Source organism: Nematolebias whitei, chromosome 10 (genome assembly GCF_014905685.2).
Source record: "Nematolebias whitei isolate Nwh7 chromosome 10, NemWhi1, whole genome shotgun sequence".
Taxonomy (NCBI): domain Eukaryota; kingdom Metazoa; phylum Chordata; class Actinopteri; order Cyprinodontiformes; family Rivulidae; genus Nematolebias; species Nematolebias whitei.
The window spans coordinates 28,417,178-28,482,737 of record NC_056507.1 but is presented as its reverse complement, the minus strand read 5'-3'; the positions used below and the strand labels follow the sequence as shown (position 1 = coordinate 28,482,737).

At 42.1% G+C, this 65,560-nt stretch overlaps 3 protein-coding genes across 3 annotated transcripts; 2 read left to right on the top strand and 1 right to left on the bottom strand.

Annotated features, from left to right (window-relative positions):
• Nucleotides 1-6,798: 6,798 nt before the first annotated feature.
• ints14 (integrator complex subunit 14) lies at nt 6,799-11,519 on the top strand. The gene is made up of 11 exons (XM_037682936.1): nt 6,799-7,224; nt 7,394-7,501; nt 8,896-9,051; nt 9,410-9,528; nt 9,624-9,766; nt 9,840-9,932; nt 10,106-10,250; nt 10,371-10,504; nt 10,728-10,846; nt 11,023-11,088; nt 11,164-11,519. Exons 1-11 carry the CDS (start codon nt 7,003-7,005, stop codon nt 11,395-11,397), a joined length of 1,539 nt encoding a protein of 512 aa, XP_037538864.1. The 5' UTR covers nt 6,799-7,002; the 3' UTR covers nt 11,398-11,519.
• A 145-nt stretch (nt 11,520-11,664) lies between these two features.
• Nucleotides 11,665-14,714, bottom strand: hacd3 (3-hydroxyacyl-CoA dehydratase 3). Its single transcript, XM_037682935.1, has 11 exons — nt 14,540-14,714; nt 14,037-14,079; nt 13,886-13,959; nt 13,639-13,803; nt 13,339-13,384; nt 13,074-13,184; nt 12,846-12,973; nt 12,638-12,750; nt 12,224-12,330; nt 12,005-12,136; nt 11,665-11,919 (listed from the first exon to the last, which is right to left on the bottom strand). The coding sequence occupies exons 1-11, from the start codon at nt 14,615-14,617 to the stop codon at nt 11,843-11,845; spliced, it is 1,074 nt and encodes a 357-aa protein (XP_037538863.1). The 5' UTR covers nt 14,618-14,714; the 3' UTR covers nt 11,665-11,842.
• Nucleotides 14,715-14,874: 160 nt separating this feature from the next.
• ppcdc (phosphopantothenoylcysteine decarboxylase) lies at nt 14,875-22,105 on the top strand. Its single transcript, XM_037682934.1, has 5 exons — nt 14,875-15,018; nt 17,081-17,176; nt 17,561-17,689; nt 17,806-17,974; nt 21,954-22,105. Exons 1-5 carry the CDS (start codon nt 14,875-14,877, stop codon nt 22,028-22,030), a joined length of 615 nt encoding a protein of 204 aa, XP_037538862.1. The 3' UTR covers nt 22,031-22,105.
• Nucleotides 22,106-65,560: the final 43,455 nt, after the last annotated feature.

The following is a 65,560-nucleotide window of genomic DNA, read 5'->3' as shown; positions in this document are numbered from 1 at the left end:
TATGGTATGGTATGGTATGGTATGGTATGGTATGGTATGGTATGGTAAGTGGATGACACTGTATAGACTACTTTTGTGTCACAAATGGCTCCCCCTGCTGTCCAAAGCTCTAAATATTCTGTTACTTTACCAGAAACAAATACCGCCTCTCAAAACACTCAGCTTCCATCAAATCAAAAGCAACCTACTGGAGACCTCTACAGTGTGTTGAAACAACAGAATGACATAACAGCTCTTCTAGTTCAAGTGCAGACAAGCCAGTCACTACCACATCGAGAAGTTCCCATCTACAATGGAAATCCTCTACAGTTCAACTCCTTTATGAAAGTCTTTGAACATTGTGTGGAGGCAAAGACCAATTGTAAAGGAGACTGCTTGTACTACCTTGATCAATACAGCAGGGGGCAACCAAGAGACCTCATACGCAGTTGCCTTCACATGACTGCACAAAGAGGATTTGCTGTGGCCAAGCGACTCCTCAAAGAGCACTTTGGCAATGAATTTAATATTACTGCAGCCTACATGGAAAAAGTCAATGGTTGGCCCAACATTAAAGGTGAAGATGCTAAAGCATTAAAAACATTTGGACTGTTCCTTCGTGAATGTTGCAATGCAATGGAGGAACTGCAGTATTTTGAGGAGTTAAGCATGCCAGCCAACATGAGAATCTTGGTTCAAAAGTTTCCTTTTAAACTGAGAGAAAAGTGGAGAACAAAGGCAAATGAGATTTTTGAGAGAACTGGTCAAAGAGCATGTTTCCCAGATATTGTTGATTTTATTGAACATCAGATTCAGATTATATCAGATCCAGTTTTTGGAGATATACAGGACATACAGCCTGCTAGGGGAATCACAAGACCTAGCAAACCTCAAAGGTCCCAGTTTAAAAGAAACAGCTTTGTCACCCATGTTTCTGTTAATGATGAATGTATGCTGCCTTCTCTCAGAAATGAAATGTGCGTTAACAAATTAAACTCCTTCTCCAGTCTGTATTGTGTAGTGTGAAATATCCACAGTCCGTCATGATTTGGGGCGCAATGTCCGGTGCAGGTGTTGGTAAACTCTGCTTTCTTAAATCCAAGGTCATCACAACAGTCTACCAGAATGTTTTAGAGGACTTCATGATTCCTTCTGCTGAGGATCTGTATGGAGATGCAGATTTCATCTTCCAGCAGGACCTGACCCCTGCCCATGCCGCCAGAAGCACCTAAACCTGGTTTGATACCCATGCCACAGTGCTTGACTGGCCAGCCAACTCGCTGGACCTAAACCCACTGAGAATCTATGAGGTATTCTCAAGAGGAAAATGAGACCCAACAACAAAAAGCTGACAGCAAGCATCAAGGAAATCTGGGCTTCCATAACTCCCAGTCAATGCCACAGGCTGGTTGTCTCAATGCCACGTCGCATCGAGGCAGTGATTAAGGCAAAGGATTCCCAACCAAGTACTGAAGAATGTCATATTGTTTTGAAAGTACCATATTTTGATTTGTTGTGATCCTAATTTCGTTTTTTTTTTTTCCTGCAAAAACTGAGAAGTGTGGGCTGATGTCTTCAAAGTATTCTAGTTTTTTTTAAATCCTGTTTTCATAGGTTTTATGAGCTGGAAGCCCAAATTATAAACAAATAAATACTTGAAATTGTTTAAATTGTTGGCCATGAATCTATCATCTATTAAATATTAACTTTTTGAATGGAATTATGGAAGTTAAACAACTTTTCCATGATATTCTATTTTTTTTAAAGGGTCTGTATAGTGCAAGAGAAGAAGACACCTACCCAACGAAGGCCATAACAGCACGCACAACATGATCAGCTGCTCAGCCATAACCAAACCTCACAGGTCACAAGCCACGTAGGAGCAGGAGGAAAACAGGTGCCAGAATGAGTATTACCACTTCCTTTTATGTTCTAGAATTGCGCCGCTCAAGGTGGCTGCATGTTGGAGCAGCTCTGTTACTTTCATTCTGAAATTTTGCTTTTGGAAACTTTAATTCCTGTTTTTCTGGATGTAAATCACTTTTTTTTTTATGATTGTTTCCTCTGGTATCAGATGATGTACAGCTGGAAGGATTTTTACTGAAACTTTTTTAATTTTGGACATTTGTTATGATGCCTAACCACAGCAACAAGGCAGTTTTCTGCAACCAGCAGCTGATTAACATCTCAAAAGCTCAAATAATACCTCAACTACAGCCCCAAATCTCAAATGAGTTGAAAGGATGTTCTGTGGATGCATTCTCATCTACCTGCCAGCTGTGCTCGAGTGCCTGACCACTGAGATCCTGGAACTAGCAGGAAACACGGCTCATGGACAGGAAGGACAGGATCGTCCCTCAGCACCTACAGCTGGCTGTCCGCAGCGACGAGGAGCTCGGCAGACTGCTGGGAGGAATGGCCATCGCTCTGGGAGGAGTTTTTCCCAGCATTCGGGAAGTCCTACAGCCCGGGGGAACCGAGAGGCCAGCCGAGTCTGGGTGGACAGATTGAACGGCATCTGCAGCCAGTTTCTTAGGATCCACTGTGGGATGGACTTTAACAAGAGATTCTTCCTGTCTACAGCCATCAGTATCTATAACATCTCTTAATGAAGTGAGGATAACGAGTTACAACAACAAATAATTTCCCTCTGGGATTAATAAAATATTTTTGAATTTGAATTGAATTGACTTATACTCCGCCTACCTCGTTTACCAGGAAGTGACATTTCTCTAGCCAGGTATGTGCTACACACGCAACAGCGATTCACGTAATTCAAAACACATCAAAGAATAAAGCACAAAACAAGAACCAGCAAAGAAGCAAGCACTAGAACAAAGTCAAAAAACAGAAACACCGCTTAAAACAAGGGTGACTCGCCTGATTTTTTAGCTTTGTGTTAGCAGTTAGCACAGCAACGTCGGGTCACATGGCTCAAAGAACACCTAAAATAAAGCGTAAAACCAACAAACGACCAGCATACGACACTAGCAAACAGTTTAAACAACAGAAGAAAACAGTTCGTACTAAGTGCGAATCATAGTGTTAAAATTTTAATTTCTCTGAAGCAACCTCGCATACCATACCATTTTATTTATAGAGCACTTTAAACAGCGACAATGCCAACCAAAGTGCTGTACAAACAGAAACAAACAGGTAATGCACACAGCGACACATAACATCAAAATATAGAAACAAAATAATAGCGGATAATAACATAATGATCAGCACAGTGTTCAGCAACAGCTCATACATTGTTGAAAGCCAGGGAATAGTAGTAGGTTTTTAAGTGGGATTTAAAAACTGTGAGGGAGGGGGTCTGTCTGACAGGTAGACGTAACTCATTCCATAGTCTAGGGCCTGCGATAGAGAAGGCCCTGTCACCTGTGCGCTTACGACGGGGTCCTGGAACTGAGAGAAGCAACTGGTCCGCAGGCCTCAGAGAACGCAGTGGGACATATGGCTGCAGCAGATCAGTGAGATAGGAGGGTGCAGAGCTGTTCCGTGATTTAAAAACATACAGAAGGATTTTAAACTGGATTCGAAGTGAACCGGTAGCCAGTGCAGGGAGGCCAAAACTGGTGTAATGTGCTCTCTTTTGCCTGTACTGGATAAAAATCGGGCTGCAGCATTCTGGACCAGTTGAAGTCTGGCAATGGAGGTCTGACTGATACCAAACAGGAGCGAGTTGCAGTAATCGAGTCTGGACGTAATGAATGCATGTATTACTGTCTCCAGGTTATTTATATTTTTGCCAAGCAACCAGAATTTCCACTTTCATCTGTACACACAAGCACATATTAACAGTTTGAAAAGTTTACTTACAGTGCAAGAATCTACGATCCACCGTAGATACGTCTCTGTAGCTGCATCCAACTCCGAATGACGCTGTAACTGTAGACTGGTTTAAAAAGTGCGCGTAGATGAGCATATCCGCTTAGAGGGCGTGGCCAGATGAGGCTGGTGGAGCGCAGGGGTGCCTACGTCGATGTCGATTGCAAAGGCATTATGGGTAGATCACATAGCATTAAAAAAATATACACGTCAGCCCATCATCGATTCCTCACTATGAAATTTGTTACTTGATTGACATAAAGGCAAGGCCGGATTAACCATATGGGCAACTGGGCAACTGCCCAGGGGCCCATGATCTCTAAGGGGCCCAGGGCAGTGAGGGCACAAGCAAAATATCTGGTTACCTCCTGCTTTACTTGGAGCCTTGTGCTGCACAGAGAGACTGCTGCGCTTCCGCTGCATTTGTGCAGACCAGCCTCCTCCCAGCCCGGCTGCTGCAGCTCTCGGTTTTTTTTGGTGCAACCTGTCAATCACCTCAGAAGGTGTGTCAGTAACTGACCAATCGACAACCTCAATTTGTCCCAAAGGTAAATGCCCCTTACCTGCTGACAAGCTCATCAGTTCTATTTCGTATAGGCTTCGCCCTTTAAGAGCTGTCGCTAGTGGGTTTAATCACGTCATTCAAAGCATCGCACTGAAAAAATTTAGTCCATGCCCACCTGTTGTGTGGGCCCCACCCGGTCCGTATAAATTACGTTAAGAGCGGGTAATCGGCTCCCATTTTTCTTCAGCAAGCTAATAGCACTGTCAGAAGAACGAAGAAGGGAAGTTGTCCAGCTTGACCAGCACAACCTTTGTTAAGGCTGCCTTTGATCCCGCCACGCCAGCCTCCTGCCGTCCCGGTGAGTTCTCCTCCCCGAGGAGAAGCAGACGAGCAGTCTTTTTTCAAGGTAAGCGCCAAGGAATATTTCTCAGTGGCGGGTTGCTACACACTGGACGACGCCATCTTTTATTTTTCCTTTTATCGCCGACTCTCGGAGCGAATCGAATGGTTCCTCCGGGACAGGCGACGTCAGCAGCAGCCCCCACTACTCACTCCCTCCTGGAGAGCGTAGTGTCGGAACGAGGGGGGCTGAGTGAATGCGCACCCCCCCGGACATTTTTCGCATCGGCGACCACACCGCTCCCAGTCGTTGGTGCCCTCCTCTGGAGCTGCCCAGCATAATCCAGGAGGCGGCTGACACGAAGGGACTTTTTTCCGTCCCTCTCCTTCCCCCACGCAGATCGGATGATCTAGCGGGAAGGTTTTTTGGCTCCACCCCGGCTCGCCGTCCTGATCCCATCTGGCCTCGTTTTCCCAGCAGTGACGTCCTACTGGAACGAGGCTGCAGCCGGACCTGGTAGACTGAGAGTGTCGTTTTTCCACATCCGCACCCATCACCAGAGTGGAGGGGTTTTACCGAGCGGAAATTCCCTCGGTGCCTCCAACATCCCCTAAATCATCGGTCTTCCAGCTCTCCATCCATTTATCTTCTCTGTCCAAAATATGAACAGTTTGGTCCTCAAATGAGTCTCTTGTCCTCTTGTCTTTTTTTTTATACCCACTATCCTCATGGTCTTTCCCCTTTTCTCATCTAAAGAATAAAGGGTCGCGCTCCTAGGAGCTGCAGCCACGTACACTCTGCCCATCTTTCGGATGACTGTACAGAATATAATCTTGCTGTACTTCACTGTGCAATGATAATAAAGCTTATTCTGATTCTGATTCTTTAGGTGTGGACATGAGCGAAACCATCATCGCTCTTCATAAAAACAGTTTCGAGACCTGATAGGCCAGCCACAGTATAAGGTGGAAGAAGACACTAATCCAGATAATAGAAACCAAATAGGTCATTACAAACAATTTCTGTACAAAAAGCAGAAACACCAAATCACAAAACAGTTGTTGTGTCACGCTCTGTCTAAAACATCATTCTGAGTCTCACTTTGTTGTGAACACCAGGAACTATGAGACCCAGACGCCAGATGAAGGCCAAGAGGAAATATAAATAATTTGTTTGCCCAATGATTCAAACCACGAAGGACAGTGCTTTCAGTTCGTTTCCTCCATTTTGTTCTATGCCCTCATTTTCTCTGGGATCAGCACAGTTACTACCATCTTCCTCACCGTCTACAGGTTCTCCTGCAGGCATATGTTCCTGAGAAGCATTTTGTTGACCATATCATATAATATACATCTACATATGTGTGTGTGTCTTATCTCACTCAGCCTTATAACCTGAATCTCTCACTCACTGCTCATTGAATTGAGAAAGCTCCTCGGATGAGGAGCGAAACGTCTTCTGTTACAAATAAAGTCCAGTTGTTTTTGTATTGAACGTTTTTTGAATTTGTTGAACATAATTAACAAGGTCTAAAACTTTAATTGAAAACCTGCATGAAAGATGATGGCTGATGGCTACGCATTTCTTTTAAAATGGTAGGCGTTTCAATTAGAACTTAAATTAATAGAATACTTTAGATTACCTGTAACTGTTTTGCTTTAGTTTGTTGTTTATTTAAATTTTAATTTTTGACGAGTGGCTGCTGTAAAAGTTTTTCTTCTTCTTTTTTTTTTATGAATGTGACAGTTGCTGAGTTTCTTGAGGCCATCGGTAAACCTTGTGTTTCTCCTCTCCAACTCATCCTGTTCTATAAACCGTTTCATTAATCAAAAAGGTGAAGTTACTTCATCTAGTTTTTTTTTTTTTTTTTTATCCTTTCCACCAAACACTGTACTTGTGTAACTTTTTCTTTAAACACATAGGAACTGTATGTTGCACATCAAGTTGATACTCGGACGGAAATTTTGGTGCACCTCTAGCGTACCGCCGCCAGATATGACACAAAAAAATAATTGTGCATCTTTGTTGACTTTTGTTTCGTCTTAGTTTTGTGATTTACGCAATAACTTCTTCATTTAATTTGTATATGGTCATATTTGATAAGTACAAGCGGAACGTTTCTTCAGTGAGTTTTTTTATTCGTTACATTGCAGAATGCTAACTAACTAGCCAACATTAGTTTCCGGTAACATGAAAACCTTTAACGTCGTTTTTTGGTGTTTGCCAGATGAAGATCAGTAACTAGGCCTTTTTAAACAAAGTAGTGTCCGTAACAAACTGGGAGCTCTTTGGGGACCAGTAAATCTATTTTCTTATTGTAAGTGGACACCAGCGGTGAACCATCATGCCTACAGTGGTGCTAATGGACGTGTCCCTGTCTATGACACGGCCGGTGTCTCAGGATGGCAGCGAGGAGTTTCAGAGGAAGAACCTGGCCGTACACGGACTGAACATGTTGTTTGAACACATGGCTTCCAACTATCGCTTGGAGTTCACAGCACTGATGGCCTTTTCCTCCCTCTGGGAGCTACTGGTCCCTTTCAACAGGGATTACAACGCATTACAAGTAAACAAAGCACAGAAAAAGCTCTGGATTTTTAAATCTGGATATTCCACTCAGAAATTTTGATATTACACATGTTAGAACCCTGTAGTAAATCTCATGTCATGTTTAAAGAGAGGAAATTTATTATTAAAAGTGAGGGTTTGTCTAATGTTTTTTTGTTGTTTTTCAGGAGGCGCTTGGCAACCTGGAAGATTATGATAAGACGTGTATTGAATCAGCTCTTCATGGAGTTAGTAATGTAGTTCAGCAGGAATGGGGCAGCGCCTGTCCCTGTCAGGTAACTTAGCAAAGCTCTTTTTGAACTTTTAAATGTCTTAATAAATTTTTGTTTGGACAAAACAATTTCAGCTGTCTAACAACGTTAAATCAGGTCATCTGGACCTGATTTAACCTTAATCTACCAGGATTATCGAGCACGAGTCAGGATGATTTTCAGCTATATGCACATTTTTAGTACAACACAATGCTGAGGTTAATGAAAAACAGTTATTTTATTTCTCATGCTCAATTTGAGATCCTCACAGTATTTTCACGTTACTTTTTCTTCCACTTTTCTAAATTTCAGTCAACTATTACAAATGAGATCTTAAGCCACTATTCAACTATAATTCAAGTAAATTGTATATTTTACACGCAATACACAGAGCTGCTGCCTCTCAGCGAGCAGGTCCCTGGTTCAAACCCTGGTCCAGGGGTCTTTCTGGGTGGAGTTTGCATGTTCTCTCCGTGCATGCGTGGGTTTTCTCCGGGTACTCCGGTTTCCTCCCACAGTCCAAAAACATGCATGTTAGGCTGATTGGTAACTCTAAATTGTCCCTAGGTGTGAGTGAGAGAGTGAATGATTGTTTGTCTCGTTTGTCTCTATGTGTCCCTGTGATGGACTTGCGACCCGTCCAGGGTGTACCCCGCCCCTCGCACAGTGATTGCTGGACATGGGCACCAGCGACCCCCGTGACCCAAAAATGGAATAAGCGGGTAAAGAAAATGGATGGATGGACATGCAATACACTGTTAAAATAGTTTTCAGCATCTTTTTAGCCTTTCTCATCTTATAAAACAGTGTGTAATCAGGGTCCCATTTCATATTTCAGCCACTTACTAAAAGCTTCACTAACACTTTTTTTCCCCCCCCATTTAAACCTACCACATTTTCATAATATAAGACATTACTGACTTAAAATGTTTATTTTGTTTACTCACTAAATCTGTTGGCATGGACACTTATATCAGTTGTGATCCAGGGAATTGTTAGACAGTATAATTTTGACAACATACACATAAATTTGATTAAAGTTCATGCTCAATAATCCAGAACAGAAATGAGTTAATGTGTTTGTTTGTTTTTAAAATAAAACACATTTATGTACAAGACATACCCCAAACATGTGAAATCCATTTGGTTTCTCTGTTCATAAGATTGCATTTGAAGTAGTTTAAACTATTTATCTTCCTTCATCTCCAACATGCCACTTACACACTGATGCTGGTGATCTAAATATCTCTAAACATGATATTTAGATGACAAATTAAACTAACAATTTTTTGTAACTCGAGCCATTTTCTGCTGCATTTGGTGCTGTTTTGCTTAAATAGACATTTTCATGCAGCCAAAGCTTTGGGTTCTTTCTCTCCAGCTTCTCATGTTTATGTACCACCTTGTTTGTCCTGTAGGTGGTGCTAGTTACTGACGGATCTCTCGGAATTGGAAAGGGTTCCCTACGTCACTCTCTCCATAACCTAAAGCATCGTGGAGATGACAAGAAGTTCCCACTCCCTTTTCCCTTCCCCACCAAAATGTTCATCATGTGTATAGCTAATGCAGAGGAGGTACTGAACCATATGTTTTTGTTAGTTAATCTATTTACATGCACCATAAAGTGAATAGTTCATGTAAATTGACCAGTTATGGTCAAACCCTATGTGAACACGAGCATCACATTGTAATCCTTTTCAACAGTTCCAGCCTCTGTAAGACTTCCATATTTTACAGTATTTGGGAGTGTAAATATTTAAATTGATAATTTGGGATTGATTTTCTTACACATTTTCATCAACACTTTCTATTTCACAAACATTGTAACTTGTGAGCCAGAGAAGTTTAGCTTACACGCAACGCATTTCAGTCATTTACAGCTTCCAGTAGAATTTACTGCTTTAAAAATGTCCATGTCTTGTGCAATCACAGTTACAAATGACTGATGCCATGGAAAACTTAGAGGAGCTGCTCCATCTCAGTGGAGGGGATGGACAGATCTTCACTGTGGATGGTCCACTTTGCATGAAAACTGTACAAGCCATGTTTGGGTAAGACTGGGTACACTGGAACAAAATCACCAGTATATTTTACATATCCATTGTGTCTCTATTTGGTTGTATTGCTTGTTTTGTGTATCTTCCAGGTCGTTGATCGATCGTGCATACTCCCCCTTCCATGCAGTGCTGCATTGTGGGAATTTGTCATCAGACGTTCAGGTTTTCCCTCGTCCTGAGCCTGTCGTGATGGATGAAGAGGTGGACCCAATTCCCCGAGCAGTCAATCCAGGTACAGGTCAGCACCATATCCTTAGAGAATCATTTAAACAAACAAAACTTCTTTTTTTTTTCTGTCATTTCAGATCTTAAAATTGTGGGTTTCATCGAAATTGCTGACATTTCCAGTCCTCCTGTAATATCCAGACACTTGGTCCTTCCTATTGCTGTGAACAAAGGTTTGTTTTAAAGATTTTACTGCTGAAATACTAATAAATGATTCAACAAGATAGAAATAAACATCAGGAAAGAGACAAAATATCAGATACACACAGTTTTACCAATGTAAAATAACATTATTGAGCTTGTTGTATCGTCAGAGATGGATGATGGTATTTGGACTTGATTTCAGATGTGGATGAAGTTGGAACAGGAGCCACAGATGAGCTTGAGGAGGAACCCTCTGCCAGCCAAATGGCAGGCAAAAGTCCTAATTTTTGTGTTCTTTTACATGGAAGTCTGAAGGTTGAGGGAATGGTGGCACTGGTCCAGCTGGGGTGAGATAAAACTAAGAGTTCCATATTGTTGATAACTTACACGTCCAGGTACATTTAATTGCCAACCTATTTATTATAAATAGCAGGTGACTAAATTCAGTTTGTCTTGCTTTGTGCAAGGCCAGAGTGGTTTGGGATGTTGTACTCCCAAGCAGACAGCAAGAAGAAGTCCAACCTGATGATGTCTCTGTTTGAGCCTGGCTCAGAGCCTCTGCCCTGGCTGGGCAAGATCTCTCATTTAGGCCCCATTTCAGGTAAAGTTTCACCCCATTACCACCAGTAAGAACTGGCACCAACTTTTTTAACCCTGAGGGTGATTTTTTTTAAATGTGCAACTGTTCATTCATAATATGACTAACTCTTAAATGGTTGTGTGTGTACTTAAGCAAACAAACAGTGAATGATTACCCACCCATATGCTTTGTTTACAATGAGTTGCATAATGTTGCTGTTATTGGTTCCTCTCTGGTATTTTAGAGGCTGCTGAAAATCCCTATGGAGAGGATGACAGTAAAAGTCCTTTTCCTGTGCAGCCATCGGTCAAAAGAAGCTACGCCCTGAATGCCACTGTGTGGATTAAGGCCAGTGGACTGCAGGTACAGAAATATCTATGCATGCATGCGCCGTTAATTGTAAAAAGCAATGTGAAAAGCAAAGCTTAGTTTACACGTGCGCTCAGTTTAAAGTTGTTGTTTTTTTAAAGTCCTAATCCCTGTGTTTAAGTGAGTACTGGTCAAAAACATGTTTTGAGTCATTTCCTGTCATTGTACAGACTGATGTCCAGAAGATCCTGAGGAACGCGAGAAAAATACCAGATAAAACTCAGACTTTTTACAAAGTAAGTTTAGCTGAAACAATTCTACTCAACAAAAACCCCAACATTTTATAATTTCTGCTTTATATTTCTTCTTAGGAGCTGAACCGTCTGCGGAAAGCTGCTTTGGCTTTTGGTTTCTGGGAGCTCTTGAAAGGAGTGGCTGAGCTCCTGGAGAGGGAGTGCACCCTGCTGCCAGACTCCGCCCACCCCGATGCAGCTTTCCAGCTCTCCCATGCCGCACATCAACTCAAACTAGCCAGCTCCGGTGACTCCCAGTACGCTGCTTTTGAGCACAACATTCAACCCATGCATACTGACTTTTCAAGCTGAGACAACGCTTTGGAATGAATTCTAAAGTTGGACAGTTCGGGAGCATCCAGAAGGCTGTGTGGAGAACCAATTTCTGGAAAACGAAGGCATCGTTTTGTGTACATAACTTTTTATTTTCATTCAGAGAAAAACCTTCATTGTAATAAATCATTAAAATAAGAAGATAATAGTTCAGAACAGATTTTTGATGAGCCTTACACAATGATTACAGCCCAGCTGTTTTTGTAATAGGTAAAAAAAAAAAAAATAATTGTTAGATCTGTAATGCATATCAAGATTAGCACGACTCCATTATTTTAGATCAAACAGGATGTGGAAAAAGAGGAATTCACTTGAAAAGCAGTAATTTGAAAGAAGCAAGGTTTTGGAACACGGTGATCCTCATAAAAGCGTCCAGAAGCAAGCAGGCAGCAGAGGTGTTCAAGAAAACCATTTGCGCTCCTTTTTAATTTGCTTTCCTCTTCTTGGTGCGGAAACGCCTCTTCCTCTGCTTGTAAAGGTGACGAAAGTTAATAAAAAGCCCTGGAGGAGAAAAAAAAAAACGATTGATATCAGAACTAAAAATAAATGAGAACGATTGCCTAGATAAGCTGCTCTGCTGACTTACCCAAAAACATGAGCACTAGATAGACGTGCAGGATGCAAGAGAAGCTGACTGAGGTACCGATGACTTTCGGCAGAGGAATGCTGAAGAGTTTGGTTTCATCAAATATGGGAATGGACTGAATCACCGCAACAGCTACATGAAATAGGGGAAAAATAAAAGATGTCTATTTTATAACGTGATAGTGAATAGAGTAAATTAGATGGATGTAAACTAGCTCACCTTCAGCTAAAACACCTAACGGATACAGAGGGATCCACACTGTGTACCGCAGCCACGTCAGGGTTTTCCACTCTGTGTTGAAACATGCCAGCATGTAAAAGGGATACCTGGAAATGGAGCATCATGTTGGTTTAAAGCAGAGAAAAGTTGTGATGTTCATCAGCTGACAACATTTGCATCCGCAACAATGCATCTTTGTAACAGAAGACCTGCTGGTGCCGATGATCAACGATCAAATCTTTACTAAAACCTTAAACTTTGTAAACTTCACCCAGACAGGGTTTTATTAGAGTGAAAGTATCTTAAATCATTCTCTTTATTTATTTACTCCTTTTATGTTTATATACATACTTTTTCCCCACCAAGAATATCTGCTGGATATAAAAGATTACGACACTACTGATGTGCACTTGCCTGAAAATTTCGACGGCGCTCCACAGATAGAAAACAAAGAACACGACTGGACGATTGTGCATTTCTTCCAAACTACCAAAGATGATGAAGAGGATAAAATTCCTTCCAACCACCTACAAACAAATGGAAGCAATAAAAGGCATGAAGACAAAACGGTTAGTTGGTCTGCCAGTAAGACTTTTGATGCAGAATTTCAAATATCCTATACCTGTATTAGAGTGGGAATAACTGCTGTTCTGACGAAGCCAAAGGCAGCATTCAGGACTTCAACACATGCCAGGATCTGGCAGAAGAACATCGTGTCCGAAATCGTGTGAAATGTGTCGTAGAGCGAATCTGAAATGAAATTAGTAAGAAGTGAATATTTAATGTGGTACTTCTGCTAGGTTATTAAAAATGTAAACATATCAAGCTGCACTAGTGCATTATCTCTTACCTTGGCCAAATATGAAGAGGCGCACAGTCATGTTGACAAAGATCCACGAAAACCCAAGAAACTGCACCAGGTTATAAACAAACAAAAAGCCTGTTTTGAGGCTGACAAACCCTGGAAGATTTTTAAAAATGTGAAAATATTAGCTGATTGGCATCAACAACAGAGTTAAAACGGCACGTTCTGGATTGAATGTTCTTTAAAAGTGACTTGGAGCCATTTCGAAAACACCTAATCGCACAAAGTAACAATCAGGATTTACACCCACCTTCTTCTGTTTGTCTTGCAACCCTCATCCTGCTCTTTTTTTCCTCCTTAAAGTAAAAAAAAAAAAAAAAAAAAACATTAAAAGCTTGCCTTTACCTCAGTGCAATTATCTAATTTCACACAGTTGCATTTTGAAATGTTAAGTCTTGGTGTTACGCAATACGGCAGCTAAAAGATCTGCAAAGAAACAGAGATTAAAGAGAAAAAATATATTTAGTCTCACCTAAAAAAGTTAAATCTGGTCCTCCGGACATTTGTTTTTTTTTTGAATGTCCAGAGGACCAGATTTAACTTGTCTCACCTTTTCCCGGATCTCCATCTCGGCGTCTGACTCGTCAAGCCAGCGGTCAAAGTCCGGTGCCAGGAAGACGGGTCTACGCTCCTGCAGGGTCAGCCTGCTCCACCAGCCTCGCTGCTGCTTCCTCACTGTGATGTTTACCTGTCGCTGTGTGGACTTGTGGCTCACCTGGGCACATGCCATAATCGTAGTTAGGAAAAAGTGAAACAGATGCTAGTAATAAATAAGTGGTTGAAGTGGAAATGTGTACCTCAGGCTTTACTGGTAAAAGGAACTGTAAACTGAACCCATATTCATTTTGTCCTTTTGCACCATGCCCCTGGGCTACACAAAGCAAACATACAAAAAGTCTGTGAAAATACGAACAATTTAAATATGCGTAAAATTGATAAACATCTCACCTCTAAAATGAAGGACATCTTCATGCACTTGGACATCAATATGCTGCAGAAAGAAAAAAGCAGATTGTGAGCAGTTCCTCTTTCTGAATCAATTTTTACCATCACCCCACCTTTAGTCCAGCTGACCACAACACATTTACAGAACTAATAAGTTACAACCCAAAAGAATAAGTTAAACCTACCTTAAGGTTTTATAAGCTAAAGAGCAATTGTGGCATTAGTTATTTCTGTCCTTTCTTAACGAAACTCTTCAGGAAATGAGTGTTTTCACACAGTGTCCGCCCCGGATCTACTATATCTCAAACTGAGGGACATTTATAGCCCGCCCCCGCGTTCGATGGGTGCCAGCGGGTAATAATGGCATTCATAATAATAATATGTTTTATTTTATCCCCCAACATGCAAACCAGCAGCCGTATTTACAAAAATACACCCAGTCCTTATTTGCATTTATCCTTGGAGGCTTGAAATAAAGCGGAATAAAATCCTCAAAAAACTCTCACCTGGGCGTCTGTCAGCTCCACACGCAGGTAAATCTCTTCATGACGTTGAGCCCAGTAAACAAGAGGCGTAAGAGTCATCGCTGACTTTAAAAATAACTCGTTTCAAATAAAATTTAACTAGATAATCAATGAATGGAGCCTGCGCGCAACATGCTAACTAGCCAGGAAGCGTTCCCAGAACATTCTGCCAACGTGCGCGTTCACAATATGTTGACGTACCGACGCGCTCGCTCGTGCTCTTTTCTGATTGGCTCCTAGTGGATATTTACGGAAGTAGCATAGACCCGCGCTATCACGTCAACTTGTTTAGCATCGTTTTTAGCGATACGACTAATATGCAGACCGAGAATCTGGTTTCATCTCTGCAAACTGATTTGTTGAAGTCTTCGGGAACATTTTGTATTCTTGTTGGTGTAACAGGAAGTGTTGCAGCTTTGAAACTGCCCGTTTTGATCTCCCAGCTTCTTCAGCTCCCGAGCGTAAGCTGCTTCACGCTTATAAAATTTGTTCTTACTCAAATTTACGCTGCCAGATATTGTTATCGTCATGTAAACCCACGGAACCACGCACCAATATTAGTTAACTGACTGCATAGTTTTATCTTTACCGCACGATGGAGACATTTGGCAGCAATACCAAAAGCTTTAACACTAGAATGAACATATATGACATTCAAAAAACGTTCAATACAAAAACAACTGGACTTTATTTGTAACAGAAGACGTTTTGCTCCTGATCCGAGGAGCTTTCTCAATTCAAAGAGCAGTGAGTGAGAGATTCAGGTTATAAGGCTGAGTGAGATAAGACAAACACACACATATATGTAGATTGGCAGTTCACACCTAAACACCTTAACAGTAGGTCTTTGTTTCTCTAATTCACAGATGAGGCCCCTATGTTCCCATCAGGTGTGAAAACCGGCTGGGAATCTGTTTTAAAGTTGCATTATATGTTTTTGAAAGTGGAAATCTGAGGCCTCCTCCTCTGTTAAGAGACAGCTTTTCTCTTTTTACATAAATTGCTTCCTTCACCCCCCTCTCAAACCATCTGTGTTCTCGGTCCAAAATGTGCACATTTTGGTCTTCAAAAGAGTGTCCCTTATCTGTGAGGTGGAGGTGAACAGCTGAATCTTGTCCAGAGGAGGTGGCTCTCCTGTGTTGAGCCATGCGTCTGTGAAGAGGCTGTTTAGTTTCTCCAATGTAGAGGTTTGGACAGTCCTCGCTGCACTGGACCGCATACACTACACCACTCTGTTTGTGTTTGGGTGTTTTGTCCTTAGGGTGGACCAGTCTCTGTCTGAGAGTCCTGCTGGGTTTGAAATGTACTGGGATGTTGTGTTTGTTGAAGATCCTTCTGAATTTCTCTGATACTCCAGCAACATAAGGGATGACAATGTTTTTACGTCTGTTGTTCTCCTTTTCTGTTTATTAGTGTGTTTTGTAGATTTCCTCGCTGACTTGACAAAAGCCCAGTTAGGATATCCACATGTTTGGAGAGCTTCTTGAATGTGTTTCTGTTCCTTTTCCTTCCCTTCTGTCTTCGTGGGGACGCGATCGGCCCGATGTTGTAAAGTTCTGATGACAGAGAGTTTGTGTTCCAGTGGATGGTGGGAGTCAAACAGAAGATACTGGTCTGTGTGGGTTGGTTTTCTGTAAACTTCAATGTTGAGGCTGTTCTCTCTTTCCATCTGAACCAAACAGTCCAAAAAAGGCAGTTTGTTGTCGTTTGCATCTTCTCTGGTGATCTTGATGTTTCAAACCCAGCAGGACTCTCAGACAGAGGCTGGTCTACCCTAAGGACAAAACACCCAAACACAAACAGAGTGGTGTAGTGTATGCGGTCCAGTGCAGCGAGGATTGTCCAGATCTCTACATTGGAGAAACTAAACAGCCTCTTCACAGACGCATGACTCAACACAGGAGAGCCACCTCCTCTGGACCAAATTCCGCAGTTCACCTCCACCTCACAGAGAAGGGACACTCTTTTGAGGACCAAAATGTGCACATTTTGGACCGAGAACACAGATGGTTTGAGAGGGGGGTGAAGGAGGCAATTTATGTAAAAAGAGAAAAGCTGTCTCTTAACAGAGGAGGAGGCCTCAGATTTTCACTTTCAAAAACATATAATGCAACTTTAAAACAGATTCCCAGCCGGTTTTCACACCTGATGGAAACAGAGGGGCCTCGTCTGTGAATTAGAGGAACAAAGACCTACTGTTAAGGTGTTTAGGTGTGAACTGCCTATCTACATATGTGTGTGTCTTATCTCATTCAGCCTTATAACCTGAACCTCTCAGTCTCTGCTCTTTGAATTGAGAAATCTCCTCGGATGAGGAGCGAAACGTCTTCTGTTACAAATAAAGTCCAGTTGTTTTTGTATTGAATGCTTTTTGAATTCATCATGTCCTGGATGACTGAGAATCTTCACCAACATATATGACACAATTTTGTGAATAATTTACTACAGTTTTTTTCTGTTTATACAGAAGATCATAGTGCCTTCTAAAAATTATCAATGCCATTGTCTTGTTTTATGTCTTAGGTGGATGCACGGGTGGTCACTACAGAGCATGCCAAACACTTTTACGATCCTGCAGAGGTGTCAGTAAAAATTTACAGTGAAAAGGATGAGTGGGAGGTATAAAATGAATTTATTTCAAATCTTCATATTAACTGATGCCATTGGAAGTACTTTCTATCTTGTTGTCGTTCATATTATATTTGTTTGTTTTCACCTATTACACAGATATCCCATTTTAAAGGTTTATTAAATCAACATGCACTATAATGTATATATTGATGTAGTCCATATGATGCTTCAAGCTCATTAAGTGTTGTTAAAATCACTACGTATTAAGTTGTGTTATGAGTTGGTACTCCACAGCCAGTTCTGAGAAATTTGAGACACAGAAACCTGGTCAAGGGCCAAAAAGATTGTGAAATATTGGCATCATGCATTCCTGTGAGATGGTTAGGAAATATTTTTCTCACTGGCTTTTTTCTAAACATCCTGTCTCTTTAGCTTTGGACACAGAGATCTGACCCTGTGCTGCACATCGAGCTAAGGCGATGGGCAGACCTACTAATCATTGCCCCCCTTGATGCCAACACCCTGGGAAAGATTGCTTCTGGCATTTGTGACAATATCCTGGTGAGAACATGGTGAAAAAACTAGTTTTTACTGTTTTAAAATATACTGACAAACAAAAATCTATCACACATTTTCCCTGCATTTATTGAAGTTTTAATTAAGATTTGAATTTTCAGACCTGTGTGGTAAGAGCTTGGGATATCAGTCGACCTCTTGTCTTCTGCCCTGCTATGAATACAGCTATGTGGCAGCATCCCATTACAGCCCAGCAGGTATCCAGGCTCAAAGAGTTTGGATATGTGGAGATTCCCTGTATTACTAAAAAGCTAGTCTGTGGAGATGAAGGTGGGTTTAAATAAAATATCCTTTATTTTCTTTCTTAATTATATTTTGAGTGAAGTTATCATTCCGTCACATAAAATTCCAGAAAAAAAACAATTACTTTTACCGATATTTACTTCCTCCATACAGTTGTATAACTCAGGTGCAATATTGTTTATTTAAAATATTTTCAGATACACATTCAAATATATCATTTTTACATAATCTGAATATTTTTGAGAAAAAAAAATTATGAACTTTAATAACATCAATTCAATTCAAACTTACATTAGCGCCTCTATACCCCCAAATTGTTTTGTGTTGTTTTTCTGAACTGACAGGATAAAAACCGTAAAGACAGGAAAAACGTATTCAAAGAAACATTACCGTTTCCGTAAAAAAAAAAAAATGTCCAAAAGATTTCAAACAAATAAGGCAATAATTCTTCCTACAATAAAACACACTAGCCAACTAAAATGATTGTAGAACCTTGTCACAAACTTTTGGAGAGAGTTTCTTCTTGTAACTGTTTTTAAAAAAACTCCACCATACCTAAAACTACTTGACCCGCGGGTCAGAGGTTGACCGGCAGAAACCAACAATAAATCCATCATATGAACGTCTTCAGACCTTTGAAGTTGGTTGTTTGAAATTACCTGCTGGCTCTTTTTAACAGTGCACTTTCTTTGAATCTCTGCAGTTTTTCAAAAGAAATCATCAACTAAACTCTGCTGTAGTCTTCATTTTCAGCAACTATGTTAAACGTTTCTCTGTTCAATCTGAGGTTGTTGTGTCAACATGTGTGATTTAATGAATCTTTGTATTTATATCTGCAGCTCTGGCTATAGGAACTTTAAACTGTTCGGAAATAGTTACTTCCTGTTAACAACCACTGTTATGATACCTGTAAACAACAATGTGTGTTAAATATCCTAACATTTCGCATCATAGTGACCGCTTTTAAGGAGTGTCTTATCATTTTTCACCAGCTTAATTGATTGGTCAAGAGTTGGTGTGGTTTTACAGCTTCGCCTGCCTTACAAACCAAATATGTTCAGGTGTGCAAAAGAAAAAATCCATGGAAATGTATGATGCTCTGTGTTTTCTTCGATGTAGCTGTGACTTACGCAAGAATGCAGCTCAAGTATGCAGGAAATGACCGAGGACAACTCTGATCTCACCAACATACATTTTAAAGAATCTGATAGTGATTTAGGAGGATGTAAAGATTCCTGTGAACTTACTGAGTTTGTCTGTTGACTCAACGTGTTCAGATAGAATTATGGCCTGAAAGAACAACATGTGGTTGTGGAAAAGCTGCTATAAATCAGGGTTTTTCCATCTTCTAGTGGGACGGTAACGTTTCTTGGTGGAATCAGGGTTTGAAAATATCTGTATTTTTCCTCTGGATGACTTGTTTGCATCGTTGGTGATGATAGAAACCAGGAGCCGTGTCTTTTTCTAAAGAAACAACCAAATTAACACCACAACTGCAGGTGTGAGCAGGGGGTGGAGGCGTGTATAATTACCACCACTTCACATGCTTGAAATAACTGAATGGTTCCTATCAAAAGATAAAACCTTCAGCCAAAACAAAGTGGTGAGGTAAAATGAATAATTTATGCTTTGCCCTCCATGTTGAAATAACAAAAAGAGCCCCTCCCTGACTTGTCTCCCCCAGTTTGAGAGCAAGAGCAAAGCCGTGTGTAAATCAAGAGGAAACGGTAAAGGCCGAGTGGGGGAGGTCATAATGATTTGCTTGGTGCTCTCAGTAGGTTTAGGTTCTGAAATGTTGCTGCAAACTCAAGAAACTTTAAATGTTTTTAGGCTGTGTTTATTTAGACTGTGACCTAAAGTGACCCAGTGTGCTCCAAACTGCTCGTCATTTATTTGTTGAACAGTGTCTGAAAAACACTGACTTTAAAACAGACGAGTGAATCTTTACCCATTCCCCCCCCCCCAAACAACTTATCGTGCTCATATTGTGCAGCATTTGTTTTTGTTTGAACGTCTCTCACATGCTCTTGATTTTCATTTTGCTCTAGTTATGTATAAATTATAATTTTCCGTGTACAAACAAAAGCCGAGCAATGAGTGGCGAGTCTGTACAGATGAAACCATTTTTATCTCTGCTCGTTTTCTAAACTGACCTTGACGTGTTCAGAGCAGCAGTTCTTTTGTGAAGCGTGCCTGGTTGACCCAGGAAAAATGCAGGTCAGTTAACATCTTCCTCTCTTTAGATACTGATGAAGACAGAGATGTTTCCGTGTTCGAAGCCACTTTTAAACGTTTTCATTTCCGCAGCATGTTGTAGAGTTTTCTGCTCCAACAGCTTGGTCTGTATGGACTCCACATTACAGGATGCTACACTCAATTATTTTTATTCCGTCAATCAAACCCCCCTGTTGCGTTTAACAAACCTAAACTAAATATATTTATGGCCTTTGTTATTAATTAAACTATTATCACTCTCAGTGGATTATTTTGAAAGCATTCTAATTAAATATTTTCTTTCTGTTTGGTCAAATTAACGAGCTTTAGTGTCCAACTAACCCAAGAAGATAATTTGAATGGTTGGGGAGTGGTGGCGCAGAGGTTAGAGAAGATGGAACTGTGGTCGGAAAGTCACATGATCAACTCCCGGTACTGTCAACATCAAAATGTGGGTGGAAAAGGTGAAACACCCACACCTGCCTCCATCCTCATTTACCCCACTATGGGACCCCAAACATCTGCTCCCAAAAACAGGTCTCTCTTGAAAATGAGTTCTCATGACTCAATAAGATTACCTGTATAAATAAAGGTTAAATGATGATAATAATAATCCCTGTCTGGGGGCCTTTCTGGGTGGAGTTTGCATGTTCTCTCCGTGCATGCATGGATTTTCTCCGGGTACTCCGTTTTCCTCCCACAGACCAAAAACATACTCTCAATCAGGGCTATTCAGCTGGCGGCCCGCGGGCCGGTGACCTCAATCCAGCACACTTCATAAACTTTCTTTTTTTTTTTTGTTTGTTTCTGGGTTTGGGTTCTGTTTATTGCATTTAGAGTCAGAGTCAGAGTTTCTTTATTGTCATTCGCACCTCATGTGGTACATGTGGTGGAGTGAAATTATGTACACAAGGTCCCAGTTACATCCAACAATAAAATGTATAAGAAAAACAGTAATAACATCTAAGATATGAACTAAGAAAAACATCAACTAAATATACACTAAGCACTCATAACATAAAACATTGAACATCAGCACAAACATGAACATAAGTCTGTGAGCGGATTTATGATTCAATGCAAAAAAAAAAAAAAAATTAAAAGGTAACAGATCATTATAAATTTTGGTTTATTTACGTAATGATTTTAATTGCTGGATGCCCCCCCCCCCCCCCCCCCCCGCACCAGTGACCCAGATAATCAAACTCTATGTTTAGCCAGCATCAGCGTTGTTGATTGACTCGATCCTGTACCTATCTTATGGCTCTATCCACACATTTTTTTAGAAATAAAAAATATTAGTTCTGTACAGATAACCTTCACAGTTATGAGTCACACAAAGCAGAGTTACATTTGCACAGAGCTTAAAATATAAAATCTGAGACACAAGAAACCCTACGGGCGCCTTAACGTTGTGAGAGAGAAAACACACTAGATCACAGCCAACATCAATAATGAGGCATGGCTGCGCTGACCACAAACAAACCATAACTGTTCCACCAGTTAAAACTCACAAATACAGCCTGTATAATGTTCATAAACCAAGTCATTTGAATGTGCAATGGCAGTGAGAAAGAGAAGATGAAAATACAGATTAACAGCAAACTAATTAACAACACGTCCGTCAGGTTAGTGTCGGTTTGTAGCAAATCATTTTTACTGCCTGGCTCAGATTTAGATGCGCAAATGTACAAAAAGTGTTCTCAAGAACTTTGATTGCAGCTCTATGTGTGAATTGTTGCTCTGATTTCTTTGTAATGTATTTCTGTAACCAGTTTGTTCTTTCTCGTAGGTAAAGGCGCCATGGCTGAGGTATCAACCATCATCAGCGTTGTCAAACAATATCTGCAGAAACCAGAACAAACATGAAGACTGGGTCGCTTTGTACAGACTTGCTGACACCAAAGAGCAGAACAAATTAAACATTAACCTTCACACTTCGCACTCAAAGTACCAGATATTATTTTTATTTACACATTGATGTGAGTAGTTTGTGTTTAATATCCACTCACATTTCCAGTTGTAGCTGTTCTTCTCATTAAAGCAGCGCTCCTTTACCCATCGAATGATTCACAGCTGACTGTGATTTGTATCAGCCTGATAGTTAAAACCAAGATATCTGTTAGCCGTCAATTGTGCATAAATTCAAGTCGCTTGTAAATGAGTCCTCGTGGCTAGATGGGACTAACTTGTTTAAATAAAGGTTGCATGAAAATATATTTATATATACTGGTGTGTATGTGCGTGTTTATATACAGTGAGGAAAATAAGTATTTGAACACCCTGCAACTTTGCAAGTTCTCCCACTTAGAAATCATGGAGGGGCCTGACATTTTCATCTTAGGTGCATGTCCACTGTGAGAGACATAATCTAAAAAAAAAATTTACAAAAATCTAAATCAACAATGTATGATTTTTTTATAATTTATTTGTGTGTTACTGCTGCAAATAAGTATTTGAACACCTGTGAAAATCAATGTTCATATTTGGTACAGTAGTGTTTGTTTGCAGGTACAGAGGTCAAAGGTTTCCTGTAGTGTTTCACCAGGTGTGCACACACTGCAGCAGAGATTTTGTTCCATTCCTCCACACAGATCTTCTCTAGATCAGCCAGGTTTCTGGGCTGTCGCTGAGAAACACGGAGTTTGAGCTCCCTCCAAAGATTTTCTATAGGGTTTAGTTCTGGAGACTGGCTAGGCCACTCCAGAACCTTGATATGCTTCTTACAGAGCCACTCCTTGGTTCTCCTGGCTGTGTGCTTCGGGTCATTGTCTTGTTGGAAGACCCAGCCACGACCCATCTCCAATGTTCAAACTGAGCCTCGAGGACTCATTTACAAGAGAGACCTATTAAACAAAAACACAGATGACAATAGTAAACAATCATAACGCATATAAAATGAAAAATAAATGGAAGAAAATTATATTTAAAAAAACCAACACATTCAGTTCAGTTTTTGAACGTGTAAAAGCTTTTGTGGAGCTCATTTATTGACACGAAGAAACAGAAACTCATATTCTAATTGGTGGTACCAAAATTTCAAGTTTGGTTTGTGCAACACAATTTTTTTAACACCAATTCTGATGTTGTGACATGGAGCTTTGTGTTTTTGTTTAAATTTTTTTATTTGAAAGGTGTGATTATCTCACCAAATACAGATCGTAGGACCAGCCATTAGGCTCAATATTCATGTGTTTAATACAAAAGCACAAAAAACCCCCAACATATTTCCTGCGTGAATTTCATTTCTTCATTCGGCACTACACTGTAAAAAATAACTTTTAGGTTATATTGTTATATTGTTTTTGTGGGTAAACCTCGTGAGAATCATAATTATCCTTCTAGACAGAGTTAATATACATTGGAATGTCTTTTTCACCATAAGGTAATTGGAAGTTATTTGGGACCTATATTTAATAGTTAATCTCAAAATATAACGAGCCAGGTGGTGAAAGGGTTACATTTTTGACCAACTGAGGCTCAGTGGGATTAACCTGTGTATATATAAAGGTTGAATGAATTACGAGCTCATCAATTCTGACAAAGTAAAACCTCCAAATGAAAGTTGATCAGTCATCTTGAACAGATCATATGCTTATTGCTCACAACCGTTACACTGATCCCCACTTTAAAAGTTTTATTACTTTAATCCATGTCCTAAAATGCTTTCTATAGTTTCAGTTTTCAGAAGTGCATCATTAAATGTTACTGCTGTCCTAAGTTCCAAAGGTCAAAGGTGAAAAAAATGCAGAGATCACACTAAAATTGTATGTTTACTGCTGTGAAAACCTTTCATCTCCCTACAAACTGACATGGTTTGGTCCGGTGTAAAAAAAAAGTCAAAATAGCGGTAAATGATGACAGACCTTCATTTGTTTACATCGGCAAATTAAAGCAGACAGGACGAGTAACTGTTGTTCTGCTAATGAGCTACGAAGAAAATTGGAGCTCATCTTTCGAAACATGGCTTCAGACAAGGAGACTGCAGAGGACTCCACCATAACCCTCAGCACTGGCTCTCCTCAGGGATGTGTGTTGAGCCCCCTCCTGTTTACTCTGCTCACGTATGATTGTGCAGCTACCCATCCAGGCTGTCACATTGTAAAGTTTGCAGATGATACAGCGGTGGTGGGATGCATCACAAACAATGATGAGTCCAGCTGTAGTGAACTAGGCCTGATGTCAAAACCTTGACCTTAGGCACCTTATGGGACAGAAACTGTCATTTCATTGATTTGAATCCAGAAATACAGGTTGACCCATCCTGAGACTTTCTTTCAAAGTGAAATCAAGTGGAAGAACACTACTTTCAATTATCATTACTATTTTACAAATGTTTGATAATCAAATTGTGTTAGTTCAAACAATGTTTAAATGTTGAAGTGAACTACTCATTTTTAAATCAACTGTGAAACAGTAATAACGATTTTTAATCCTCATTCAAAGAAGAAATCAGGTTAATGATGCATTGTCTGATTTTCTGTCTTCAATGAGCAAGTGTGTAAGTTGGTCAAAGTTCAAGTTTCGGTCAACTGCAAGTTTACTGAAAAAGAAATGTCATGTTTAACTTTTACAGCAAGATACTAGAGAATTGACTCCACGAAGTCTGAAGTTCTTCATAATATCTTTTGTCTGTTCTTAAACAATCTTAATCTTTTTCCTTGACTTTTCATAACACCTTACATCACAAAACACACCTCTGTTTTGGTCCATCGACCAATCAGAAACTCCCAAATGAACCGGAGAAGAAGGAGTTCTGCAAGAGGTTCCACCTCCAGTTGGAGTCGGGTGGAGAGTTTTTGCAGCTCCAGTCGTTTGGGAGAACAGAAGTCCAGCCATGATTCAAAGCTCTTCCGAGTCTTTTGGGATTATGACATCTTCCACCTCTGAGTGGAACTTCTGAAGGACTCCACTCATGTGAGTCCACCGTGAGCTGAACTGTTGTTGACGAAGTCGCGTCACCACTCCGGACGGTTCTCTGCCATCTTACGGAGACGCTGGACCGGTAGCGTAACCGGAGCTCCGCTTTCACTGATTCATCGTCAGAGAGGTAGTAATGAGTCGAGTTGACTACCGAGCGTACCGAGGAAAGCTGGGTCGAATGGAGGGTGTCGTTCTGTCCAACACTTTTCACTCACACACACACCATCTCCCTCCCTCTAAACTTCAATCTTTAAACTCTTCTATTCTGCTAAGAAATCATTCCAGATATTTTTAGAAATGTCTGAAGCAAAGTTTTTCAATCACCGCCGTGTGGTTAATGTCTGCTGTTCTGCTGGAAGTGAGAAAACAATCGCTGCATTGTTTACTTCCTGTAAAACTCATTAATAAGCTGTCGTTATTTTCAATTCTTGCCAATTAATGTAAATGTGTGATGTGTTAAACTTGATTCTGTTAATAAATGACCCACTGTCGTTGGTGAGTCAAAGATAATTAACGTCTCACGTCCACATTTTATTAAATTCAGATGCACGTCATTATACAGTCCAGAAAAATGAAAGAATCCGTTTAATTTATGAATATATATCAGCATATGTTCATACTACACAGCTACGGGCAGGAGGTGGAACACCTGGCGAGCTGGTGCAAAGAGAATAACCTTCACATCAATGTGAAGAAGACAAAGGAGATGATTGTGGACGTCAGAAGGAACAAAAACACCTACACCCCCTTGAACATAAGAGGATCCACAGTGGAAGTGGTCTCCAGCTACAAATACTTGGGTGTACACATGAATGACAACCTCAGCTGGGGCAACAACACTTCCAGCCTGATCAAGAAAACTCATGAGAGACTCTACTTCCTCAGACGGCTGAGACGAGCTGCGCTGGGAAATTCAGTCCTCACCTCCTTCTACAGGTGTGCAGTGGAGAGCATCCTGTGCTCCAGCATCAACATGTGGCATGGAGGCTGCACAGCTGCAGAAAGAAAAGCTTTGCAGAGAGTGGTGAAGGCTGCACAGAAGTCTGTTGGAGTCAGTCTCCCCACCATCACAGACATCTACACCTCAAGATGCAGGAAGAGGGTCACCTGCATCATGAAGGACCCCACTCACCCAGCACACACACTTTTTGCCCCACTCCCCTCAGGAAGGAGGTTGAGGAGCATTAAGTGTAGAACCACTAGACTGAAGAACAGCTTCTACCCTGAGGCTATTAGACTCATGAATCTCTAACCAGAATAATCACTGTGGAAAAAAAATCACATCACGTGGGGGCAGCAGCTATAGCAGGGAGGCCCATCCATCTCTTTCCACAGCCACCTCTTCTAGTTCTTCTGGGGGGATTCCAAAGTGTTCCCAGGCCAACCGAGACACATGTCTTGGGTCTTCCCCAGGGACTCCTCCCAGTCTGACATGCCCTAACCACCTCCCTACGGAGGATCCCAGGGAGCATCCTTACCAGATGCCCAAACCACCTCAACTGGCTCCTCTTGATGTGGAGGAGCAGCGGTTTTACTCTGAATCTCTCCTGATAACTGAACTCCTCACCCTGTCGCTAAGGGAGAGTTCAGCTACTCTGCAGAGGAAACATTTCTACAGCCTGTATCTGCGATCTCATTCTTTTGGTCACTACCCAGAGCTCGTGACCATAGGTGAGGGTAGGAACATAGACTGACTGGTAAACAGAGAGCTTTGTCTTACAGCCCAGCTCTCTCTTCACCACAACAGACTGGTACAGAGTCCGCAATACTGCAGACACTGCACCAATCCATCTGTCAATCTCACGCTCCATTCTTCCCCCACTCATGAGCAAAACCCCGAGATACTTGAAGTGGAGGAGTTCCACTCCTCAGTGTTATTGTTGTCAAAAATAAAGTTGTGTCTTTTTGCTTTCCAATTGTATTAATTGGTATATTATCTGAGGAACATTTAAAATGCCATCATTATTCCTTTATAAATCTTTGTAAAGGTCAAAGGATGATAATGTGTCTGTCTGTAATGTTAGCAAAATATCTCGAAAATCAATGGACAGATTTTAATTAAACTCAGGAAACTATCACTGGAGGAACATCTACAACTGATTAACCTTTGGAGTCAATCTAATTGAAGATGGCTGCCACAGTTAATCAGCCTTAGTGAACACAAAAATGGTAACATGGTCAGTTTATGTGTTAACGGCTGAGTCTGAGATCACACATAACCAACCTCACAAGGCTGTTTCTCAACAAAAGATGCCTTTAATTGAAAAATCTGGCATGAATAGCCTTTAGGGCGGCACGGTGGCACAGTTGGTAGAGCTGTTGCCTCTCAGTGAGAAAGTCACCAGATTGAATACCGGCATTTTCTTGGTGGAGTTTGCATGTTCTCTCCATGCATGTGTGGGTTTTCTCCAGGTACTCCAGTTTCCTCCCACAGACCAAAAACATGCATGTTAGACTGATTGGTAACTCTAAATTGTCCCTAGGTGTGAGTGAGAGAGTGAATGGTTGTTTGTCTCGTTTGTCTCTGTGTGTCCCTGTGATGGACTGGAGACCTGTCCAGGGTGTCCCCCGCCTCTTGCACAGTAACTGATTGACATGGGCACCAGTGACCCCCATGACCCAGAAAGGAAGAAGCAGATAAAGACAATGGATGATCTGTGGATCTTTGTTTTCTTTGCAAGGACAAGATTTATAACTGAGCAAACTTTGTGCTTAAAAAAAAAAAAAATCAAACGTTTTTTTACCAAAAGGTTTGACTTTGCTTTGTTTTTTTTGTTTGTTTTTTTACTAGTAATCCAAATGTCAAAGATCAGCAGTGGATCTGAGTGGGTTTGGACATGTTAAGCTCTAAAAACTCTCAGCTCCTAACAAAGTGATCTGAGGCAGTCTGGAGAGTGTCCAGGGATGACAGACAAGATAAATAAAGGCAGATTGTAAAACATGCTATGCAGAAATGTGACTCTGTCTAACGTCACAGCAGATCTGATGCCCTCATAATATAATGCTTATTACATTTATTTAAAGCCTAATTATGTTTCGCCTTATATAGTCTTGGGATTTTTTTTTTTCTTCAACTTCCACAAAAATGTCATAGTAGATGAAAGTCTTTTCTCCCACTGAAAACAGACACCTCACATGTCTGCATGACCAGGCCACGCAGCTACATCACAGCTAATGTTTGGTTTAGCAGGTCTTCATGTGAAAGTTTTAAAGTTGAATCCTGGAAGAGTGTAAACAGTGTTACATCAGCTTGTTGCAAACACAAAGTCTCTTTGTGTAGACTTATAAAGGAAGACAAAGTGAAAAAAATTACACAAATCAGTTTTTGCCATTGCTTCTTTATGTAATAGTCCCAATGTTATATTTGTTTTTCTGTTATTTTAGCAAAAAGGTGTTCATTTAGCATATATCTTAGTGTATATCTTAGATCTTTATATACTGTTTCTTTTTATACTTGCTTTTTTTGGGTGTAACTGGGACCCCGAGTACATAATTTCATTCTACCATGTACCACATGTGATGTGAATGACAATAAACTTAAACCTGAAAAAACAGTTTCCTGACCAGTTCAGATTTTTTTAAAGGGTCACTTGAATTAATCTCTTATTATCAAGTAGTTCACAGGTCTGCAGTGTTTAGGTGTGTTAACACAATGACATCCATCTTCCTTTCCGAGTTGCGGGGTAACTGGTGCACATATCAAGCCATCACTGTGTGAGAGATGAGGCGGTTACATGTAAACACTGAATGCAGTTGGGTCACCGAGGATTTTTTCTTCTAATTAACATCCGAAAAACTCTGGAAACCTAAGGTTGTTTTCACACCTGATAGTCCGGTAGACTCGGTTCGGTTGGGCTTTTGTTTACATTTGAGCTGGTGCGTTTGCATTCACACTGCACTGTGCAGTCGAGCCAACCTGTTGAACCAACCTGTTCCTCCACTCGCCTGTGGGGGCGCTACACCAAGAACTACTGAAAGAAACAACACAAAAACCTCTGAAGACACGTCTTCTTCTTCTGGAAATAAAAACAAAAACAGAGTGGCGTCAGGTTTTAGCAGTTTTAGGAGTTATATTTTGTCATTTTTCAAAAATGGACTCAGCATGAGCAGAAGATGAGACAGAAGACCATGGAGAATATTGTTTTTCACACAAGACAGCTGACAGCTCCATATGAGGTCAGAGAAATGCATGTTTTCCCTGCGCTGTACTCCACTTCGTGCTTGTGGAGCGGGGCCCGGTCTGATTATATTCACACTGTACTAGAACCGCGCTGGAGTTCTCTTCTACCGGACCAAGACCTAGGTTGTAGCCCCGGCCAGAGTTCGCCTTTTTGTTTCGTGACAGAGTTCGGTGGCGCGTTCACACCTCCCCAAACGAATCGGACTTCCTAGGAAAACGAGTTAGAGTTTGATTAAAGCGGACTAAACAGGGCTGGTGTGAATGCACCCTAAGACCTCGTCTCTCCCTCCTCTCCGGCTCCATCTACAAAAACAACTCGTAAGAAATATCCTGACGCATGCTCAATAATCCAGGTAGAACAATCTAAAAAGGCCAGTGAACCTTTCGTTCAGTTGTTTTTTCCTAGAGAATCAATAATCAAAAAATGACAAGTTTCTTGTTATTTCATTATTCATTTTTATGTGGGATTCAAAAAATACATCATTGTTTTCTGCATTTTTAACTTTAGCCTCACATCAAAAATCAAACTTTGAAAAACTGTCCTGTGCACTTGTTTGATTTTGATTTTTGTTTCCTATCAAATGTGTGACCTGGAAGTTTGTGTGTGTGTTTGTGTGTGTGTTTGTGTGTGTTTTGCATGCATATCGATGATATGGCATCGTTGGAAACACACTTGGCATTAATCAAAAAGTTGGTTAAGACAGGCAAGACTCACGCAGAGATTTCCTCTACACTGCAGCAGATGTGGATCCAACAGAGCTCAGAAACAAGTGTCAGAAGAGCGTGTGCACAACCTGAAACACAAAAGGAATGTTTTGGCCGCAGAGTTGGAGATGGCTGTGATTGGCTCAATATGTGAGGTTACATGGATTTTTATTTTAGGTATAATATTTTAGCTTCCATTTTTAACATAGTTTTCCTCATCAGACGGGCCCATCCTATGGGCGCAAGTTTATGACAGGATATTTGTCGTGGATGGGAGTGCGGGCAGGAGAACGGCGAGTAGTCTTGAAACAGATTCATCAGCCATATCATCAGGTGGTGCGAGTAATCGTTTACATTTGTGGCAGCTGGTGATCAAACTGAGTGTTGAGGACTATTGCTTTCTGTTAATCCTCATAGACCTACGATCTGTTTACTGTTACCATGGTAACCAGACGCAATGGCGGAGTACACCGCTCATTCTCAGACACCGCTAGAGCACTGGGTGCATTCTTAATTTACAATAGTCTACTTCACTGGACACACAACGTAGGTCTCCCATCTATCACTCGTATATTTTTGCCAGATTTTTTAAAAATATTGAATTCATAGATTTTTGCACCACCATATTGCCCTTAATGAACCAGTCCTCACAGGTTAGGATTAATTAAAAAAAAAAAATTCAAAAAGGAATAATCAATATAATTCTTTTTTCTTTATTAAGGGTGCTCAGAATCTAAATCCTGCCCCCATCGTGAGTATATGGGTCATAAACTACACCCGGATCAGAATGAGAAGCTTGGCATGTTTGGTGTGACCCATGCTTTGGCTGTGGATGGGTGCAGCAACAAAACTGTTTAAAATGCCACCATGCCAATAAAAAAACAACCTGGCAATCTTTGAGGAAGTTTACACTATTGTTGTGTATATGTACAAAAGCTGTACTAGTTTTTTTTTTTTTTCCCCCCCTTGTCCTGTCCGGCATTGTGACACTCAGAATTATTGTCTGAGTGTCAAAGTGATGCCCATCAGATTTACTTTCACAAGCAGAGCATTATGGCTGACCTTAATGTTCCACTTGATATATAAATTAAATTTTATTAGAATATGCTTTGGGCTTGTTTCAGATGTAATGGACACGGGGACAGAAAACAAAGAAGCTAACAAAGCAGAAAAGTGAGAGAAGAGTTAAAATGTAAAGAAGGAGATAGGAATAGAGGAGAGAGAGAGGGATAAAGAGAACACAAATCAACATCATTGAAGTCTGCCTCTAGACCTGTGGTAAGAGAAAAAAAACTACAAAACCAAGAAACCACAACAACAAACAACTTATATAATGATAGTTATAACATCATTAGAAAATCCAAAAAAGTTCAATCTGGTCTGTATCACAGAGCAGACAGCATCCCCACTAGCTCAGGAGCCAGGCAGAAGGAGAAATCCCACACAAAACAGGCTCTAGAGCAATGTGGATATCCTAACTGGGCCTTCCTGAAAGCAGAGAAGAAACCCAAACAGGACTCCAGTCAGCCAACAGGTGAAAAGGAGGAACCCAGACGCAGACCAGTGGTCATTCCGTATGTTGAGGGAGTATCAGAGAAATTGAGACGTTTATTTTCTAAACATAACGTCCCAGTGGCTTTTAAACCCCAAAATACATTACGGCAAAGACTGGTTCATCCCAAAGATCCAGTCCCCCGGCACAAACAGAGTAATGTTGTGTATGCTGTTCAGTGTCAGGAGGGCTGTGATCAGTCTTACATCAGGGAAACTAAACAGCCACTGGCCAAAAGGATGGCCCAGCACAGAAGATCAACATCATCAGGCCAGGACTCTGCGGTCTACACTCATCTCCAGGCCAGCGGTCACTCTTTCAAGGATGAAGATGTTCACATCCTGGACAGAGAGGAACGATGGTTTGAGAGAGGAGTAAAGGAGGCCATCTTTGTGAAAAGAAATCGTCCATCATTAAACAGGGGTGGAGGCCTCCGGGTTCAACTGTCCCCCTCTTACAATGCTGTGATTGCTAGTATCACTCAGCCCTCTGTGAACAGTAAACAGCCATCAGTGTGCTAATGACCCATTGTTAGGATGATGGTCCTTCTTGAGCATGTGATCAGCTGGTTTTGGTTGTCAGCAGCAAAACTGGTTGATCCACCCTGAGAAGGTGCTATTTAAGAGACTGAGCTGAAAACAGCACCTCAGACTGAGGAAGTCTCTTGGATGAGAGACGAAACGTTTCTAGATTTCTTTTGCTTTGTTTTGCTTTTGTTTTTTTGAATGTCCAGAGGACCAGATTGAACTTTTTTGGATTTTTCTACCTGGATTATTGAGCATGCATCAGGATCATTAGAAAATATTTTATACAGTACATGGTAATACAATATATATTTGATGGCCACCACAACCCAACTGAGTGTGTATCTGATAAACACCTGAATCTAAACACCTGTGTGAGCATGCTTATCACTATAAGGTTTCTCCATAAAAATGTTCAATAGTGGATGTGGGGACCCATAAACCCGTCCCCACAGGAGACGAAGGTAACACAGGGAAGACCGGAACCACAGACACACAGCGGTCCCCAAGCCCGGAACTCCAGTAGTCCCCCAACAGGGACACCCCCCAGAGAGAGAAGCAAAGGGAAGCCCCGGGCAATCCCCAGCAACCACAATGCAGAAACCCCATGAGGCAGTAGCAACGAGTCAACAGGCCCCGCCGGCAACCCGCCCCTCCAGAGTGGATCCGGCCATGGACACCAAGCCCCAAGTCCTGAGGTCATACCACCCCCCCAACAGAGGCCCGACAGAGCCAGGGAACCCAGGCCCCCGCAGGCAGCCACCAGGGTGGGCCCGCACACACCCCACCACCCAGCCCCAGCTGCTGAGAGCCGCCAATGCACCGGCGGCAGGGGGGCCCACCACCGGAGGGGAGCACGACCCACCAAATGGGGGGCCAAAACTGGTCCAAGAGAGGGGGGCCACCCAAAACCCAACCTGAGACAAACAGGCACACAGAGACAGCCCGACAGAGCCCCTGTTGGACCGTCCATGCGCCCCACCTGCCCAACAGTGACCGCAAGCCGGCCCCAGGTCGTGGGCCAGAGCAGCAGGGAGCAGCAGCCGAGGAAGGCCGGCCCAGTGCACCAATGCATCCCTAAAGCCCCACACCACAGGCCCGGAGAAGCCCCGGCATGCCACCCATGCCCCCCCCCCACACACACACACACAGCACCCCGCACCCTGAATGTCACATCAGGCTGGCCAGCCAGCACTCCGTCGAAGTGAAGCCGTACCCCCGACCGCTGCCATGCACTACCAACGACCACACACACACAACCACAGCTGACCTCCCGCCAGAACCCGGCAGCCACCACAGCCAAAGGGCTGGCCATCAGAACCAGGAACCCCTATCAAAGGATCCAAACAATCCAGGGAGAACTGGAGCACAAGACCCACCCCCAATCGCCCCCAAAGGCCCAATACCCACCCACAGCCCAGACCCCAACCCCCACTAGCATTCACACCAGCCCTGTTGTCCCGAACTCTAGCCCATTTTCCTAGGAAGTCCGGTTCGTTTGGGGAGGTGTGAACGCGCCATCGAACTCTGTCATGGAACAAAAAGGCGAACTCTGTCCCGGGCTAAAACCTAGGTCTCGGTTCGGTAGAAGAGAACTCCAGCGCTGTTCTAGTACAGTGTGAATGTAATCAGACCGAGCCCCGCTCCTCAAGCAAGAAGTGGAGTTCAGCGCAGGACAAACACGCATTTCTTTTACCTCATATGGAGCCGTCAGCTGCCTTGTGTGAAAAACAACATTCTCCATGGTCTTTTGCCTCTTCCACTCATGCTGAGTCCATTGAAAAATGACAAAATAGAACTCCTAAAACCGCTAAAATTTGACGCCACTTCGATTTTGTTTTTATTTCCAGAAGAAGAAGTGTCTTCAGAGGTTTTTATATCGTTTCTTTCAGTAGTTCTTGGTGCAGCGCCCCCACAGGCGAGTGGGGGAACAGGTTGGTTCAACAGGTTGGCTCTACTGCACAGTGCAGTGTGAATGCAAACGCACCAGCTCAAATTTAAACAAAATGTTGTGAACATTGGTCCCCAACCGAACAGAGTCTACCGGACTATCTGGTGTGAAAACAACCTTAATGTGGCCTCCCTCCTGTCAGCAATGTTTGCCCCTTGAGTCAAACCCTCTGTATTTGCATTTATTAAAGCAACTGGCTTCCCTACAAACATCATTTTTCAGTCAAGTTAGTGATGAGTCTCCTTTGTTTATTGTGAGTACAGTGATATTTTTCACAAATTTTCCCTCTCATCGAGTAAACCCCCCCCCCAAACCCACCCCTGTCCCGTGTTCAGATTAGAGTTTATCTGCCTTTATTGCTCTCTCACCAAATCCAGTGTAGCCGGAGGACATTTGCTTTCCAAATAACCAGAGTGCATCATTACTGTTGAGCTGTTGAGGTTGCAGCACATGGAGCTCTGTGAGTGGCTCCCTAAAAGAGCAGCATCCTTCCTGCAGCCACAACCTGTCCCGCTGCTATTGGCTGCTGCTGACTCTGATGATGAGGCCAGAAGAGAGTGACTTTAACCACAGACGGAGGAAGGGAGGGTTCTGGGCCCGGCTTCGACAGAACTGTGGTGGAGTTTACCTTCGGCATCAAGTGCCCCTAATGGGAGTGAACACCATGTGGATGAAATATGAACACTTCATACATGTGATCAGACGTGATGTGAAATAACACCTTGGGCTTTTCTGTAAAAACTTATCAGAAGAGACACAGAGCACCTCGCCCTACAGAACATCGTTTGAAAAATTCATCCACTTATCATGAACTTTCCTATCACGAGTAATTAACGACCCAGCCTTAGTTTATATGGTATTCACTCACATAAAATAATTTCCTCATGTGCATATAATGAGATGTAATAACTTGATTATATTATTTATCGTCCAACGCCCAAAGGCTTGTTGGCATGACTGTGTTCATGTGTCCATCTTTCACCAAACTGTGTCATGAACCACTGGACTAATTCTAATAAAACTTGCAGACGGTAATCTTACAATGTACCTCTGCAATTCACTAACTTTTGGAGCTAACACAGTTTAAGATGGCCGCCACAGTCAAGTTTATAAAACACAAACGTGGATATAAAGCAGTCAGTTTTACAGATGTTGTGCTCTGGAGTGGTAGTAGCTGAGAGTCATCACAACATATAGTTTACGTGCTTCTCATTGTGGAATATATTTGCTTAAATGAAATGCATTAACTTTTGGAGGAGTATACTCGTTTTATGTCTGTTAGCAAAATATTTTATGAACTACTAGCCAGATTTGAATGAAAGTCTTAGAAAGTAATCACTGGATGTTCGTCTACAACTGATTAAATTTAGGGATCAACCCAATTCAAGATGGCCACCACAGCCATTTGACATTAGCCATCACAAAAATGGCTCTAACTCAGTGAAAATTACAGATATTGAAAACTCACAACACGTACTCTGAGCGGGACATCTTGTAATAGTGCATGGAATTTTTATGGTTTGACCAAAGCAGCTCCATCTTAGTAAAAACTCGGGCATTAAAGAAAAGCAATGTGCACTCCTTCAATAAATGCTAGGCATTTATGAAATTAAATATTTTCTCGCTTATGTGAAATAGACAGAAAGAGCTGTGTATTGTATTACTATTCTATTTTTGAATTGCCAAAAATGTTTGCACTTAATAAATATGGGGCAAAAACATAATTTTTAGAAGCTGCTAAGTGCACAAAGACATTTATAACATTCACGATTTAGACATAATATTAAACTGGTCGTTGCATTTTGTGTTATACAAAAAAAAAGACATGATGTGGAGGATAAAAACAGCCACATGAACTTTCACCGTGTTGTTTGTTTTTATCACCATATCACAAGTTCAGAGCAATAAAACTAATGTCATCTACCTCGAGCTATTTCCAGCATCACAGATAAGCTGAGATGCCAAAAACACATTAATAAGGTTTCCTAACTATCTATATTACAATTTAAAACGATAGCTTAATAAAAATCAAATACAAAAATCATCTGAACGTGTCAAAACAGCACTGCAGGTAGGTCATGATGTGCACATGTTTAGGAACATGTGCAGCCCGTGTGTCTGATGCAACGCACTCTCCAGGCTCATCATACAGTTTCTGGCCTCTGGGGGCATCAAGGTGTGTTTCATCAGAAACTGCATCCTGAGAGAACACCTGCTCTGCTCCCTGTGTCACCACAGCTCACTTTACTGACATGGAAAGGATTAAAAGTGGTAAACACTTCCTGGGTTCACCTGGCTCAAAATTTGATTTGTTTTTTTACACTTACAGATTTAAACAAAGTAAGAAAACAGACTTTATTTACCCTCAGAAATCGGAAAAACGGCTGCCACAATCCATGAAAATGGAAATTATTATTTTTAGTCTACTTATTTGTGCCCAGAACCATGAGTTAAAAATGGGTTCATTTTTAAATAAAACTAGATTTTAAACCATAAAACAAACTTACTAATGAGCTCTTGACTTGCAGTACTGTGCCCCCCTGAGCAGTTTCGTTGAACAGCCCTGCTGTAGTTGATTGAAGATCTATCGTTTGCTTCGTTTATGCAGCTAATCTGGAATGCAGATTAATCTCACTCCCCTCCAACCTGAGGGACGTTATAGCATCTTTTTGTCTGGCTCACAACAGAGATGTTTTGGTCTCGTGCCTGACGGTATGGCAAACAAGACGCTAACGACTTTCAGGTAGGAGGGGAGTAAGGTTAATCTGCATGTGAATCAAGTTTACAAAACAGAGCACATCCATCCAGCCATCCATCATCTTTAATCCGCTTTTTCCTTTTTGGGTCACGGGGGTCACTGGTGCCCATGTCAATCAGTTACTGTGCGAGAGGCAGGGGACATCCTGGACAGGTCTCCAGTTCATCACAGGGACACATAAAGACAAACGAGACAAACAACCATTCACTCTCTCACTCACACCTAGGGACAATTTAGAGTTACCAATCAGTCTAACATGCATGTTTTTGGTCTGTGGGAGGAAACCGGAGCACCTGGAGAAAACCCATGCAAGCACGGAGAGAACATGCAAACTCCACCCAGAAAGACCCCTGGACTGGGATTTGAACCAGGAACCTGCTCGCTGAGAGGCAGCAGCTCTACCAGTTGTGCCACAGTGCTGCCCAAAACAGAGCACATGGATAGATTTTGGAACTCCACTCCCTCGTTTTGATTTAGAAAACCTCCTTTTGGTAATAAAATCCATCAGATGATCTATGAGATATTTTTCGAACAGGCAGACAGCGTTGGCTCTAATAGGTAATCCCAAAATTTTAAACAAAATGATTACTCATTATCTTCATGTTACCAAACTTTCACTTTCTACCATAGCAAATTTTAGCTCAGTGTCCATAAAATTATCTGAGTTAGAGTCACTTGTGTGTTTTCTCAGGTTGACTAGCTGTGACAGCCATCTTGGACTGGGTTTGACTTCAAATGTTCCTGTAGTTGTAGGGCTACACTCAGAAACGACTTTCTGAGAGTTTCATTAAGATGCACTTAGTGATTCATGGGATATTTGACCAGTTGAGTCCAATAGTTAATTACACAAACACACACATGGCAAAGACATTTTCACCTTTTGCCTTCAGCGGCGAGCGATGAAAATTTTCCCTCGTGATGCCAACCACTCAAAGCAAACCCATATTTCAGATCATTTATTTACTTTGCAAATGGCTCTTAATAATCCAGGATATAGACAAATGCCGAACAATAGAAATCTGTAAAAACATGGCCAGTAAACAGTGATGTGAGCATGACGTAGCATAAAGCTGCTTATCTTTTCAGATGAAATCAGTTTCATCTGTTTAATCATTCACAGACTTGGCACCCAGCTGCATGTCTGCTCAGTGATATATGAACCGTTTTCCAAAATCCTCTTCCAGATCACAAAGTTGCACCATGTGTGTCACGACTGGAAGAGTAGTTTATTCTTTGACTTGCGCATATGATTTGTCCCTTGATGCCTGATGCCTCATGTCGGTTAGTCTCAGGATGTAATGCTATGGTAACTGGAAATGAGGGAGATGCGAAGGAGCTCCGTGGGGGTGAGTGAGAGAGGGGACCAAAACCCCTGTCTCCCACTGCCCCCTCCCTTCCCCAGCATCTCTTTACCTGCGAGGCCGCTGGGACTGCCGCTACTTGTCTAGACCAAACTGTGACAGCCTCCCCCGAGGGAGGGAGTGGGGGGTGGACATAAATTAGACTCTGTAGCTCGAAGGTGAAAAGGGATAGAAATGATGCAAGTGCAACAAGAGATTGGCTCATTCTGAGAGAAAAATACATCAAGAATGTATACGTTTGCATTCAAACGTCTCCCCGATCTTTTCTTTAGCAGGCTAACGTATGACTCCAGGTGATCGTGCTGCACCTCGACACAGACCCACAGAGAGGTGAAATGTGGGTCATGACTGCAGTCTGTTCGTGGTAACAGCAAAGTTGATTTTAACTTTGGTCAGCTGAAGTCAACCATTAACCAGCCATATGAAGACGAGGTCAAAAAAGGAGCAAACAGGACTCTTTCACAGCACCGTCTGGGCTTTATGTCGCACATATACATTGTGCTCTTATTTGTTTATGATTCAGTGAAGGTGGGGAGGCAAACGTAACAGAGATTTATAGAGTTCAGAGGAAAAGACTTCATGTAGGACATCTCGCCACAGAGGGACATTTGATCAAAAATGGTTTACAAAGTAACTTTTAGGGAAAATTATTTAGCAGCAGCTACTTAAACTAAATTTCTCTCTGTATTGAAAACATAAACACCCTCTGCTTGTACTGTTTCTGATATAGTACATGTGATTTTTCAACTTCTGTGTTTACAGCATCACAATGAACATTATATGAGGGGATTTCCCAGCACGATGACACCCGACAGAGAAAAATCGTCCATTTGAAAGGGAATTCAAAGGATTAGTATTTTTTTTAAAAATAAAAAATTCTAAAGACATTTGGCTGGGGCTGAGTGGTTAGAGCAGTCGTCCTTCAATGTAAGAGTTGGGGGTTCGAGTCCACCAGTAGTCACATGCTGAAGTGTCCCTGGAAAAGACACTAAACACCTCATTGCCTCTGTGTGTGTTGCATCAGTGTATGAATGTGGTAAAGCTCTGAATATTCTTTGTAAAGATCTAGTAGAGAGCTGTATGAAAGGGTAAATGAGGCACAGATTGTGTTGTAAAGAACTTTGAGAATCTTGATAAGATAGAAAGGTGCTATATAAGTACTGTCCATTTACCATACATACTGTACCTGTTAAAGAATTGAGACAGATTTGGGAAATTATATGCTATTTAGTTACTGGGAGCACTATGTATAATTTTTTTAAATCTCAATTGTGGCAAAAATCAATATTTGAAAGTTTTTTGTACTGCAGTCTAGAGCTGCGATTTCTAACCTGAGCCCAGGGCAGGCCCGGTTTGACCCGATCCGAAATTCGGGCAGGGTCAGGTGCATGCTCACGTCCGACCGAACGGTTGAAAGAGGTAAAAAGAATATTGAGCTTCAGATGGATCACCTGATCATCGGCCGCATGCATCCTACTCCACCTGGCGTCATCTGTGTTGAAGGAAGTTGCACCATCTGAAGCTACAAAAGCCGAAGTGAGCAGCACATTCTATTAAAATAGCCTTGTTCTATATTTTTCCAAATAATTTTGCTCTAAAAATATTCTTGTTCATCTGTATAACAGCCTCATTTTTTAGGCTATTCATTTTGTATGTTAATATTCATTTGGTGACTTGTTAAATAACAAGAAATCTTATATCTTCCTTTCATTACATTTTTAAAACTATCATGTCAAACTGATTTGCTTACAAAAGCAGTAGCTTAATTAAAAAAAAATAGTTTTTTTTATTTTTGTTCGGGCCTGTAATCACAGGCAAACTGATTGGGTTGGGTCGGGTTTGGAATAAATGGCTATGGGCTGGGGCCGGGTCGGGTCAGATTTTTTAGGCCGAATGCAACTCTACTGCAGCCTGGGCTGATTTTCACTCATTTTGCCAGCAGTGGTCATTTATGGTTATTTACACTGGTCTGATGCGGTCTGTTACAAGTACTGTAGGTTTCATGGGAAATTGGAAAATATGTGTAAGCAGATGGAGTGTAGGGTAAAAATCAATAGTTTTAGTTCAGCACACAAAAAAAGAAACTATCCAGATGACCTGACTGAAAATTTTTGGATTGTATACCTGGATTATTGAGCATGGACTTTGTTGGTTTTGAACCAGTTTGACATGACTGTCGACGAGGGAGCGGGCCGGCACCGGAGGAGGGGGTGTGTAAGACGCCATCTTAGCACCAACATAACTGGTTTGTTCTACTTTGGAGTAAGCTGTTGGGGGAAGTATCAGTTTTGTGTTATGTGTTTCCTTGACTGATGAAGCCTTCTGGATGGAAGGTGAAACGTTTCACCACACCAAAAAAGAAACTGTCCAGATGACCTGACTGAAAAATGTGGGAAAGTTTTAGTTTGATTGCACAATAAAATTGATAGTTTTCGGCACATTACTTTTAAATCAGCTCGTTCCTCTGTTTATCTAAAAAAGTTAAATCTGGTCCTCTGGACATTCAAAAAAAAACAACCAAACAAACAAAAAATAATAATTGTAGAAACGTTTTGTCTTTCATCCGAAAGACTTCTTCAGTGCTGTATTCAGCTCAGTCTTATAAATAACACCGTCTCAGAGTGGATCAACCAGTTTGCTGCTGACAACCAAAACCAGCTGCTCACATGATCAAGGAGGACCATCAGCCTAACGATGGATCATTAGCACCCTGATGGCTGTTTATGTGCTAGTCTTTTCATTAGTCTAGCTATAGTACTGAACAGAAACCTGGGGTTATTTTTATTCTCATCTATTAAAAATGAATAATGCAGTGCTAGCTTTATGGAGATCTTTCTTATATGTTAGCAGGCTATCTCTCCAAGTAAAATAAAATTATTCCACATTAATGGAGCGCCATTTTATTTACAGCTTTCTAGATGCCTATTTTAAAGTATGTAACTCAGAACTGTACCAAGAGTCAGCTTCCTCTGACTGATTACTTTATTTTTTTCAGTGGTGCAATTTATAAAGTGAAGTTTGCATTGAAGTTGTAAAATTATCAACAAGATTGTCTAAGTCACTGTTCTCTGATGAATTACTCTGATTTATTTAATTTGAGCCGTGGGCGAGTTGACACTGTTTCAATGGGTGTGTGGGTGAGTAACAGAGGAGAAGCAGCAGAGAGGTGTGGAGGACTACAACTCTGCTTCCTGGACTGGACCCTGGGTTGTCAATAATTTTGAGGTCAAACAAAATCAGCCAAATTTCTTGAAAGAAGAGCGGCTCCGTCTGAAGTGGGATGCTATCTCTTCGCATTAAATCAGGCTTTCCCCAAAAAGCACTCCAGTTATCTATGCAGCCCACGTTGCTTTCAGAACACCACCTGGACACCAAGCAGTTGAACGACGATTAAACACATCACTGGTCAGGTTGGAGAGGGGTCCGGAGAAAATTACAGAGTCTAATATGGTTTTAGCAAAGTCACACACAGAAGCAACATTAATTTCATTAATTTTAGTGACCTCTGATTGGCGTAACCAGGTGTCATTACTGCCGACGTGAATAACAATCTTACCATATTTAGCCTTAGCCTTAGCTAGCAGTAAGATTAAATGTTGTCTGCTCTGACCCCCGGAATGCATTTAACTATGGCCGCTGGAGTCCTTAAAGCCACGTTTTGAACTATGGAGCTGCCAATAACCAGGGTCTGCTTCTCAGCGGGTGTGTCACTGAGCGAGGAAAATCGATTAGAAACGTGAATGAATCGGTGGTGAACTGGGGACTTAGCACTATGCTTACTCTGGACTGTCACCCAGCCGGCCTGGAGTCCCGGCTGCTCAGGGTCTGATGGAGGACTGCTAACAAGCTATTGTTTTCTCAACGGTGTGGAGCCAAGCTCCTAGCTCTGACAGCCTCTCCTCCAAAGCTACCACAAGACTACATTTGTTACCATCACTGCTAAAGGAGGCAGAAGAATAGCTAAACATCTGACATACAGAGCAAGTACAGAGGAAGCCGGGAGAGAAACAGAAGCCATGCTAAGCTAATGCTCGCAAGAGCTATCAGATCCCAAATACACCAATAAAAACCAAAAAGTGTTAAAAGATAAGATGTTTCAAGCACAATCCAACAGTAGAAAAATAATTGTACTGAGGGTGTTTGTGTACTAGAATGTAAAACTGTGCAAAACATAGATAAATCCAGAAAAACAAACTTGAGCAAACAAATTACTCAAGCTACTGACAGAGGAAACAGGAGGTAACACAATACATCTTACCACAAAATGAATAAGATATAAAAGATAAATGACGGATGAAACATAAACCTTGTGCCCAAAACATACATAAATATTGTCCAAGCCAGCATGTACAATTATAACAGTAACATTTTTAATAGAGTGGTAACCACGTTGATTTTAGGAAATGGTCACAGTCTCGTTCAGTACAAAGCGATTTCAAACTTGATCTGACTCTCCTCTAAACACAGATGTCAGCCATAGCACCTATATTTGGTGTAACTACGAGACCCATAATATATTCCAACCGTTGTAGCACAGAAAGTATTATGTTAGTGCCATTGTTTTTGACAAAAGTATGATGTTTTCATGCATGAAAATACGCCTGTAGTGCGCATGTACGACTTCACAGTGGAGCTTTTCACACCTCCGAGGGGGGTTCCCCTGGAAATCTACACTCTGAGACATGTATTCATAAACCTTCAGTTTCAGAGAGAATGAGGGCTGTTGGCGTGTAAATGAACGGCTGAACCGCAGAAGAAAAGCTGCGGTTTCACTCAAAATACGTGTTGTGTAAATAGGGCCTTGGTCTTATAAGCAGCACTTTCTCATAGTGGATCAACCAGTTGGATGGTGACATCCAGAAATAGCTGTTCACACAATAAAGGAGGACCATCAGCCTAACAATAGATCATTAGAGCTCTAACAATTGGTCATTAGTGTCCTGATGGCCGCTTGCTCTTTACAGAGAGCTGAGTGATACTTGCAATAACAGCATTGTAAGAGGATAGCAATTGAAAATGGAGAACCCCCCACCCCTGTTTAAAGCTGGACGAGTTCTCTTGCTTTTTTACTCCTCTCAAACCAGCATTCCTCTATCAAGGATGTGCACATCTTCATCCCTGAAAGAGTGACCATTGGCCTGCAAATGTTTCCAAATATTTGGCGTCTGTACTCATCCCAGGTAGCATGGTGGTGGAATTGGTATAGCTGCTGCTTCTCAGTGAGCTGGTTGCCCCAGTTTAAATCCCAGCCGGGGGCATTTCTGGGTGGAGTTTGCATGCATGACTTTTCTTCGGGTACTCCGGTTTCCTCCCACAGACCATAAACATGTATGTTAGACTGATTGCTAACTAAATTGTACCTAGTTGTGAGTGAGAGACTGATTTGTTGTTTATCTCGTTTGTCTCTATGTGGCCCTGTGATGGACTTGCGACCTGTCCCAGATGTCCCCCGCCCCTCGCACAGTGATTGTTGGACATGGGCACCAGCGAACCCCTTGACCCAAAAAGTAAGAAGCGGGTAAAGATAATGGATGGATGGATGTACTCATCCCTTTAGTTGGTAACTCAGAACATCACATACAGAACACTGTGAACTTTGTGGATAAGGTGATGTCATAATGACTTTATTTGTAACAGAAGACGTTTCACTCCTCGTCCGAGGAGTTTTCTCAATTCAAAGAGCAGTGTGTGGGTATCACCTGAACCTCCAACATTTCACTGATCACACCAACTCGGTGGATAAATACATCAAGCTCACATTAGAAGATGTAAAAAATGGCAGGTTGGCTTTCTTGGACTGTGAGGTCTCAGTTTCTGATGGAGGACGTGCAAACCGAGGTGTACGTGAAACCCACCCACACAGACCAGTATTTGCAGTTTGACTCCCATCACCCTTTGGAGCACAAGTTAGGAGTCATCAGGACTCTGTACCACAGAGCAGACAGCGTCCCCACTAACTCAGGAGCCAGGCAGAAGGAGAAATCCCACACAAGACAGGCTCTAGAGCAATGTGGATATCCTAACTGGGCCTTCCTGAAAGCAGAGAAGAAACCCAAACAGGACTCCAGTCAGCCATCAGGTGAAAAGGAGGAACCCAGACCCAGACCAGTGGTCATTCCGTATGTTGAGGGGGTATCAGAGAAACTGAGACGTTTATTTCCTAAACATAATGTCCCAGTGGCTTTTAAACCCCAAAATACATTACGGCAAAGACTGGTTCATCCCAAAGATCCATTCCCCTGGCACAAACAGAGTAATATTGTGTATGCTGTTCAGTGTCAGGAGGGCTGTGATCAGTCTTACATCGAGGAAACAAAACAGCCACTGGCCAAAAGGATGGACCAGCACAGAAGATCAACATCATCAGGCCAGGACTCTGCGGTCTACACTCATCTCCAGGCCAGCGGTCACTCTTTCAAGGATGAAGATGTTCACATCCTGGACAGAGAGGAACGATGGTTTGAGAGAGGAGTAAAGGAGGCCAACTTTGTGAAAACAAATCGTCCATCATTAAACAGGGGTGGAGGCCTCCGGGTTCAACTGTCCCCCTCTTACAATGCTGTGATTGCTAGTATCACTCAGCCCTCTGTGAGTAGTAAACAGCCATCAGTGTGCTAATGATCCATTGTTAGGTTGATGGTCCTTCTTGACCATGTGATCAGCTGGTTTTGGTTGTCAGCAGCAAACTGGTTGATCCACTCTGAGAAGGTGCTATTTAAGAGACTGAGCTGAATACAGCACCTCAGACTGAAGAAGTCTCTTGGATGAGAGACGAAACGTTTCTACATTTTTTTGCTTTTTTTTTTTTTTTTTGTTGCTTTTTTGAATGTCCAGAGGACCAGATTGAACTTTTTTTTTAATTTTCTCTACCTGGATTATTGAGCATGCATCAGGGTACTTATAAGACTGAGGTTGTTGCAGTTCCTTAGACTGAGAAGTTTTCTGGATAAAAGACGAGACATTTCAACAAAGAAGAATCCATCCAGAGGATCTGACTTAACCTTGTTAGCTTAAAAAAAATCAGTGTTCGTGCAAACCGCTTCAAAATGTTTTAAGTTGGATCGGCAGTAATTCATTCCACTTTGACCTTGGCTCTCGTTGGACTAGCTGTAAGATCATCCGTCTCCCAAACTTTAGTTTTTCCTTCCCCAAACTGAGAGGACCGTGGCTGCTGTCTACAACAGGTAAGATACTGATTGCAGAAAAGTAATTTTACAGAAATCAAGTAAGAAAATCCCAAACTATAAAAGAAGCTCATTTTATCTGTGGGGCTGATCTAAATAATTCCAACACATACAATGATACTGGAAGAAATAAATATTATGGGTTAATATCTGAAACTACAATTACTTTGATGACAATTTTTAAACAGTACTGTTTTACTTCATTTTAATATGTTACACTTTTCACCGCCTGCTGTTGAAAGGTGATTTCTTTAGTCGCCTGTGGGTTTGTGTATCTGCTATCAAAATATAACTACTGGACAAACTTTAACAGCATTTTAACAAAACTTGCAGATCATATGGCATGTCGGTTTCCAAAACAGCAACAGCTTTATAGTTCCTCAGCATAAAATGATGTAAAAGTCTGACATTCCTTCAAGAACTGTGTTTAATTTCATCAAGCATTTCCTATAGGTCTTCAGCTGCACTGGTGGGTTTTATTTAGCAGCTTTATAGATTCACATAAGGCTTTGTAGTAAAGATTTGAGTAAAACTTCCTTTTTTGTGCTTGTTTTGAGAATTTAATTCACACACACACACATGTGCACACTTGAACTCTGCTTTCTCTTGCAGAAGACCAAACATGGCTGTTTAGATCCCAAACTGTTGTTAGACACACAGATAAGGCCTGAGAATCAACTCTGGGTACCTGCAAAAGAATGTCATGATATAAAAAAAAATCTGAGGTTTTCTGCAGAGAATAGACTTTGGAAGCTTTTTCTGTTTGGAAGCAGAGACAGTGCCAGAGAGGCGCAGACACACACGAGTGTCTTTCTGTCAGTGAATAAAACACGAGTGAAGTTTGGGCTGACAGCCGCACGTTTTTCACTGTGACGGTCAACAAAAGCCACGGAGTCATCAAGTGGAACATGATTTGGATCAAACAGCAGAAATCACACGTGAAGACAAGCCTCAGTCAGCTCTAACCCCGCCTATTGATCAAAGACCATCCTCCACCCTTTTGTCTTTTCTCCACTCCAACTTCACTAAAAGCCTCGTGGAGTTGCGGGTTCGGGCGGCTCGTGGATTTGGCACGCTGCGTGTTTTAGGGTGAGACTTTTACGCGCGACCGTGGCGCACGTCGGACTCCACAGAAACCGAGCACGGACATACTGAGTTTCCTCGCCGTCTTGTCCACCGCAAACAACTTTCATGGAACGTGCGCGCGGATTATTTGACGCAGATAACAGCGAGGTAAGGAGGTTTGGCTGTTTAGGAAACGCTCGGTGGGGTGACGTCACACTGTTAAGAGGGCTGCAAAAGCAGCTTTCAGGAGAAGTGTGGAGACCAAAATGAAATGAGTGCGTCTGAAACTGTGTGCGTGGAAGTGTGCGTGTGGCCGCAGTGTTGTTTTAAAGTTCACTTTTTGAGGTGTTTTGTTGAGCCGACGCTAAAATAATTTCCATATTTGCGTCCCACCCATGGATGTGTTGATACCGGCTCCTGTTTCCACATTCCTTCAAAAAGATGCAAATCGCGCACGAACAGCGGACACACGCTTCGTTACCTTCTCCTTTTGTCAAGTTCCGTCTCAGACACGAGCGCGTTTTTATTGGACGGCGGACATCCTTTAGTCACGTGAGCTCGTTTATTTTACGACGGTATAATTGGGTTTAAGCCCCCCCCCCCCCCCCCCCAAAAAAAAAGGTGTGTGCGTGCGTGTGTGTGCGCGTGTCTCAGTCCTCTCTGTTCTCGCGTGGTTTTGCGGTCTTGTCAGTTTGGAGTTGTTTTTTTTTTTTTTTGCTTTCGGAAGTCGCACTCCATCACCCTTGCCCTACAGATCATGGGAGTGTGCGCATGCACGCGGGCGCTCACAGTTTACAGAGCGCGCCCGCAAGGCTCGTTTCCTCCGTGCACACAAACTACATTTCTCCTCACTTTTGCACAAACCATGAAACTTTCTTCTTCTTCAAGTTGTCCTGCACCCAGGAAGTGGGCCACATCTGTTCATCTCAGTTCGACAGTTTTCTGCAGCTCAGGGGATCTGGTGCAGCTTGAAGGATCTGATGCAGCTCAGGGATCTGGTGCAGCTCAGGGGATCTGGTGCAGCTTGAAGGATCTGGTGCAGCTTGAAGGATCTGGTGCAGCTTGAAGGATCTGGTGCAGCTCAGGGGATCTGGTGCAGCTCAGGGGATCTGGTGCAGCTTGAAGGATCTGGTGCAGCTTGAAGGATCTGGTGCAGCTTGAAGGATCTGGTGCAGCTCAGGGGATCTGGTGCAGCTTGAAGGATCTGATGCAGCTCAGGGATCTGGTGTAGCTCATGGGATCTGGTGCAGCTCACGGGATCTGGTGCAGCTCATAGGATCTGGTGCAGCTCACGGGATCTGGTGCAGCTCGTGGGATCTGGTGTGGCTCGCAGGATCTTGTGCGGCTTGCGGGATCTGGTGCAGCTCCTACAAGTTTAAAGGTCACTGTGAACTTAGCATCTTCAGATATCATCAGTATATTTTGTAGGTTGGAAAATATTTCAACACCAAACAACAGTTTGCACTTTCTTTCCCAGTCTACTGTACTGGCTGTAAGGCAGAGTTCTCATGGCCTCAAAGGGTTAAAATAATGATCTTCTATTTCAACAAGTTCAGTTGGATGCGTTGGGCGTGAGAAACCTCAGGTTTCTATGGTGAGCGTGGAAGTCAAGATTAAAGTGAAAACTTAGTTTTAGGCTGTGAGTTTTCATTAAGTCCTGTTTTTGAGAACTTTATATGTTGATGTTGATCAGTCTTTGGTTTTGACCCCTAGTCCATTCAGGAGACATGATGAGGTGGACCAGAAGGCGTCTTCAGTCCAGGACTGAGGCTCGTGAAAGGCCTGTTGCTCCTGTAGTCCGTACAAAATGCAGCAGGTGGTTTTCTGACAGGGAGAGAAAAGCGTGAAGCATCAAACCTGCTCTGGCCTTCGTACACCGGCTTCTGACAGAATTCACTTTTCAGTAGCACCACCTGACCTGTCGGGACGTTCACACCTTTATTCAAACAGAACTCTGAGGTCCACAAACCAGTTTGGTCTTGGACTGTCCCAGGCTAAAAATCAGTGATGGTCCCAAATCTACAAAATGAGAGAAGGTCCATCAGTTTATGTCTGTGCTGAAAACCTGTCGCTCTTTGTCTGGCTCTCAGTTCTAGTTTAACCGGAGGTCTCGGTTTTATAATGAGCATGTTAGGTGCTGTATTTATTAATTTACTTTGGTTTATTATGTTGTGGGGATTTATTGAAGTTTTATTTGTTGACTGATCTTTTAACCTGTAAAAATAGTTAAATCTAAATGAGTCAAAGATCAATTTTGAAACTAGAAATCAGTCGTCACTATACCACACCAATTATTATTCGCTGGCTGAACATGACCAGGCAAGTTGGCAACAGACGGATGTTGGATGAATCAGCTGATCAGTCTAGTTTCTGTTTTTACCATTTAAGCAGGTGAGCATGTCGCTACATTTCTGCATGTTTCAGTTGTTTTTCATGCTCCAACACACCTGATTTAAATGAGTCATTGAGCTTCTCCAGAACTTGTAATTCTTCCAATTAAATGTGTCGAAGCAGAGCAGCATCTACGTTCACACTGCAGGCAAATATATCCCAAACCCAAGCTTTTATTTTTTTGCCCCTATGCAAGTGGTATAGAACATTTTCATGATGTCTGAATGTGACAAATCCAATTCTTTTCTAATCAGACCCAGGTCTTTCTCGTATGTGGTTCTGAGCATTAAAAAAAAAAAGGAAGTCCTTTTTGAATGTCCAGAGGACCAGATTTAACTTTTTTTTAATTTTTCTTCCTGGATTATTGAGCATGCATCAGGATATTTAAATCATAAACTCCTTACGTACCGGTAATTAGCTAAAAAACAAAAGTCCAGTTTTATTATTTTTTTTATTTAAAATGGTTTATATTAAATTTTTTTTAAACGACAAAAACATCAATATACAATAAGAAATACAATCGCAAATAAAATAAAAGGCAGCAGAAAGAAGAAAACTTATCTGCCCCTTTTTACAAAAAAATAAATTCAAACAATAATAATCTGCAAAATAACAAAAACAAAATAAACGACTCCTTCTCGAGCAACGATTCATACAAATACACATTAAGCTATTTCATATTTTATAACAAACCAACTTTGATCATTCTCTTAAACATGCACATTGATCTGGCATTTTTAACATCGCTCTCCAGATTATTCCATAATCTAATTCCTTGGATTGAGGTAGACCGTTCCTTCAAACTAGTTCGAAATTTAGGTTTCACAAAGATTTCCATCCCTTTAAGATTATAACAACTCTCTCTCTTAACAAAATTTAATAGGATATTTAAAGGTAATGTGTTGTTATGAGCCCTATACATAACTGATAAAATATTATAATCTACCAAATCATGGAGCTTCAATAACTTCTGTTGATAAAATAATGTTTGATGGGTGACTGTAATGCTTCCTGGTGATAATTCTTACAGTTCTTTTCTGTAAAACAAAAAAAGGATTTCTAATTGTTTTGCACGCTTTCCTCCAAACATCAATACAATAGATTAAATGTGGAACAATGATTGTGTTTTACGCTACGTTTTTATCCTTTTAATGTCCTTGATGACGGAGAGTCTACAGCAACATGTGATCACACTGTAGAGGCGATGGAACTGATACTTGAGTTTGTTTTTCCCGCTCCAAAAATACAACGTGTACCTGTCAAGACGCAACATTAAATATAAACACGGGGCCAAACAAGCATAATAATTTAATCTGTTCTGATTGTACAACCTCAGAATTACACATGCTAACATGTGTAGAGGGCGGCACGGTGGCTCAGTTACTAGAACTGTTGCCTCTCTGAGAAGGTCGCTGGATCAAATCCCAACCGGGGGCCTTTCTGAGTGGAGTTTGCACGTTCTCTCCGTGCATGTGTGGGTTTTCTCCGCATACTTCACAGTTTTCTCCCACAGACCAATAACATGCATGTTAGGCTGAAGGGTAACTCTGGATTGTCCCCAGGTGTGAGTGACAGAGCGAATGATTGTTTGTCTCGTTTGTCTCTGTGTCCCTGTGATGGACTGGAGACCTGCCCAGTGTGTCCTCCACCTCTCACACAGTGACTGCTGGATATGGGCACCAGTGACCCCAGCGACCTGAAAAGGAAGAAGTGGTTAAAGATGATGGAACATGCGTCTTATCCATATTTACTTCCTCAAAAACATGGTGCTGCGTGTGAGGTCATGGCTTCAGTGCATGTGGGACACCTCGGAACTGTTACTGGTTCGCACTGGAGTCTGATGGGGGTCACATTTTAATGCTGATGTGAATAACCATGCAAAAAACAAAACAAAAAAACTGGATCTGAGCAAAAAAAATAGTTAGAGGAATAAAGCCTGCAGTGTGAACGTAGCCCAAATCATGCCAGGACCGAGCGCTTCAAGGACCAGTGCTGAAAAACTCTTAAAGTTCCTCAACAATATGTGAACTGGCAGCGGTAAACAGCTAAAACAGTTTTCTCACATCCAGTGCTGGTTTAGTCCTGATGTTACTTTGATTCTGCAGTTTAGATCTCCTTTAGGTTGTTACAGAACAAAACAATGGAAACTTTTTGACCTGAGGTTCACTTTTACAGCTTTATTTTGGTAAAAGTGATCAACCAGTTTTGTTCCCCTTGTTTCTGACTCACAGCTCGTTCTGGGCAGGGCATAAGAGGAAACCAGAAAGGGAAGAAGGAGCACTTCATGTTTTACTTTAGAAACTGATGAGAATTGTGAAGCAACCATGAGGTGCAAAACCAGAAACACAGAAAAACACGACGTCACTGCAAAACCCTTCAAGCTGCTGTGTGTGTGTGTGTGTGTGTGTGTGTGTGTGTGTTAGCTTGTTCTCTGAATTGTTGCCCAGCTGTACGTTGCAGCATATTCTTTGATAAGGATTCATATATGTAAATTAACGCATTAAGACATATGTCCCACTTCTAAACCACCTTCTTCTGATTAACTATGTTTAGAGCTTAAGAAAACAAATGGTTTACAAGACCGTGAGAGCAGCTATGTTGTATGGTCTGGAGACAGAGACATGGACAAAAAGACAGGAGACAGAACTGGAAGTGGCAGAAATGAAGATGTTGAGGTTCTCCTTAGTAACAAGGCTGGATAAGATTAGGAATGAGATCATCAGAGGTACAGCACAGGTTGAACAACTGGGAGATAAAGTTAGGGAGACCAGACTGAGATGGTTTGGACATGTCCAGAGGAGGGACAGTGGTTTGGACATGTCCAGAGGCAGGACAGTGGGTATATTGATATACAGCTGCCAGGAAAAAGACAAAGAGGATATATATGGATGCAGTTAGAGAGGACATGGCGGTAGTTGGAGTGAGTGAGATGGAGGAGGATGACTCGCTGTGGTGACCCCAGAAGAGGGAAAAGCCGAAAGAAGAAGAGCGTAAGAATAAATTTTTGTAAATTCTGTTTTAAAAGAAAAAAAAAAAAAAGTAAGTGGTGCCCCAACTTTGAAGAAGTGCATAAAAAAAGGAACTATAGGTTTGACGGAAATGTCTGTGGTCAGAAAATGCAGAATAGAAACAGCAGTTTGGTCTTAGAAGGATAAAATATAAGATGAGAAATGACACGTGACATTCCGGCTTAGCTGAATTTCTCAGAATGACAACGAAGTAATTCTGGCATTTAAATTGCACCTTGACAAGATGGTTTGAGCTATTTTTACTCTCAACTGTATTGCAATTAGTCATGTAATTCTTGCAGTCACAAAGAACACCTTAATCTGAAGAAACTCTGTCACCTGTGGATAATATCAACAGACACCAACCAGCCAGGGCAGAGGCCGTGCCCAGCCGCGCATGTCTTCGCTGAAGTATCAAATAATAAGTCATCCTCAAATTGCAACTTCACAGCCTCTTTTTGCATGCGTTGCACTTCCACTGTTCATGTGCATCAGCTGATAAGCGAGTGTGTGGGATAAGCCACGGGACTCGTCAAGGTTACGAAAATGCCTCAAGCAGCTTCTTATCTAGTGTCTTTGCTACGTGTGCAGATTGGTTCTGTTCTTATTGTGCATTTTTAATTAAAATGTGGGAGTTTTTTCAAGAAAATCAAAATAATACCCGTTTTCTTTTTCCCCCTCAGTTCTGGAGACATATCGGTGGGTTGCTACAGCGTTAGCAGAGGATGAGTCGTGAGTCAATGCAGACCTTCGCAGACCCCTTGTTACCAAACAAGATGCCTTTATTTGATGGGACAATAGCATCTGTGGAACTCTCAAAGCCACAAACTATGCCTGGTTTCCTGGGGAAACAAAAGCTGCAGTACAACGGGGCCTATTTTACTTATGAACCCCGGATGAAGGACGGTGCAGAATTTACTCCTCCTTGGAGCAACCCCAAGTCATCTCCTGTGGATGACAGGAGTCCCGTGAGTCACCTGTCTGGTATGGTGGTGCCAAACCACATGATGTGCAAGAAGGACAGTATTTCTGCAGAGGAAAGCTTTGCTTACTCGCCCCCTGTGTGTCAAACCCCAGTGAAAAAGGGGTTTATTCCATACACTAAAAGTCCAGAGATCAGCAGTCCATCAGCTGCTTCACCCGTTATTAGAAAACCAATAGCAGGAGGTGAGAGTTCATCCTCTCCATCTCAAAACCCTGTTTACATAGCAATCCCTAAGCCAGTTTATGGACTCAATCCCTGCTGTAATGAGCTGGGTTGTGTGATGGGACAGAGATACGGCGTGGAGCACCTCTCTCCAAGGGTGTCCAACGCTGTATATGAGCACAGCTGGCTGCAAACAAACGGACACTACGCTGAAAAACCTCCCAGTCAGAGAAAAGAGGCCCTGCTGCAGCAGAAAGACTTGCACTTTGAGCGCAGCGCAGAACAGCTGAAGAGGATGACCGTGGACGCGTACAGTCCAAACCGGGCCAGGACTTTGCCTTCTGGGATGGAACCGAGCTACAGCAGCTACCCCTGTGGCTCGACTCGGACACTGTTTAGTCAGCCTCTCCAGACTCCCCCTGGAGGCTACCCCAGCTTATATGCTTCTCATCCCACATATGAGCACAAGACCTCAGAGGTTTATCAGGAATGCTCTCCAGTGTCCAAATATGGTCAGCTCGCACAGCACCCAGCGTTTTACTACTCCCAGGCAAACGGGGAGGTAGAAAACAGGACGCAGAGAAAAGACAGTGGCAGCAAGCAGAGGGAAGGTGCTCCACTTTTTCACAAGCACACACTGTTAAACCCTCAGGAGCATTATGTTGTGCCTCGGACACATCACACTGAAATGCCTTTGTCTTGCAATGTTGAAATGTTGCCAAGTCATGCTCTCATACAGGGGTTTGACTATCCATATTACGCATTTCCAGGATATCACAACCAAATCCGAGGCCCCTTTAAAAGGCAGCATTCACTGCCAGCATTTCACCCGAGTCACATAAATGTGTCTCCAGCCAGGCAGCATGTAGATCAGCCTATAGCCACGGCGAAGCCCTGCGCAGGTCTCCATGTTAACCAGCTGCACGGTTCTTCGTCGTTCCTACGAGTGGAGCAAAGCGGCCAAACCAGGCGTGTAAACCCAGCGGACTTCTCGCCGTCCAGCATGCAAGCTGGCAGGTTTTTTCAGCCGTTCACCGGCCTGCACATGGACGCACCCGTCGTTCCACCAGCTGGCGTTAATCACGAAAGAGTCTTGGACCGTTCCTGTTGTGACACTCAAGTGAAACAGCCAAAAGGCTTTCCTGTTTCCCCACCAGCTTGGCTGCACCAGTCCCCGAGTCACAGTTCAGATAGAGTCCACGCAGCTGTGCATCATAATGCAAATATCCGAAAATTCATCTGCTCCCCTGCTGCTACAACAGGAAGTAAGCACAATGAGCTTGTGTCCGCTGCAGGAACCACTGATTATAAAAAGGGCTTAAAGAGAAGCGCTCCTCACTCCTCGCCACCTATCAAAATAAAAGAGGAGGATAAGGACTTCTATGAGGTGGAATGCACCAACAAACGACAAAAGGTGGAAAAGGAGAACGTTAAAACGGGTAAACAGACCGACTCTCCTCCCATGCCAGTTATTAACAATGTGTTCAGCTTGGCGCCTTACCACTCGCAGCTGCTGGTGTCGAGGGTGCACGAGAAGTTCACTCCGATGTCTGAGCAGCAGGAATCCACACACGAGGAGCAAAAGGTCAAAGAGAAACGGCCTGATCAGAACGATCAGCAGCCGGTGCTTCATAAAGAAGTCTCGAGTTCTCCAGCAGACAGAAGCGATGCTGAAGTCTTCGATGCCAAAAGAGTTAAAGTAGAAAACGTGTCGTCTGATTCAGACGAATGCAAAGGGAGCCAAAACACGCTCAGCGAAGTGACGATCAAGGAAGAGCCCAGAGACACTGGTTCAGCTGACACGTTGAAAGAGAAATGTGAATCGGATGAAACGGACAGTAAGTTTTTACACGCAGGTGAAAATAGTCCTGATTTCACCGCACAAACAAACCCCTCGTCTCATGAAGACGCGCTGCACAAACAGACCCTTCAGCCTCCATCTGTTACGTCCCTTCATCCACCTGAGGGCAAAGTCAGTTTCAAAAGCATCCCCCCTCACTGTCTGAAACTTTCCACCTACAAAATTATTCTACCTGAAGGCAAACACTGCAAGATTCTTCCACACCCAGAGGAGAAGCCATCTCCACAGCCCGTGACCGTTTTCGCAACAAGACCAGATCTCCGAACGCCCGTCCGCAAGCACTTTCTTGAGCTGCACCAGTCCCTCTGCAACTTGATCTCCAAATCCGTGTCAGCCTCTCCGGAGGAGGAACTCAAAAACTGGCTGTCTCGGCTGGAAATCACCGAGCCTGCACATCTGTCGGACAAAGTCCAGAAAGTGTCCTGCTTGTTGGGCGCGCAAGCGCGGGAGGCGTGGATGAACGAGGAGATCAAGTCGGCCCTCCGAGAGGTCCTCAAGAGGCTGCAGGAGTACACGGCTCAGAGGCGGTGCCCTTTTCCTCACGTCATGCGCACGGGAGCCGTGTTCCTGCCCATGCTGGTGGTGAAGGAGCTGCTCTTCCCCATGGTCCAGGGCAGCTTCATCGACAAGGTGCTGCAGGAGCACAAAGTGGAGCTGCGCCCCACCACGCTCTCCGAAGAGAAGATCCTCATCCAGCTTCACAAGCGAGCCTGCTCCTCCAGGCTGCGGAGGCTGATGTCGCTCAAACACCTGCCCGACATCTACACGGAGACCATCAACCTGCTGTATTACACCTGCGTGTGCCAACATCTGGGTGAGTAACGTCTTGGCTTCAGACTGGGTGGAGAACCAGGAAATGAGTTTTGATTTGCATATTTCAGTTTTGTTGTTCTGATTGTACTCTCTAATCTGGGATGTTGCACAGTAATTTGTTCCTCTGGTACTTCCCAACAAAACGTTAAGCAAATATTTACTTATGATCCCTCGTGAGGAAATACTGGACTCAACTACATATTTGTCCAAAACAAACAAACAAACCACAAAAAAAGGAAAATTACCATTTATTTTATAGACTTGTACAAACAGAGAGGTTTGGAAATGTTTTACATCATTTCCTCATTTTAATGGCACTCGTCATACTGTAAAAACAATTGTGTTAAGAAGCAGCTGCATTTAAATAAATGATTAATCATCTTCTTCCTGCTTGTGGGAAAAATAAAAAGGATCCATAACTTGACTGCAGCGAGAACGACGGACTACAAAAATCACTGAATAACTTCGAGATGTTGTAAAAAGTATCAATAAAAACAAAAAGACATTAGAAGTGTTGAAACAGGATTTTTTTTGATTTCATGATCTATTTCAGGGTCTTTAGAGAAGTGAAAAAGCTTGTCATGATAAAAATATGTAGCAAGGATGGGGGGGAGGGGACCAGCTCGACGGGGTGATGGAATAATCAAACGCACAATTTCACAGAGCAAGATTTCAAAAACTGAATGTTTTTGCATCTTTATTATATAATTTAACAGCAAACTTCAGAGAATCTTGAACACACGTAAACAAGGCTGATCCTCAGGCTTTAAGGAAGAAGAAAACCGTTTTATTTTAGTATTTATTGCTGCGTAGGTTCAGGAACACCTCTAAGAACCAGTTAGTTAACACTGTTTAGTACTGAAACCAAAGCTATGAGCTCAAACTCAAAAACTTCAGCATGCAAGGAAGAGAGACAGGCAGGAGGAGAAAACCTGTAAGTTTTCCCACAAAAATCTTTTAAAGCTGAGCCTGTGTGAAAAACTGTTTGGTGGTCTTAAAAATAAGAAAATTATTTCTGAAAATCACAAACGCTGCATCCTCCACAACAGGAGAAAATGGAACTACCGTATTTTTCGCCGTAAACGTCGCACCACCCTATAAGTCGCATCAGTCCAAAATATGTCCAATAAAGCGGAAAAATCCATAAATGCGTCACTTCGCTGTATACGTCGCATCTATTATGAGTCACCGCTGACAACCTGAAAATGTGTGTCAAAAATCGATGGGCTACCAAACGGCGGCTGCAGGAGTGTGCACGGGAGGACTTTAACAAGAATTTAACAAGATTAACACTTAAAAACATTTGTTTGCTCGAAATTATAGTAAAGATGAGTCTCAGTCTAACTTTTCCTTAATAAATGCACTTTGACAGTCAAATCAGCTGCATTTTCAAAAGCCGATAGGCGGAAACATGAACGCACAGAGGGGTGACTCGTTGTGCATTTCTTCGAAATTTAACAAGATAAGCACCTAAAACAGTTGTTTGTTTGCTCGACATTACTGCAAAGGTGCATCTCAGTTGAACTTTTACTTAATAAATGAACTTCAATGGTCAAATCAGCTGCATTTCGCCGGGGCGGTGCAGCAAAATGAAACTGGTTTGACAGTTGCTCCAGGCAGATGACGGTGGCAGAATATGGCAAGCCGACTCTGTCATTAATAGCCACTTTTACCTATTACATGATACAACGGCATGCCATACTACTCAAGTGCCATCTAGCGGCTGGAAATGTTAGTGTTCAATATTTTCAGTCAGAATTAATGAAAACGGTCATATCTCAGACAAAACTTGGTTTATAAATATGGAAAAAAAAACATAAATACGTTTCTTCAACTTATAAGTCGCAGGGCATGTAAATTATGCATAAAAAATTAGACTTATAGGGCGAAAAATACAGTATCTGGCTCGTTATTCACATCCGAGGTAGTAGTAAGTGCTGCTTTGAAGAGGGCACCAATTAAAGCCATAGTTCAGCTCTTTAGAACTGAAGTTCTGTGAAAATGTTATGAACAGTTAATATCTTACCTGTTGTATTTGGTTCTTTGCATGATTTCAGTTTGCAGAAATAGTTTTATTTCTGACCAAATTAAAGAGCTGATATCTGAGACCAAAGTGGACTGCTGCCGTCTTAAACGTGATTCATGTCCCAAATATTTCTTAGCAGTTCATGAAAATGATATTTTTTTATTTTTACACTGTTGTCAATTTTCACACCACCTGGTAAGTTGCACAGAATTATATATTTAATTATATATTATAATTAAATAGCAGCAGCTAGCTGTAATGCTTCATCAGGAATACCCTAATATTTGTCAGAATAACTGTGTATTGCAACGTTTATAATGTAAATGTTTGTAGAAATGAGTTTTAAAACCATCACAGTCCACTTTGGTCTTGGTCCAGCTCTGAGTAGCCATGAGCTTATTAGTCCAGTCAGAAGTAAACGGTTTTGCCAAGCTGAAGTCCTTCAGTTATCTATAACGGGTAGGATATTCACTGGTTATGTTATTTGCATGGAATCCCGCTTCAAAAGATGCAAACTATCCCTTTAGGATTAACTTATTCTAATATATGGACTAAAGAAGCTTTTCTTTATTTCATCAAACTAGGCCATAGAAAGGTTTATTTTATTTTACACATATAGGTTTAGTTCAACTTCTCCATCATACACTGAACACATTTTTTGATGTATCTGGTTATTGACGATAAAGTAATTGTGAACCCCCATCGTCTGTTTCATGTACCGTATTTTCCGCCATACACGTCGCTCCGCCCTGTAAGTCGCATCAGTCCAAATATGTCTAATAAAGTGGAAAAGTCCATAAATGCGTCACTTCGCCGTATACGTCGCATCTATTATGTGTCACCGCTGACAACTCAGAAATGTGGACCGAACCCGGAAATGTGGACCGGTGTTGTGCCAATGGGCTGCCAAATGGCGGCCGCGGAAGCATGCACGGGAGGACTTTAACAAGAATTTAACAAGATTAACACTTAAAAACAATTGATTTGTTTGCTCAAAATTATAATAAATGTGTGTCTCAATCTAACGTTCGCTTAATAAATGCACTTTGACGGTCCAATCACCTGTATTTAAAAAATAGTTTGGTGCTCCGTAAATGTGCAGAGAGGAAAAAGGGCGGAGGAACGCGGCTCGTTTCTCTGAAATTTAACAAGAAAAGCACCTAAACAATTATTTGTTTGCTCGAAATTATAGCAAAGGTGCGTCTCAAGCCCCCAGTATACTCCCGCGTCTGTCCGTCCATGCGTACGTACTCGTGTACTGTACGCAGAGGGTTCAGACTTCATACTCGAGCGTCCACCCTGAGCGGCTGCAGTCAGCTCCACAGACAATGGGCGTTTACCTTTGGGACAATTTGAGTTTGCCGATTGGTCATTTGCTGACACACCTACTGGATTGATGTGACAGGTCGGGGGGGGGGGGGGCTGGGAAGAGCGCTGGCAGCCTCAGACGCAATTATGTTCTGTTTATGTGTTGTTAATAAAAAGATCTAAAAAAAACAGGGAGCGCTGGCTCTACAGCCCACACATCAGACCAGCCCACCAGGAAATCTCCAGACCCTCCCGCAGACATGCTGGACCTGAGTTTAATTCGCTCGTGACAAATTCCTTAATTTCTCACCATTTCAGTCATGGCATCAACGGAGGAGGAAGAGATCACCTCTTGGCAAAAAAACAAAAGAAAAGGCCAGATCAGGGATGAAGAAGAGGAATTTAATACATTGGTGTTGCATACAAAACAGTCTGTCGCCGGGCAGTTTATTGTGCGACACCGCGTACGCGGTTGTAAAAATTAAGCTTTGCGCGGACATGCCCTGCGGGGATATGCACGTACCTCCGCGTACGTCCACGCGGGAGTATACTGGGGGCTTCAGTCTAACATTTGCTTAATAAATGCACTTTAATGGTTAAATCAGCTGCATTTCGCCGGGACAGTGTAGCTGTTTTGACGGTTCCAAGCAGAGAGCAGAATGAAGGTGGGGAGTCTATGGCAGGCCGATTGAGTCATTAAAAGCTTGTGAAGATTCTCAGTCATCCAGGACATGGTAAATTCTAAAAAGTTCAAGAAAACCCAATAAAGTATAATAAAGTCCAGTTGTTTTTGTCTTGAACTTTTTTTAATGTCATTATAGCCACGTTTACCTATTACATGATACAACCGCATGCCATACATAGCCATCAAGTGGCTGAAAGTGGTACTGCTCTTTTTTCTTCTTTTTTTATTCAGTCAGAATGAATGGAAACGTCATATCTCAGCCAAAAAATGGATTATAAATATGGGGGGAAAAATCCATAAATGCATCGCTTCGGCCTATAAGTCGCAGGGCATGCAAATGATGCAAAAAACTGCGACTTATAGGTCGGAAAATACAGTACATTTATACAGCATCTTGGAAGATCATTAGAAGGCTGGTCTTCCTCATGCTGATCTTTATATCCTTACAAAACCTTTTGAAAGAACATGATAGATCATTTCATATCAATGCAACATCATCGCGAACAACTTCCTTCCTCTGCTTGCAGATTATTTTTAGAAATCCCCTCGAGGTGCACAGCGTTATTTAATGACAGGTTGAAATATAAAACCTTAAAATGTGTCTGCTTGTCTGAAGCATTTCTTGTCCTTTGTTCAACCTTGTCTTTTTGTTTTCAGGATTCAAATTGTCTTAATTTAGTGGCCCTTTTATATAAAAAAACAAAATGCAGTTGAGAACAATTATTCAAGATCAAACTCATTTATTTTTTACAGAACCAACCTCACCTGATGTCCAAAAGAGAGTCCAGGTATATATGTATATGTTTTTGTGTTATCCCTGTCTCACCACTTTGCTTTTTTCTGTAAACGGGGAACCTTTTTTCTGCTCATCTTTAAATTCAAATCACAAAAAGTTGCATGATTTGTAGCGCAGACCTGGAGGGAGGGGTCGCTGATTCGTTGTGGAAAACTCCCAACTCTCACTTTCCTTTCACTCGACCCAGTCACCTGTAAGAGAGTAAAACATGACCCCCTCCCTCCACTGTTGCGCTGCATAGTTGCAGACTAAAGTCAGCTTTAAAGTAACTGCTCAAATCTTTTAATTTGAGTTCCGTGTAAAGGTTGTGAACAATAAATATCTTACCTGTCATAGATGGGTAAGACGGCTAGACTGTTAACTACGTTGCTAAAATTCCGAGATTATTTGCTTTTGCAACTCTAATCTGACAAATTTGGTTGTTTTAGGATCAGTAATGTCCATTTGATTTAGCTAGCTGTCATTTCTGCCGTCCAGTCTGAAATAAACTACAAACTGTCATTTAGAGAGCTATCTACAACAGGTGAGATATTAATTGTTCACAACCTTTCTACCTTTAATAAATCTGAACTATTCCTCTAACAACTCCTGTCATGCGAGTCTTTAATGCTGTTTATGAATGGACAAGGTTAGTTACGATAAAGTGTTTAGAACAAATACCAGAAACACTGATGGTACCTTCATTCCACTCCAGCGTGTCGGAAAAGTCTCTTTTTTATTAATTTTTTTCCCAAAAGTTCCTCTGAAAGTGTTACATTTTCAGAGAGCTGCCGTTTTTCACCTTTATTTTAAGACTAGTGGTTGTTCCAACAATGTTCAGTCAGGTCATCTGGACGATTTCTTCTTTCTTTGCTGAGACTTTTCCTCCTTCATCCAAAGGACTTCTTCAGTCTGAGGAGCCACCAAACAAAACTGATTCCCACCAACAGCATACTCCATACTGGGGAAAAAAAAAAAAAAGTTTTCTGGTGCTAAGATGGCCTTCGGGGCTCGCCCTCTCCCCTGTCAACTCGTCGGAGACAATCGTGTCAAAATGGTTCAAGACACCAAAGTTCATGCTCAATAATCCAGGTATCAAATCCAACCATGTGCCAAAGTGACCTGACTGAACATTGTTGGATTTTATACCTGGAGCAAGAACTTCGGTGTTTTGAACCACTTTGACATGACTGTCTTAAGGAGTTGACAGGGGAGAGGGCGGCCCCGGAGGCCATCTTAGCGCCAGAAAACTGCTGTATTGAGTGGGCCATTTGTGGGAATCACTTTTGTTTTGTGGCTCCTCAGAGTGAAGAAGTCCTTTGGATGAAAGACGAAACATTTCAGGAAAAAAAAAACCATCCAGATGACCTGACTGAACATTTGTATATAACATATACAATAATCCAGGTATAACATTTTATGCCTGGATTATTGAATGTAAATTTTGGTGACGTGGTTGTTGATCCAGTGCCACTTTTTGAGAAACGATGTAAGATTGTTGAAAAGATAAACCATGTTGTTGTAATGAAAAGAGCTGACACGTTGTGATAATCAGGTTTTGTTGCAGAAGAAATTCTTAATCAACTCTTAAGGAGACTTCCTGATTAGATTCAGTTTTTGTCTTCACACCATTGTCGTTTATCTTAAAGACCACATGCATTTACTTCCTGAGTCGGGCCCAACTGAAACCCTGCTCACCACACAGGCGCTGCTCTCGGTTTACACGGCTTGGAAACACTTTGGGAAGTGAACTTTGCTCCTGTCCTGCTCTTACCTCGCTGCTGTTTTGTCCTCCAGACTGATAGCAGCTGACTGTGTTCCCAGCCTTGGTGGTAGACTCCACCAGCCTTCTTTTCTGTCTGTGCTGAGTGTCTCATGGTGGAGGATCACAGGACTGCGCTTGTCCAATCACTGCTGATCTTATTGTTTTTGTGCACTGAAGAATGCCCTTGGAGCATTGTTCTGTTGGAATCTTCAGAATGCAAAACATTATTTTTCTTTTTATCTTAAATCCTGAACATCCTTTCCCAAATCACTGTCGGACAGTTTTCCTGAGCACTAAATAAATCCTGTAAACTGCTTTTAACACTTTTCCTGATTTTTCACAGTTCTGAGTATTCTTGTGGTAGTTGTTCCGGCCTGCTCACGATGGCGATGCTCTTTTGTGTTGCAGGATTAAACGTGGCTTCAGTTTACAAAGACCAAGACGGGAGCTCTGCAGCATCCAGCAGCAGCGCTCCTGCGTTTTCCGACACCGCCGCTTCCCCGGCCTCGCCACCAGAGCCGCAGCGTGATCGGAGGTGCACGGAGACGACGCCTATTAAGAGAAACAAGACAAAAAGCAGAGTGAAGAGCAGTTCGAGGCGACTGTTTCTGGACAAGAATGTGGACAACGAAGCGGAAGCTGTTGAAAGCGCGAGCGAGACTAAAGAGAGGGACCATGTGGCTGCAAAGCAGGACTGCGCGGTCGCAGCTCGGATCACAGAGCTCGACTCGTGGACCCGTCCTTTAACAGTGGACGAGCTGTCCCCCAGCGACGCAGAAACCGAGAACTCTGGTGATAATCAACCCTCAGAGCCGCAGCTCCAATCCAAGCACTGCTCAGGCATGATTCTCAAACTGAGGAAGATGCTCGGTGGGGGCCTCAACAGAAAGAAGGCTCGCTACGAAGCTGTGTCTGAATCTGGGACACTCGGCGAGTCGTCATCATCACCGAGTGACGTCGCAGAGAAGAGCCTGCACAACACACCCAAAGTCGCACACAAGTGGAAGGGGAAGAGAAGCTTCTCTCATCCTTTCAGGCCTCTCGGCAGCAGCTCCAAACCAAAACTCAGGTCGCTCCTGAAGATCAAATACTGCCCGTACCTGTCCGCCTGCCACAGCGCCGAGCACAGGAGGCGCTGGGTCCTGCGCTCGGCCGTGCAGCGGGCTCGCAGGGCCTTGAGGTTCTGCTACCCGGACTTGGTGGGAAAGAGGATCCGACATTTGTACGAGGAGGATGACAAGTCCGAGGTGTGGTACAGAGGGGAGGTGCTGCGTGTCCACGAGGCTCACACCAACCCCCTAAAGACCATCTTTGAGGTCCGCTATGACAGCGAGCCCGAGTGGAAGTACTACCTGGAGCTGCTGATCGATTATAAGAAGGGCTGGCTGAAAATTGAAGACTAGTTTCTGCACGGTTCTGTCTCAGGTTACTGAACTGAACGCAAGAAAAAATAGAATTTTGTGTGTGTGTGTGTGTGTGTGTGTGTCATGTGACCATTTGACCTCTTGCAGCAGTGATGTGCTCTCTATAGCAGTCTTTATAATCCAGTGTACAGAATTATAAGCATTTTAAAGAAACCTATTGTAAACATTGTGAGAAACTTTTTATAAAAAAAATAAATTTGCAGTAAAATACATGTTTATGCACATTTTGATAGAAATGACACCAAATTTACAAGGGACACAGAGCACCACGAAGTTGTCGATGTTTACAATCTTTTGTTTTACCTTCAGTGATTTATTTTTAATTTTTAATACCTATGACTTGTTTGTTCTCGTTGAAAGGCGACAGGCATTACGGTACGTTTTATCAAGCTGCTCAAAATGTTTGGCGATCCAATTCAACGCGCCGACGTTCTCTCGACAGTTTTTTACGATTCTTTTTGACTGAACCGTTTGAACATCCTTACGTTCTTAAAATAAAAGTTTTATACAGACTGTGGTTCATATTTTATCTTTTTTTGTTTGTTTTGTTTACAAGTGTATGTTTGCATTCTAATATACTTATAATACAAACTTGGAAAAGGAGAGTGCAAGCTATTTTTTAAGCTCTAATGAATTTGACTAATATAAATTTTTTTGGTAACACTTTACAATAAGATACACAAAATTAGCTTAACTACTAGGGAACGCCTCAGGAACAAATCTGGAGCTAAAGGGTAGTTAACCAGTACCTACTGGGGAACACGCAGCCAAGCTTGATTGGAGGACAACTGGTTTGTTACCACAGAAACTGGATAAATTCTCCATGCGAGTTCTGAATAAACTTTGCACCAGTGAGGCCACGGTTTATAATTGTCAAAAACCTGTTTCCTAGTGATTATTGATTTTATTACCCATTAGCTCCTGCTTTGTTCCTCTTTATTTACAAGGTAACAAACCAGTAGTCCCCTAAGGCTTGGCTGTGTGTTCCCCAGTAAATACTGGTTAACTACCCATTAACTCCTGATTTGTTCCTTATTCGTTCCTGAGACATTCCCTAGTAGTTAATCAAATGTTGTGTACCTTATTATAAAGTGTTACCGATTGTTTCTATTATTCCAGGGAGGTCTTTGAATAAACTACTACAGGGGGTGCTTGAAAGTTTGAACGCTTTTGAATTTTCTATATTTTTGCATAAATGACCTAAAACATATTTACACAAGTCCTAAAAGTAGATAAAGAGAGCCCAGTTAAACAAATGAGAACTAAATATTATACTTGAACTTTTATTGAGGAAAATGAGCCAATAGTACATATTTGTGTGGTAAAAGTATGTGAACCTTTACTTTCAGAACCTGATGTTGTCCCCTCCTATGCAGCAGTAACTGAACTAAATGTCCTTGAAGTGTCATGAAAGGCGCTTTTTAAATAAAATGATTATTATTATTAAATCTTTCTGGTAACTCCTGATTAGTTCTGCTCTGGCTTGGAGGAGTTCCTCTGTACAGAACAGCTTCAACTCTGGATGTTGGTGGTTTCCTCACATTAACTGCTGCTTCAGGTCCTTCCACAACATCTGGATTGGATTAAGGTCAGGACTTTGACTTGGTCATTTCAAAACATGAACTTTATTCTTCTTGAACCATTCTTTAGTAGAACCACTTGTGTGCCGAGGGTCATTGTCTCGCTGCATGACCCATCTTCAGATTCAGTTCATTGACAGATGTTTTGACATTTTTCTTTAGAATTCTGATATAATTCAGAACTCATTCCATCAATGATGGCAAGACGTCCTGGCCCAGATGCAACAAAACAGGCCCAAACCATGAAACTACCACCACCACCACATCTGGGGTCTGAGATGGGGTAGAGGCAGGGCAGCCGACCCGGGACCCGAAAGTCCAAAGTTTGATCCCCACTCCCCAGCCATTCTCACGTCGTGGTGTCTCTGAGCACCTTCCATAGCTGCCCACTGCTCCACCTGGGTGGATCCCAT

Bases quoted from the DNA above. Each gene is read 5' to 3' on its own strand.
- ints14 (XM_037682936.1), top strand. From the start codon at position 7,003: ATGCCTACAGTGGTGCTAATGGACGTGTCCCTGTCTATGACACGGCCG. The intron at 10,251-10,370 runs GTGAGATAAAAC...GCTTTGTGCAAG, and splicing joins GTGGCACTGGTCCAGCTGGG to GCCAGAGTGGTTTGGGATGT. The intron at 10,505-10,727 runs GTAAAGTTTCAC...CTGGTATTTTAG, and splicing joins TCATTTAGGCCCCATTTCAG to AGGCTGCTGAAAATCCCTAT.
- hacd3 (XM_037682935.1), bottom strand. From the start codon at position 14,617: ATGACTCTTACGCCTCTTGTTTACTGGGCTCAACGTCATGAAGAGATT. The intron at 12,331-12,637 runs GCAAGTGCACAT...CTCCATTTCCAG, and splicing joins AGCGCCGTCGAAATTTTCAG to GTATCCCTTTTACATGCTGG. The intron at 12,137-12,223 runs GTGAGCTAGTTT...TATTTCATGTAG, and splicing joins GTTAGGTGTTTTAGCTGAAG to CTGTTGCGGTGATTCAGTCC.
- ppcdc (XM_037682934.1), top strand. From the start codon at position 14,875: ATGCAGACCGAGAATCTGGTTTCATCTCTGCAAACTGATTTGTTGAAG. The intron at 17,177-17,560 runs GTATAAAATGAA...CTGTCTCTTTAG, and splicing joins GTGAAAAGGATGAGTGGGAG to CTTTGGACACAGAGATCTGA. The intron at 17,975-21,953 runs GTGGGTTTAAAT...TCTTTCTCGTAG, and splicing joins GCTAGTCTGTGGAGATGAAG to GTAAAGGCGCCATGGCTGAG.